The following is a 72,089-nucleotide window of genomic DNA, read 5'->3' as shown; positions in this document are numbered from 1 at the left end:
AAAACATCATTAAAACTAAATGTCACAATGAAATACTGAGAGGGATAAAAGCATAATACACTGAGGTATTGTATTGATGTATTGATTTACAGACCCCCAGGACCAAGACCGCCATTCCTTCGAGAACTAAAATAGCTTTTAGAACCAGTTATAGCAGAGAACTGTCTGCCAATCATGGGGGACTTTAATTTCCACCTGGAGGAGAGGGACAACCAAGACTCTAGTGCTCTTGTAGAGATGCTCTCTAGCATCGGTCTACTTCAACAACTAACAGCTCCAACTCACAAAGTGGGGCACACCCTGGACGGAATCTTCTCCAGTGATCTAAGAATCACCTATCAAAACATCAAACCTATTGGTTAGTCCGACCACTGTGCAGTGTTGTTTGATTTTTTCCCCCCAGCTATAGCTGCTGACCATGGAAACCCTCACCCCCCAAACCGAACTAGAAGCTGGAAATGAATCTCGGCTGAGACCCTAACCAACACTCTAAATAATACTCCTTGTATAATCCAAGAGGATCCTGATCTTGGGGCGGAGGCCTTTGTGACATGGCTAGAATCCGCAGCTCATATATTGGCCCCTTTGAAGCTACATGCCTGTAAAAAATGTCGTCCTTCGGTCCCCTGGTATAATGACAGACTCAGACTGTTAAAACAAGCCTGCGTTGTTCTGAGCACGCCTAGAGAATAACCCTAAAGGAACATGAAAGATCGTTATATAAATCAAGTATTAAGGAATACAAACGTGTGCTGGTGGAAGAAAAATCCAAATACTGTACATATAAAATTGAAAACTCATCCTCCACTAAAGAGTTATTTAAGCTAGTACAACAGCTCTCATCCTCTCAACTCATAGCAGAACCAGAGATCTCACAAGCGTTCTGCGATCAATTGGCCATTTTCTTTCAATCTAAAATCATGGATATTCATACAGGTTTTGATCCATACCCCGGATCATCCACTAAAACACCAGTATCCAGCAGGCTCACCGATGGGGCGCCTTTGGAGCCCTGTAGCGAGAATAGAGGTCTTTCAAAATTCTCTGGTCTCTCAACCCTACTTGTTGCACAATATCTTCTGAGAACGCATGCTAGATCACCCATGGAGGCTTGTCCACCATCAGTTCTCCATATGACAGCAAACACCATAGCAGAGCCCTTTGTAAACTCATGAATAATGTGATTCTATCCGGAATTTATCCGCATAGTTGGAAACAAGCCATTATTAGGCCGCTCCCCAAAAAAACTAACCTAGATCCAGGGGACTGCAAGAATTATCGTCCCATATCCTTGCTTCCAGGTCCGGCTAAAATCTTGGAGCTCCATCTCAATAAGCAGCTCATGGAAACGGCAGAACAACAATCTTGGTTTAATGACTCTCAGTTAGGATTCAGGAAACACCATGGGACGGATTACATCAGGCGTACCATGGATGAAGGACAGGGGGTAGTGCTGATTTTCTTGGGTCTGTCAGCAGCATTTGACACCATCACACCTATTCTGCTGCAGGACAGACTCCAGAGTCTTGATGTCTCTCATCAAGCACTAGCCCTCCTGTCCTCAATCTTAACAGGAAGATCCCAAAGGGTGAAACTACAATCTTTTCACTCAGACTCCGCTGTTCTACCCTGTGGAGTACCGCAGGGATCTTCTCTGAGCCCTACTCTTTTTAGTATTTATGTGGCACCCTTAGCAACCGTGATGCACTCATTTGGACTGGAGGTAGTGTCACATGCAGATGACACACTGATCAAGGCTCATGCTCATGCTCAACGTCAGAAAATATTCTCGGATGCATGATGAAAGTGGCAGAATGGATATCTGCTAACTTCCTGAAACTCAGTGGGGAGAAAACAGAAGTGATGATATTTGGATGTGGAACAGCAAGTGTTGGCCTCAGTCCTTAGGATGCTGTCCTGTACCGAGCATTAAGGCTAAGAACCTTGGAGTTCTGATGGATATTGAACTTAACTTTAATTTCCAAATGAACCGTACCGTCTCTACGTGTTCCTGGCTCCTTAGGATGCTAAAACAAAAATCTGCAACACACTATACCTGGTCGCCAATAAGAGTATGCAGCACAAACTTCAGGTGCTACAAAATGCATTGCCAAGACTAGTTCTGGACATTCCCAGGAAACGATCTGCCAGGAAGGGACTGGAATCCCTGCACTGGCTCCCTATCGAAAAACGCCTTAGCTTCAAGTCACGCTGCATGGTACACAAGTCATTGTATCTTCCCTAGCCGTCAAGATGAAAAACAATGTTCAGCTGGCACTCCCCTAGGAGACCTCTAAATGCAACTTGTGGTACCAAGAACCAAAAAGAGGAATTGGGGGAACAGAGCATTCTCGGTGGCAGCGCGCAAACTTTGGAACTCCCTTCCTCTTGCCCTTAGGTCTATTCTTCTTCTGTTACCATTCAGAAAGGGTCTTAAGACCTGGCTTTTTTCGGCCTAGCATCTATCTGGATTTTTCTCCTTTCCGACCCCTTTCTGGATGGTCGGTCTCTGGTGCCTTGATGCCTTAGGGTAAATGTCACGCTTTACAAATTTCAAATCAAATCAAATCAAACAGTTTCATGAAAAACAAGATTGTAGTGATGGATATCTTAAACTTTGATATTTTTGTACCAAACAAAAAAATATTCTTATGTCAATATTTTTGTGCATCATATATATATGCGATATTTTGACCATAATATTTTGTCAATGCTTTGGAATACTCTGGAAAATGGTAGACCATTTTATTAATAGAGCTTTCTCTTACAATTATATTGATCTGGTGGTTGAGGAACAAGGTGAATAGAAAATGCCTCAGACCACTCTAAATCACACTTCATTAATTTAGTTTCTCAGACATTTTGAGGCATATTAGCAACGCTTTGCGTTAACTATCGCAAAGCGTGCTTAGCGCTCCTTTTCCCAACGCCCGCTATCGCAGGTTTTTATCGCGGAGATATTGCGTTATTAGCAACGCGTATCTCCAAGGCGATAAAAATTCCTGCGATAGCGGGGAAAGCGCCGTTTTGCAGGGAACATCACTGATTTTCCAGCGATGTTCCCTGCAAAACAGCGATAACCTTGCTGATACGACCCTTTGGTCGTATCAGCGGAATCCACCCCCTAAGTTAGGGGTGGCTAAGTCAAGATTTTAGCAGATGCTAGTTTTTGGAGAAAACAGCAGATTTCTCCAAAAACTAACGTCTGCTAAATTGCTAGGGCATCCTTGCTGATAGCGCGAAGCCGCGTTATGGATGTTCTGACATGTAGTGAATGTCAGGAACGCCCACTTTGCATCTCATTAGGGATGCAAAGGTAGGCGTAGTGAAAAAGGGTGCTAACATGCGAATATGCATGTTAGCACCCTCTTGCTGATAGGGCGATGGTTTTATCTTCGCTTTTCTGGCTTTTAAAGCCAAAAAAGCGGAGATAAAGCCCTTGCTGATATGCCCCTTAATTTTTATGTAACAGAGATATCAGTTAAAGTCATCCATTTGAGCTGTATGGCCACCATACCTTTCCCGGGACGCTGTCTTATTGGTTTTATCTCACACCCTAGCTTTGTGCTTCATTCAGTTTGTAATCTAGTGCAATCCAACAGCCATGGCCCAATTAGATAAGAGCTCTGTTTGATTAAAAAAAAACATACAATATAATATAAAACAAAATGTTTTCTTGCTTTCATTTGAAAACAGTCGGTGTGGACTGGCCAAAGCATATACATTAAAGAGACCTGTTGTTTGAATTGAAAAGTCCTATTAAATTACATTTGCACTGGAATTTTTCCTTTTTTTTATTTTCTGTATTTTATGATCATGTAAATGTATGAAGTCGTCTATTTTAAGTGTCTGTCCAAAATATGACTTTACAATAAATCTGAGACCAGAGTTCAACCCTCAGAAGGCTGAATTTCATCTATTCAAACAAGAGGAACTTCCAGTGGTTGATTAAATTCAAGGACATGGGTCTCACATCAACTAAATCTCTTTCCCTCAAACGTGGTAAAGTACTCCCCTTTGATCTACAGGTCAAAGGGATTGACAGGAATTCCAGATTACATCTACAATTTCTCCCTTACCCGAAGGCTTTCCACCCTTATGCTGGCCTTCCAAGCCCTGCAGTCATTTCAGATACAGGTTTAGAAACACACTAATGTCTGAAATGCCTAAATGTGTCCGCACATCTGTTTTGCATTATAAAAAGATATCTGTTCATCATACCAGTCTTTTTTATTGTTAGTTTGGCTTCCCAGAGACTATTGCCCTACATTTAAGATAAAATGCGGTACCATCAAGGCATATCACATGAACACACTTGAATGCTATTCTAAAAATGCAACTTTCTGAAACAGAACTTCAAAAATCCACACTATACTCAGGCTGGACACTCCAAGATTCAAGAAGTCATCTTTTAGAAATGGGGTCTGTATTTGTCAGAGGTATACACCCTGTCCAAGTAGGGACCACCACTCTAGTCAGGGTAAACTAGGTACACACTAAAAGGTAACCTATGCCCACCCTCTGGTAGCCTGACACAGAGCAGTAAGGCACATCTAAAGAGGCAATGTGTAAAGTATTTGTGCAACACACACGCACAGTAACGCAATGAAAATTAACCCTGGGCGTAGGACTATGCTACGCTTGCGTAGTTTGCGCAACTACACGCTACGCGAATTGCACGTAGCAAAGTGCAAAAACACGTAGCATAGCGGGCATTTTTTGCTTGCTCGCGGCCCTCAACGTCAAGTTGGCGAAAGCGAGCGAGCAAAATAACATCCCGGCAAGACTTTTTTCTCGTTCGTGATCAGCAACATCAAGTTGCCGATCGCGATCGTGGAAAATAAACCTCCCGGCGAGATTCTCAACACGGGGAGGTCAGGTTTCTCATTGCGAGTGGTAGCGTATGCTCTCGACCGCTCGCAATGAGAAACTACCAGTCCGCGTTGAGAAAGCTGTCGCTCGAGTACAAATCTACTTGAGTGGCAGAAAACGACTGCTTGCACTGTGCAAGATGGCGTTTGCAATGATTGCACAGTGCGGACAAGCATTCGGCACTGTGCAATCAGTGCGAACAGCATTTTGCACAGTGCACTACGCAGTTCGCGTAGCTACGCGTAGCTTGCGTAGTGCAAAGTGCACTTCGCTTAGCTAAGCGTAGCGCTACTACGTGAACTACGCCCAGGGTTAATGAAAATACCACAAAAAGACTCCACACAGGTTTAGACAAGTCTTTTATAAATAAATCAAGCCCAAAATGACAGAAATCCAATAAGTAGTGATTGAGATGTGCAATTTCTAAAGAATGCAAATGTTTCTAATACTTAGAAGCAATAAGCACGTATGGGGGATATCTGGTCACACTGGACAGAGAAAAAGTCAAATGTTCAGGCCGCCCGCAATGGAGCACATTCTGGCTACAGGACCCACGCAGGCCCACTGAACAAAGGACCTTGATCTTTGGTGCAGACATGCAATGCATCGATGTCGAGCCCACAGTTAAGGTGAAGCATCGATTTTCTTCACGCAGGGGTGGCAATGCGTCAGGTCCGTTGAGGAAAGTGCCAGTTCCGAGTGCGACCGTTCCATAGACAATGTGCCGGGTTGGTCCAATCTGGTGGGGCAATGTGTCGATTTACTTCATGCAGTGGCGGTAATGCATTGGTTCCGAAGTGATGGTTCCAGATGCAATGCAGCGGTTCAGAGAGCAAAAGTGCTCATGTGCCAGTCCTGCTAAACGCAGCCTGGAGATGCATTCATTTATCTGGTGCAAGTATCTGGGTCCACTTCCAGTGAACCAGGCGCAGTAGTTGGTGTAGAGACTTTGATAGCCCTGAGTCTCAAGCAACAGGACTCAAGCCAACAAGCCCTTGGAGATCACTTTGGGTGCTCTACTCAGCAGGGTCAGAGAGCAGCAGGCAGCAGGGCAGCACAGCAGAAAAGCAAACCTCTCAGGTCAGCAGTCCAGCAGAGTGTCAGTCCTTGATACAGCACAGCAGTTCTTCAGACTGAGTCCAGTTGTGGGTCCAAAAGTGTCTGGTTTTGAGGGATCAGAGACCCAATATGTATACCCTGTTGTGCCTTTGAAATGGGGGTGACTTAAAAGATGGGTCTTTGAAGTGCACAGAGGTTCTTTCTTCCCAGCCCTGACTCCGGACTATCATTAGGGAATAACTAGCCATTTTTGTAGGGATAGGACACTTCCTATTCAGTTGTAAATATCATCCTCCCTCCCTTCCTGCCTAGGAATAGCCATCCGAATGCAGATGAGTGCTTAGACACACCTAACCTTTCTGTGTTTCTGGCTGTCTAGGTGGAATGCACAAAGTGAAGAAGTCACCCAAGCCAGACATGTGTTGGATAGGGAATTGCTCCCCTCGCCCCTGTTATCTCTCCTCAATCTAATTTGACCTTCCCCTCATTCTAGGCCCGCCCCCGCTTCATTTCTCTATCCATCGGGATCCACCCTTACCTTTTGTGACTCAATCTCACAGTAAGTCCTCGCTTCTACTTGCCTTGCTACACAGCGCTTCTTCCCTTCCTCTATTCACTGCAATGGTGTACCGGTTCTTGTTTACTCCAGGTCCCATTGCACGGGTATACGCTGCCCGCATAGCTTAATATCTGGCCTTCAACCTTGTGCACACGTCCTGTTCCTTGCGCACACGTCCTGTACACTACTCCTCTACTTTTCACCTGGACAAATACCCATCGCCTCTATCTGACTCCTGACCTTATTCTGACAGTTCCTCCATCTTCCCGACTTAAATTCACTTCAATTTTACATTGGACCCTTCCTACTGGTCCTTAAACCTGACGTATCACCACACCTTGTATATGACTCTACTTTGCCTTACCTCAATATCAACTATAGCAGTTGACTCTATATTAATTCGACAAACCAGCACTTATGACTTTTCCTTGATTTTTACTATGCCACGAGCAGTATTTCAGGCAATCTTGCCTCGCTAGACGTGTTTTTGGTTAATCATATATTGACCACAAATGAGCATATATGACCTTGCCCCTTGTAATTTTTACCTTATTTCCCTCTCCTTTTCTCTCCACACCTTTTGCCTACCTTCTCCACCTATACCTACCCAGGCAACTTCCCAGGCACTTGTTTCATCACTTAGTCCTGATGAGATCCCAATACCTCGCTGGGATCGAAACGTTGTCGAAACATACACCTTCAACTCTATACTGTAATTTCTATCTTATTGTGGAGTATGAGATGTAAATTTGATTGTGACTTTTTGCTTATCTACATTTTCACAAATTTAAGTCACTTGCCTGCGGTAAGGAAATCGGCTGATTTCCCATTATCCTGTCACGTCCTGCTCACTGACCTTTATGCATAATAATTTGTGCGTTGAATTTAATTGTTAATAAATGTTTCTATCTTTTTGATGGTAAAACTGTGATATTGTACCAATTTACCTTGTATGGGACCACTGTTTTTCTTAACATACAGGCTGAAGGCACAAAGAGCTGTTAAAGCAGTGAAATGTCCTCTTTCTAAAAGTCACATTTCTAAAGAAAATAATGTTAAATCCAACGTTTCCCGTAAAGAGGATTTATCATTACCATTCCAAAAACATGAAACATGAGACAGCTACTCCTTTCTAATTAGGAATTACAGCTTAAAAGCGTATTGAGGAATTCCTAATGTTAACCTATGAGAGGAGTAGGCCTCACAGTAGTGAAAAACTAAAGTAGATGTTTTTCACTACCAGGACATGGCAAACTTAAAAGTGCATGTCCTACCTTTTCACCAGTGTTGTATCTTTGTACCCAGGGAATACACACAACTCATATACACTCTGAGACACTGTAGCATAAATAAATCCCTTAAATGTGGTGTTTAGGGACAAGGCCTACTAGTAAGTATATATAATACATTTGGCCATGTGACCCATGAGTAGAGATGACAGATGAAATGCAACATATATAACCTGTACTCAATTCCCAACCATAGGTGAATAGGGTTATATGCCTGATGACACCCTACTCAAATCCTAAAACCCAAGCAGAGAACAGGTGTCTTCATTCACCTGTCTTAAGTCCTGATTTAGATGCCTAGACCTGTCTTGTTGTAGACTCCTTTATCACCTTTAGCTAGTCTCATATGGATGTCTCCAACACAGAGCACATCACAGACATAGTCTCAACGAATGGACAGATAAGGATACAGGAAATCATATTGAACATCTTTATTTGTTAGTTGTACAAAACAGGCTAAACATTGCCTGTATGTGAGACTGACCAACATTTGTATTCTGTGCTCTCATACTTGAATATGTGAGATTGGAAAAACAAAGCAAACAATGAAAAATAAAATGAAAATATGAGGCTAACATTCATGTGGATGCATGCCTTTGCTAATTTGTCACAGCATTTGGAAATCAGTCTTCACACAAAAAAACTGTGTGATGCAACTATAGAGTAGAGTAGAAGGTATGCAGTGTGTAAGGTGTCTCACACCCATACAAATGACACTGTCTGCAGTGTGGCTATTGTTCCTTCCAATGCAGTATTTACTGTCGTGATTTGTGCGACACACTAACTACTTGCCTAAATTCACTAGTCTGCCCTGAAGGTTTGACAATAAAAACAATGGAGACTGATGTCACACCCCTTTCTTGAGATCAAGTAGGGGAGTGGATGGTAAACAACATGTTGGTAGCTTTAACCCGTTGACCGAGGCGTAAAATCTGCCGCGGTGTGGGTGATTGATTGCACGGGTGGGGCCGTGTCGGCCAACGGACGTGCGCAGCACTACGGAGGTAGTGCTCGCGACGGCCGTTGGCCGACGGGTGCATGGAAAGGGTTAAAAAATCTATGCAGGTACTGTCATGGTATTTCATGTGATATAGTGTCCTTATCTGGGTACGGTACAGGGTTGTCCAATCAGGGATTCTGTGTATAGTTGTGCTCCTGAGCTGGCATGGTTGAATGGAGACAGAAGTGAAGAGATCTGTTGGGTTGGACTTTTTTTATCATCCCATATCTGAGTGTGTATTTGAGATATATAAAAGTGATATTTGGGACTTGCAGTGAATGGACTATGTTAAAGTCCTCCAAAATTGTCCAATAATGTGTGACAGACCTCTTCAGTTATTCCTTTGCCTATTCATTTGGTGATGTTTCGCTGTACAGTGCTTGTGATGAAGAAGCCTCATAGCAGATATGTAGCATGCAATTTGAATAGGTATAACTTACAATTTGGAGCTGACAGCTGCGTATTATGGTTTTAGTATTATTGTGGGCCATATATGGACGTGCATAATTATATAATGCCATGGTCATAGGGCAGCTTTTTTTTTGCTTACCTGCATAGTAAAAGTAGTGTGCTAGTTGATTTGTTTGCAGTTCGTGGGTTCTAAGCTGGAGACTGCACTCGAGGGTGTGACTGTTTTCTAGGCTCTGTTGACGGGATACTGGTACAACAGTTATCAAGGAAATAGCCAAGATTCCAACTGTCTACGGAAGTGTATATGCTCCTAGGCGCTTCTCGTGCTGACTTCTAGTGTGTTCCAGAGCTTGACGGTTTGAACTGAGAAAGCAGTGGCGCCTACGGATTTCTAACGTAAAGTGGTATAATAAGTGGGGCAGGTCTGGAGTGCAGTTTGTATTGCTTGAATTTAACCTGTAGGTGTAGTGGTCCTTTTCGTGTAGCTCAATGTACTTTGCCTGAGCGACAGTACATGCGTTTCCTGATCGGACACAAAGGAAACTTGGGACAGCGCTAAATATGTGACTTACAATTCAATACAGCTGTTTTTTGCGCTGTGTGAAGATCAGAAAATCTGCTTCAAAGAATGTAAAAGAACTCGGTATGTCTGATTTGGGAATAGGGATGTGAGTTGTCGCACGCGTTTTCCTTGCAAACTACATGAAGTTATCTCAATACTTATAGGAAGCTTCATGAAGTTAAGCGAGTAATTCAAGTTAAACATCATCTGAACAAAGACCACAAAAGAGGTTTTGCCAGAAAAAGCATTTCCAGAAAATCATATTTAACTGGAGAACTCTGCAAAAACTTTTTATGTTGGAAAATTCTTCCTAAAAAATTTCTTACAGAAATTTTCACTCACAGTTGAAGTTTTGGAACAAAGAGAAAATTCACAAAATTGCAAAATGTATCACTTTTGCAAAACTTTGCTTGTTAGCTCCTTGTTGAGAATTATTATCTTGATTTGATAGATGAGTTCTGGAAGGCTTCGCTTTCACTTGAACAGGGCATCAGTGATGAGGGCGATCAACCAAAGTGTTGGAGGCCATTCAGTGATGTTCCATCTACATGTGGCATGCAGACACATCCCTGTGTCTCATACCACCATTTCTTGAGCTTGTGCATCGAATGAGGTACAGCACCGCAGCATTACCCGATGCATGTTTTGGGGAACTTTGTGATGTTGGCAACTTGTGGAGTCTGGCATCTTACTTCTAGCTTGTTCCTTCGAGGATCTGAAGCTCTTTCTAACCATACGTGATTTTTCAGGTTGGACAAGTAATGACACCGGTTGTTATATGTTTTGCATTGTTGTAATTATCTGGCCTTCAACAAAGGTGTATGTTATTTTATTTTTTAATAATAGGATGATTTTGAATATTAAAGTACATACAACAACATGCATTCACAGTGCAATCTGCGCATGCGCTATTTTGAGAGTTTGGAAATGTAAAATGTTATTCCCTGATATTGAGAGATCCGAAGTTCCCGATTGGGCTAGAAACCCTGTCAAATGTCCATTCAGGAATTATGAGGTCTGAGGCGTTAGTGAGGACCTCTCGCGTTTTAGGGGGTTCAAGATCTATGGCTGAAAGCAGCTGAAATCTCCAGGAAATCGGCAGGGAAATCCAGGGAATTACTTGCGTTGTTAGACATGGAATTTCCAACCCCTTAGTTATTCCTCATTCTTTAGGGGATTCTCAGTGTTCAGTCCAGAATCTCTATTCATTTTTTCACTCTGGGAATTAAAAAGACCCTTTGTATCGTTAACTTTGGAGGTGCAGAATTAACACCCCGCATCCAGGGACCTCGTATTGAGGTCCTTAGTGGTGGTGAGGTTTGTACGCCAGGGGCACAAATTATATTTTTGCTTGCAACAGTGTGAAGGAGACATGAGGAATGCTGGTTCTAAATTCATTTGCACAGAGGTTGCACAATATTTTAGATTGGCCGGAAAAAAATACTGTGTACCAACAGTTGGAATTTGAGAGATGTGTGCACATTATTTGTCATACAAAAAAAGGCCTAAATTAGTCTTATTTCTAAACTGTGCTAATTTGTGTCTTCAAAAGTAAACTGCTGAAAACATCGCTTAAACAACACATCTATATATCAAGCTGCACGCTGCTAGTATTTACTTTCTTTTCCTCAGTTTACTTTGTAAAGTGGTAAATAATTCTCTCCCATGTCTCTTGTTCTGCGTTTGATTTTTTTGTAATGGGCCATTAGGACTCTGCACACCTGCAAATGAGCGTTGGATGACTTTTAAGTGAGCCGTCAAGTTTGTGTGTTTGTTTTCACGGTATACTTAAAAGGCAGGATCCATTAAGTTGATTTGTGGTTCTTTTGAACTGTTTGGACTCGAGCAGATTTTGGTGTAGCCATCGAAGTTTCAGAATGACAGGGTCCGGGGTGTGACAGGAGACATGCGGTGCGAGGTGAAGCTTTCTTCTGGCCAAACACAATAGCGACAAGCAGGCATTCATACCTAGAAAATAAAAGCAACATTTAACGCTCCTTTTCTGCATTGCTACAACAAAGTGAGGAAATCTGTGGATTGTAGTGGACATTGTGGTGTTTGGCGTGGTAAGGCCACAGCACTGGGGCGCACTTAAAGAAAGGGAAACACGCACTGGATAACTGGGTATCGCCGAGTTACCGAGGGGCATATTATCAAGGATGCGTTAAAAATATTGCCAGTTTAGCGGCAGAAAACTGCCGCTAAAGCAGCGATAATGGGCTTGATAATATGCCGCAGAGAATTCCCATAGAAGCCCATGTTCTGGTGTGAACATGAGCTTCTATTGGAATTCTCTGCGGCATATTATCAAGCCCATTATCGCCGCTTTAGCGGCAGTTTTCTGCCGCTGAAGCGGCGATAATTTTAACGCCGTGCTTGATAATATGCCCCATGGGCTTCTATTGGAATTCTCCAGAGCATATTATCAAGCCCATTATCGCCGCTTTAGCCGCAGTTTTCTGCCGCTAAACCGGCGATAATTTTTAACGCTGTTCTTGATAATATGCCCCCAAGAGCGATCACCCTGGCTTTATTTATGCCCTCCGCCTGTGCTCGGCCCTTGGGCTCTCTAGTGCGATAAATACATTGTAATGTAGAAGCCAGGAGGCACTCTGCATCTCTCCCAACTTTTACTTACACAGAACAAACATAGGTGCATATTATCAAGACAGGCGATAAAATCATCGCTGCTTTAGCGGCAGAAAACTGCCGCTAAAACGGCGATAATGGGCTTGATAATATTCTCTATGGAATTCCAATTAAAGCTCAGGTTAGATGTCCTTCACATCTAACATGGGCTGCAATTGGAATTCCATCGAGCATATTATCAAGCCCATTATCGCCGTTTTAGCGGCAGTTTTCTGCCGCTAAAGCGGCGATAATTTTATCGCCTGTCTTGATAATATGCCCCAGGGTGTTAATTTCTTTGGGATATGACAAACATAGGGGCACATCATCAAGGCCCCGCGATAAAATTATTGCCGCTTTAGCGTCCGTTTTCGGGCAAAAAGCAGCGATAATTTTATCGCACTATCAGCATGGACACGCTAACGCGTGTTCCCATGCCTCAGCGCCGGTTTCCCTAATGCCCATCTTTGCATCGCCAATGAGATGCAAAGTGGGCGTACCCTGCCAAACTAACGTGGAGAATGTCGCTAACCGACATTTCTCCAATTATCAAGGAAACCGCTAACCTGCTTAGCGATTATAAAAGTAGCGCTAACCGCGCTTAACGCAGGTTTCTTTACGCCTGCTTACAATCTGACTTAGCCATTAAATCCAATGGGAGGTGGATTATATGGCTAAGTCCACCCTGCCCTATCAGCAAACGTATAGCCTGTCGCTGTGCGATTATCGCTGGATTTCCAGCGATAATCGCACATTTTGCAGCAATCGCTTGGATTTTTATCGCTTTGGAGATAACACTCTATGTTGAGTTGCGTTGAGTTATATGTTGTTTGCACGGCTTCTGGGATGTAGGAAGTCGGAAGTTTGTAACGGTTCCGTAGTAGAGCAGAGGTAAGCGCTGCTCTCGGGAAAGACGGAATTGTTGTTGCCCTGAAGGTACACAGGGGAAACGTGTGACAATTGAAGTTGCACGACGCATTGTCTGGGTTTGATTCGGTAGCATCATTGTGTGTTGCGATTAGAGACATTTATAGTGTGGGAGAAGAGTGTATGATAGCGAAGGTTACGTGTGAAGTTCTGGTCTTAGGTACCAGGGATCCAACTGGCATTCCGATAACGCTTATCACTGGAAAGGTAATAGGTACTCTCTGAGCTTGTTAGAAGGACAAAGGAGAGGTAAGCGCTGCTTTGTTAACGTATGTCATAATTCTTTAGTAGAAGAGACTGTTCGCTGTTCTCGGGAAAGACAGTATTCTGTATGAATGTACTACATTTTTCTTGTGTGAACAAGCGTGAATGTAAAGGCATTCGGGTTAATTGCGAAACTCTGGGTTTATTTCTCAGGAGCATTGGGTGTCCAACTTAAATACTAGAGAAACAATTAGCTAATGCTTGTAAGAAGGGTGAAGTAGAGGGATGTGCTACTTTATCAACAGAAGTAATGATTCCATAGTAGGGCAGAGGTAAGCGCTGCTCTCGGGAAAGACGGAATTCTCGTGAGAAAGGCCTTTTGCTGTTCTTTGGTTAGCGAAGCGGACAATGGAGATGTTTCTATGTTGTTACTAACAGAAGTGTCGAAATTGAAACAAAAACTTACGGAGAAGATTTGTAAAGGAGGGGTAGACAGGAGCAGGAGCTGCCGCAGCGGCTGCTGACGTCAGAACGGGCGCGCTGGGATTGGACAGTCGGTCAGAACTGTGAAACGCTCCGGATTGGTGTGTTAGTGTACGCCGTGCTAGGAGTGGAGAAATACAGGGTGACGTAGACGCTCCTTATTGGTGCGTTAGTGTGAGTCGCGCTGGGATTTGAGGATTGTGACAGTGACGTAGACGCTCTGAATTGGTGCGTTAGTGTGAGTCGCGCTGTGATTGGATAGACTAGCGGTACAGTTGTAAAGAGAGACTAGCGATATACGAAAGGCAAGAAAATGTATTACGATCACCAGAAAAAGAGAAAAAGTCATGGTTAGGAAGAATCAAGAAGTGGTTTAAGAAGGACAAACCAGTTAAAACTAGGGAAGGACAGTTACTTCCTCCACCGAAAACCCCCGCATCCTTTATGATCACGAAATATGGGTATCATACTTGTATTTGGTTAGATAACTGGGTAAGATACACGAAAGAAAACGGAGTATTAACTTTTCCAGAACATGGTTCATTTAATTTGGCTCTTTTGAGAAATTTGAGAGAGAAAATTATGAATTTAGAACCAAGACCTAGACCGACGCAGTTTGAGGCTTTGACGGAATGGGAAGACGAAATGCATGAACGAGAGAGACAAAGAAATGGTAGAGGATATAGGTACCTGTTTGGAAGACCATACGGACATGAAACGCATAATGATCGAATGAGAAGATGGTGGGATGCGAGTATGACTGAGGGTGTGTTCCCTGTAAGAACTGTAGGAGAGAATGAAGGACGAAAGTGTGTAGAGAAGAGACATAATGTGGAGTCGAGAGGGTACGGAGTGAATGAGTCCGAGGATGATGTTCTTGATGATATGTTCTATAAGAATCCACCACCGTATCGACCAGAACCAGAAATTTTAACTCCAAGTGCCCCAATGAGAGAAACAATGCGAATCATAAAATCGGAACCAGAATCCCTAAGTTTGGGTAAAAACAATGCTGCTAGAGAAGTTGAAAAGAGGTCGGAAGAAAAAAACGAAGGAGAAAATTCTGTAGAATTAGCAAAAACGACCCTAGAATTAACTGAGAAAATAAGAGAATTGACTAAGAATCTAGAAGCGGTAACTGTTCCAGTAACGATAGGTCCAGTAATGCCTGTTTTTGACAAACAGAAGGACAGTGAGCATTGTTTGACAGTCCCTTACAGAAGTAATAAACCGGTAGAACAACCAAGGGTGAGTCAAAATGAGAATCCGTGGAGACAGACTATGAGTGTAATTGAACCGAATTTTTCAAATAACCCGTTTGTAGGTCAGAATTGTGCAGAGAGACGTATGACAATGATAGAGACAGTGTCAGAAACACAAAAAGATTTTGGACAAGGAAATGTAGAAAAACCAGTAGGACCATCGACAGAGGAGTTAAGTGAATGGTTAAGAAGCTTGCAGAGGAAAGACAAAGAATCCCAATCAATTGATGTGGCCAAGTTACGAATGGTATTGGAAGAATTAATAGTAGGGACTATCCCAACAGAAAAATTTAAAACCTATCAGGATGAAAAACTATTATTTTTGTGCAAAAGTGTGCCCTGGAGAGCAAAAAACTTACATGAAAGGTTAGAAGAAGTGGCAAATGAAATGGGCATTGATATTGAAAAGGTAAAAGCCTTACAGAAACCATATCGAGTAGATTTCACCGAAAAGGATATTGAAAATATGAACACCACAGGACGAATAGGTCAAATTAAGGACATCATCATTTTGCTGAGAAAATGGGGAGACGTGGATAAATGGAGAAGCAGGTGGTATAGAAAACGCGATGATGCCTCAGATAAGACATTTTCAGCATTTCCTGTGAGAGAAAAGGAGAAGGTAGTGACAGAATACCCTATGAGAGAGATTCCAGGAGGAGGATATGTACATGTCCCATGGACAAGACAGGATATTTTGTCTTTCACTAATGATTTCCCTTGACTGCGTGAGAAGCCCGTTGAGTGGTACAGGCAGGTTGACAGATTTTTGAAATTGTCTAAAGAATTATGGATTGATTTGAATAGTCTGTTTGACATAATTTTACCAGCAGATCTATGGACAGAGTGCAAACTCATGATTAATTGGCCAACCCAGGAATATCCTAGGGATCCTAAAACAGGAGCTCCAGATCCCGAGGTAATGAAGAAATATGAGGAGGTCATGGTATTTTTGAAAAACAAAGTGCCTCCTAAAGAGACAGATTGGGTAAAAATTGATCGAACACACCAGGAAAGTAAAGAGTCAGTACATGCATACTATGAGAGGCTAATACTAGCTTTTAAGCAGTTTAGGTGGAGATGAGAATCTGAGTGAAAAGGATTTGAGTCATTTTGTATATAGATTTGTATATGGTTTACGTCCAGAAATTGGTGAAATGATTAAACAGCATAGGGTAGATTGGCAAAACAAGAAAATAGATGAAGTATTGAGACATGCTAAATATTTTAGTGATGAAATTGAAGCAAAACAGCGGAAACTAAAAGAGAAGGCAATGTGGGCACAGGTAAATGTAGCGGAGAGACAAGAAGCACAATTGGTGGAACAAGCAGGGTTAAAGCCGAAATGTAATCCTGGGAAGTATAAAGGGAATATTGAAGAAGCTAAAAAGAAATTTCCGTGTCATAATTGCGGCAGGATAGGGCATTGGAAATCCAAGTGTAAGTTTCTCCCGAGTACTAACAATGAAAATCCATCATTGAACCCACAGGTGCAGCATGAGGTGAGTGGTCAACTGCAGCAACAGCAGCAAGTTGTTCCCCCACAGAATCAGGTGCCAAAACCGCCTTTTCCACAGAGCAGAAACTCACAGAAGTATAGTAGTGAATCGGGATTCTACAATGAAGAACAGGTAAATAAGCTGCCACGCGCTAGCGCTGTCTCGCAGTATTGGATGCAACGCGATGAGAGTGACTCAGAAGAAAGCTATTGACGGTGCCGTAGGAAGGAAAGAGAGTGCGTACTTGGCGCAACTGTAGAAGTAGACCAGACAGGACCTTTCGTAGATGGGAAGGTTAATGATGAAAATATTACTTTCCTAGTGGATACTGGTGCTACTCGATCAACTGTTAGATCAGCTGATGTTAAGAATCTTCCTCTCTCGGATGAAACGATCCAAGTAATTGATGTGTCCAACAGACAGATTAAAATATACCTCACAGAACCAGTGAAAGTTAGCCTAGGGAAATTTTCAGAAATGCACCGCTTTGTGATGTGCGACACCAGTCCTGTGAATTTATTAGGTAGGGACCAGTTGTGCAAAATGAATTGCACTATATTCTGTACTCCGGATGGAATAGCTTTAGAAACACCGGATGATGATGTACTGTATAAGATGACCATAGCTAACAGAGAAAATGAAGTTACTGAAACATATGCTGTATTCAATCCTGATGAATTACCTAAAGAATTGAGACAATCTGTAAAAGCAGAAGTTTGGGATTTCACTGGAGAAAATGTAGGGCTAATGAGAAATGTAGATCCAATAAAAATAACAGTAAAGGAAGGTGTAACATATCCAAATGTTCTGCAATACAAATTGACACCTGAAATAATTGAAGGAGTACCTCCTGTAATAGAGAAAATGATCAGGCAAGGAATTTTGAGAGAAATAATGAGTAGTCCATGTAATTCACCGATAATGGGACTGAAAAAGCCTAATGGGAAATTCAGGATAGTGCAAGATCTGAGAAAGGTGAATAAAATTGTGGTATCATGTTGTCCCATTGTACCAAATCCATCAGTGATTTTATATCAGATTCCCCATGATGCAGAATGGTATACAGTGATTGATCTGTGTCATGCTTTCTTTTCCATCCCATTGCACCACGACAGTCAGCAAATTTTTGCATTTCGTTTGGTGAGCGTATTTTGGCATGGTGCCGAATCCCACAGGGGTATACAGAAAGCCCCTCAATATTCAATCAGCTATTAAAGAAGTCTTTGGAGAGTCTAGAAATGCCTGAAAGCTCTGTATTAGTTCAATACATTGACGACCTTTTGGTAGCGTCAAAAACACGTGAAGCCTGTGAGGTAGACACGATAACCTTGCTGAATCATTTGGCAGATGGAGGACTTAAAGTGTCATCATCGAAATTACAGTTTTGTAAGAAGGAAGTACAGTATTTGGGACATAACATTGAGAAAGGACTAAGGAAAATAACCATAGACAGAATCAGAATAATAAAAGGAATGAGAGCGCCCATGACTCAAAGAGAGGTGAGAATGTTTTTGGGAATGGTTGGATACTGTCGTCAGTGGATCAGCAACTTCTCCTTGATCGCAAAACCTTTGGTGCGATTGACGAGAAGTGATGTGAAAGATCCCATCGAATTAAACAAGGAGGAATTAGCAGCGTTTAGAAAATTGAGAGATGGTTTGTGTGAAGCACCTGCATTAGGTATGCCTGACTATGAGAAAGAATTCGAGTTGTATTGCAGTGAGAGGAATGGATGTGCACTTTCTGTGTTGATCCAGAAGCATGGAAAACTGAGGAGACCAATTGCATATTTTTCATCAATGCTTGATCCAGTAGCTGTAGCTTTACCTGGATGTTTGAAAGCGGTGGCTGCAACATGTCAAAGTTTGGAGCAGAGTGAAGGAATTGTGATGGGATATCCATTGAAAGTGTTTGTACCTCATGATGTAGTGATCCTGTTAACAAGGAGTCGTACTCAGTACATGACACACAGTCGGCTGACTAAGTATGAAAAGGTCATGTTAGGTGCAACTAATGTGAGTCTTGCAAGATGTTTGAATGTGAATCCTGCAACACTGTTGCCTGATGCTGAGATTGTGGAAGTAAGAGATGAAGTGGATCATGATTGTTTGGATGTACTTGATTTTTGTACAAAACCACGACCAGATATAAAAGATGTACTTTTGCCAGAAAGTGATTTTGTGATTTTCGTTGATGGGTCATGTTTGAGAACAGATGAAGGAGTGCTGAGTGCAGCGTATGCAGTATGCACAGTCACAGCAGTAATAGAAGCATCCTATCTGAAAGGAGTGAAATCGGCCCAAGTAGCAGAACTCGTGGCTTTGACTAGAGCATGCAAGATTGGGAAGAGTGTGAGAGTGACTGTGATAACTGACAGCCAGTATGGCTTTGGAGTGGTCCACGACTTTGGCCAATTATGGCTACAAAGAGGTTTCCTGACCTCGAGTGGAACTCCTATTAAGAATGCTGAAGTGGTTGGAAAATTGCTTGAGGCGATACAGCTGCCTAGACAATTGGCTGTTGTAAAATGTGCTGCCCATAGTCAGGGTGGTGATTATATTGCCACAGGAAATCGATACACCAATGACATGGCACAGTATTGTGCACGCAATCAGAATTCGGTCAATCGGGCTAAGGAAAGAGAAATGTCTTCTTGCTCATTGATGTTTACTAACATTGTAGGAACTTGGGAAGAGGTAAGACAATTGCAAGAGGAGGCAGGAGATGAGGAAATGAGACAGTGGGTAAAAGCAGGATGTGCCCCAAGGGAAAAGGACCATGTGTGGGTTTATCGAGATGGAAGACCAGTTATGCCTGATAGCATGATGTCTACCATGGCACGGATGTATCATGGCCAGGGACATATAGGGAAGGATGCCATGATCAGGTCATTTAAGCAGACCTGGTACAATGCAAAATTCAGACTTGTAGCAGAAAGTCTTTGTCAAAGATGCCTAATATGTCAGCAATACAATCCTGGGAGGAAGACAGTAGTGAGTCTGGAAACAATAGGTCGAGAAGGAGGGCCTTTCACCAGAATGCAAGTAGATTTAATTGAAATGCCTCCCTGTAACAGACTGAGGTATGTTTTGGTTGTGGTCTGCCTATTCTCTAGGTGGGTGGAAGCATTCCCAACAAGAGGAAATGATGAGATGACAGTAGCCAAGCTACTGCTGAGAGAGTTCATCCCTAGGTTCAGGTTCCCAGTGACAATTGAATCAGACCGAGGAGGACATTTCCATAATGAGATTGTAGGATTAATTTGTGAAGCATTGAATGTACAACAAAAACTACATTGTGCCTACCGACCAGAGGCTTCTGGTGTGGTTGAACAGATGAATGGTACTATCGAAAATAGAATAGGGAAAATGTGTTTGGCCACAGGTATGAAATGGCCGGATGTCTTGCCTCTGGTACTCATGACTATTAGATCAATTCCAGACAGAACTACAGGATTGAGTCCTCATGAAATAATCATGGGACGAGCAATGAGACACGTGTTTATACCAGTCAACAAGCTGAGGACTATAACTGATGACATGGTGTTGGAATACTGTAAAGGCCTGGCTGACGCAGTTCATTCTGTGTTTCATCAGGTTGGAGCGGATGCCACCACACTTGAAAAGAAGCCAGCCCATGATCTGAGCCCAGGTGACTGGGTAAGGATAAAAGTCCACAGAAGAAGAAATTGTTTGGTTCCAAGGTGGGGAAAACCAAGACAAATCATTCTGACCACGACAACAGCTGTGAAGTGTGCTGGACTGAAAAACTGGATCCACGCAAGTCACACATTGAGAATTCCGAATCCAGTGGACAGCACAGGAAAATAATATTTTGACGAATCAGAATCAAGTACTGAGCCAGATGACGAAGAGTCGAAGACACGAGAAAACTCTGAAAGGGGGGATACAGAACCAAGTCTAGCTTTGGTTCCCAGAAGTAGCTCTCTGAGAAGAAGATTGCAGATTTCTGAATCCAGTGATTCTGGAAACGAGCAAGAAGTGCAGGGTTCTAAAAAAGAACACAGAAAGAAAAGAGGAAAGAGTACTGAAGAAACAATAAAAGAAATTCGTGAAAAGGAAGTAACAGATGAGAGACTGAGAGAAATTCCACCTGAAATAACAAATTTAAGTGAACAAGGGACAGGTACAGAGAGAGAGGGACAGATTTCTGCGGAAGACCCCAGAGGAGGTGCAGGGAACTGCAACATCCAGTTAGGTGAAGGGACAAGTAGCCAGCAGGAAGATTGCATGTCGGAGATCCGAGGAGGGACAGAAGTAGGGAAAACAAAACAAGTGGTGGAAGAAGAAATCGTTGAAAAGACAAAGCAAGTTGAGACAGAATCTGAAGAGAGTGAAAATGAAATACCGGAAGGTCGAGTTCTAAGAAAGAGAGCTTGGAGGAATGAAAAGAACGACAAAGGAAGTAAAGTAAAAAGAGTTGCAAAAGATGACGTTTGGCCCAATAAAATAAGGAAATTGAGATATCGACTGACAGAAGTGAATTCACCAAGAGCTGAACAGGTGAATGAAGTGACAAGTCAAGAAAAATCAAAAGAAGATGAAATAACTGAGGATATAGAGATTAAAAGAACAAGGAAACCTAACCAGAAGTATAAGTCACCGGAATGGACGTATGTGGCTCTGCCTGAGAAGGGAGAAGAGGCAGATAGTCAAGGAAATCCAGAGGAGGCTGTACTGAAAGTGGTTGAAGAAGAAGTAGAATCAGAAATCCTGAGAGTTCTCTTGTCCGACATTGGAGAAGAAGAAACGGAAGTTCAGGAAATTCTGTATTTGGATGACGAGAGGAAAGTGAAGAATGATGAGATGCCAAACTGAATAAATCAAGAAAACTGTTGATGAAGAGAACAAGAAATTAAATCAAAAGATAGATACTGGTAGAACCAAATAGGTGTTAAGGCCTTAGGTTAGAAAACTAGTTGTGAAGTGAAAGAGGCTAAGTCAAAAGACACGGTCCATTTTAACAAAGATGGCTAACATAGATAGTAGCAAAGGTAGATGTACATTCATGAAAAGATGGTGTAAAATGTGTTGTTGTTGTTGTACAGGATTATTAATGCTTTTATGGAGCATCCTTGCTCTTGTCATTTCTTTTAAGGTCACTATAGATACATTAGAAGGACATAGTGAGAAGAAAACTAATATAGGGAAGATTCCAAAAGTAGTTCCAACTAGAATAGATAATTCTGAAGGAGTGACTTATCATCACCTTCCAGAAACGTATGGAATAACATGTAGTGTAATAGCTAGTTTATTTTATCAGACAGGGAAATTAGAAGATTATTTTTCAGATGTAGATAACATTTTTGTGTGCCTTCTTTTAATAAACTAAACAAAGTAAAACCTGCTAGGGTATTAGGTGAATTTTTCTTAGAAACTAAAGAATTTGACATGCAGTTTGAAGAAAGAGGAAAGGACATTTTTAGACAGGGTTGAAGAAAGGAGATTGAAAATGCAAAGAAAGGCAGCAGAAGGGAAAGTGGAGAAAACAGTCTGGGATGTAGAAAAAGAAAAACATTTGAAAGGAGAAGCTAGTCCAACTATAGCTTTAGATTGGCCTCAGAAAGGGAAATTTTGCATTCGAAGGAATCAAACTGTGTATGATAATTATTTTTTAGGTAATAGTGAGTGCCATGATACATATCGAATCATGGGAGGATGGGGATTTAAAGGCGGAAAAGATCCAGTCTTTCCTGGATTATATTTTATTTGTGGGAACAGGGCATATTATCGTTTGCCAGACCATTGGTATGGCACATGTTACGTAGGCCTGGTCTTCCCGAAAATTTTTCATATGGATAGAGGAGAAAATGGTGTACATAGTTTAAGTAATCATTTAGCGAGGAGTAAGAGAGAATCTTGGACAGAAATTGTAGGTGACATTTTTGGAGCATTGATACCAGCGGTGGGAATATCTCTGAATGCAAACAAAATTAGAAGACTTTCAACAGTAGTGGATCGCTTGTCAACAAGCACCGCTGGAGGATTCTTATTGGTAGACACTGAAATGGTTGCCATGCGTGCTATGGTAATGCAAAATCGACTTGCCCTTGATATATTATTATTGGCAAAAGAGGGTGGAGTCTGTGGAATGATGAAAGTTCAACATTGTTGTACTTACATTCCTGACGAAAGCGAAGATCTGAAAATTTATATTAGGAATATTACTGAATTGCATGATGAAATTGTACCACTGGAGGTTGAAGGTGTTTGGGAAAAGATTGGAAAGAAAATAGCTGCTGTTAAAAATTTCTTAGTAAAACTTGGTACTACATTTGTAGGCAAAATATTGTTTCCATTCACATGTGTAATTTGCATAATATTAGTGATAAGATTAGGTTGTATTTGTTGTAAAAATAATAAAAACAAGAAAAGGGTAAAAAGCGAAAAAATAAAAAGAAAAGATAAGAAACAAGAAAGGGAAATTGAGGAGATAGAATTGGAGGAGTGGAAGGAGAGTATGTAGGAATCAGCAAAAGAGAAGACGTAATTATGATTAAGAGCAAGAAAACATTTTAAAGATTCCGTACGTAAAGACAGAACAACATTTTTGGGTGGTATGGTGATAAAATCACCAAAGGGGGGATTGCTGGAGCGGGTAATAAAAAAATGTTGTATACCATCCCCATTTTGCATGTTTATTAATTAGATTAATTAATTAATTATAATCAAATTAATGGATTGAAGTGGAAATTATTAATCAACCTTATTAATGATTGAAATACACGTGGGATTGCTTTGCATGACTTCATTAAATCGTAACCTAAATTATGTACGCATACTAATGATAGACAATTAGAATATTGCATGATATATGTCGCTTTTGTGATGTATTTGTGATTTGTGCTTTATTTTGTAAGTATAAAACCGCTTGAGTGTTGCTTATTGCTAGATAAATACACACACATATGGGTATTAGTGAGGGAATAACATTTATTTAGTCATTTTTATGTATTAATTATGTTTTGTGTTTCATTTGCTTAAGTTGACCATTTGGGCCTGCCACAAAATGGCTGCCTCTGGTACCTAACCCGACTGTCGACGCTGTATGAGGCTTGGGTGAAGTGCGCCTGCGCTGACGCCAGCTACAGTGGCCTCGTCATGACCCTAACCAGACTGTACCCTTCAAGGTTATCCTGGGAAGCAAGCCAGCTTTTCAGTAAGAACAATAATGTGCTTCTAAAAACCGGAACAAACAAGATTGATGACATCAGAGACATTATTTTGGTGTGAATCCTGTCAGACAATTTCGATTCACCAATCAGAAGAACTGAAGACCCGTTTTTGTTACAATTTGTCAATGATTTTTACTATAAATTATGGTAGAATAGAGAGGTTGGTGCGGGTTCGTTTCTGGCCTTTCTCGATTTCCTGACGTTATGCTGACGGAGAGGACGGTGACACTGCAGGACAGCTGTTTCCCTGAATCTTTGACCGACTGAATTAATGCCCAAACTCCTGATGAACTGAATTTACTAAATTTGATGAGCATAGATTTGCGAGACTGACAGATTTGACGTAGAGGACGACAATTAGCCAGAATAGGTAAATATGAATGGCGACTCGATTAAATGAATGATTTAATTTGCATTAATTAGATAAAGATTGAAATTGAATAACTACAAAGAAATGAGTTGGGTTGTTTATTCATTGAAAATGTGTTAACGAAAAGGTTAATTAGAGAATTAGAAATAAACATAAACCTGCAACTAACTGATCCATCCCGATTTATGAGAGGAATACTAAAGGTGAAGTTCAGGGCCTAATGAGTATCAGAAGGTTGTGTAGATTAGTCACTCATTAGGGTAAAAAGTGGTATTTCCTTTCATGCCAGCGTTTGGAAGATAATCGCCTGCTAAGAAACACAGATTGATGGTGAGTGAATGTTGGTGTTATGGGCCCCACCAGCAAACATATGGATAGTGTGTGTATGTGAGATCTTTGGTCTGTGACGGAGGGAGGGATTTGGCACTCCACGCTGGAGCACTGGTGTCGTGGAGTCTATTAATTAGGGTGCGGTGGGAGATGGTGCCGAAGGTGACCTAGAAATCCAGGAGGATAGGTGTGAGAAGTTGGCCTGGCATATGCTTGTCACTAGTTATAGTGGCCACCTTGCACCAGTCCAATTAGACTCTTAAGGTGATAGGTTTAAAAGACAACCTTTAAAGAAAGCTATCCTAGTGGTAGCGGTGGAGAGCAGCCTTCAGGCTAAGTCTTGAAGGAGTGTTAGCTTATTGTTTTACCATAGATAACCTCTTGAATGACCAAATGAAAGAGTAGTCCACACAGGTATATATATAAAATATATGTATTTATTCTAAGCAGAATCCCACAAGTCTATTTATGAGGCTAGAAGTAAAGTTAAAATTCAAACAAGCATTTATAGATACAATAAATAGCACTGAAATCACAGGGCCCCGGGGGGGACCAAACCATATATTAAAAAAGTGGTATAAGAACCACGACAATTCTACAGACAATGCCTAGGGCATTTAGGATCGCTGGCCCCTTGAGAATCCACCCCAGGTGAGGAGGAAGGGGACCCACGGGAGGCGCGTGCAGTGGAAATAGCTGCTATCGGGATCTCTATTAAAGCCTATGGAGAATGTCGCGGTTTGATTTAAACAGATTAAAGATACTTCTAGCAGGAGTTCAAAGTTAAAAACTTAGAGTTAAGCTTTTGAGGAGCCCACTATCACGAGAGTACCGAGGTACCACTGTTACCTGCCCCAGGGAAGCCGGGTGCATAGGTCGTTTTCGATGTCGGGTCGCGGGCTGATTTTCAATGGGAAAATGTACAAAACTGCTGCTAGCCAAAAGCGTCGATGATGCAGTGAAGAATGAAGTTGTAGATCTTGTAGAGAAGAACCTGAAAGCAGAGGGGACAGAGTCTGGGTCACGGCACAGTGACCAGGGAGCTGAGGGAAAAGAGCCCTTCAATGTCGGGTGCTTCAAGTAGAAAAGGCGTACCTTGGATCTGCAGCCACGGGCTCCAGGAGGCTTCAAGGAAGGCCAGCTTCTGGAGGGCGACTGTCCCACGAAGGATGAGGGTCGCTGCGGTGTTAGTGTCCGGATTGGATCCACTAAGCCTTGGCAACCGCAACCCACGCAAGATGAACAAATAAGCTACTGGTGCAGACCCACGAGGTCTGTGAGAGGTCTCCTTGGAGGAGACTGTAGAGCAGGCCTGGAACAACCAGGGGAACTCTTAAAAGTAAGGATTGTCCTCCGCCAGGGCCCACAAGTCGAGAGACAAGGGACCGCGGAAGGCAGCAATTTGGAGTGCGTAAAAGGGTGCCCACGGGCCACCGGAGTGAGCTAGGGTGCTGATCTTTGGCACAGTTGCTGCTGAGAGGTTGGCTCAATATTAGGCCAAAGCACAACTTCCCCACTGGTCAGGGTCGTGTGCTACGCAAGAGGTAGCCGGTGTCCTGGCGTATCGGGGATCTCGGCACCCACGCGGTTCACGGTGATCAGACTTGCTGGGCACGCTCACTGGCCTCTGGGATGCTAGGAAACCCACCTCAAGGTTGAGGGGAGTCGTCGACATCCGAAGTTCCAACCGGGTCACTTGCAGTGTTTCTGGTGCCTGCCAAGCAGGGGGGTAACTCCTTTACCCCAAGGGAGATTTCTTCAGTCAGCTGGGCAGCAGCTCGTCGAAGGTCAAGTCTGTGAAGTCCAAGATTAATCTGATTTTCCGGGGACACGTTATTCACCTTTATCCACAAGATTAGGGGAGTGTCCAGATCAGTGTTCACCAATGGGAGTTGAGGCGGGAAAGGGTGGCTACACCCTCTCCCCTTTGTGTGTTTCCCGTCTGGGCGAGGGGCAGGATGCCCCTGAACCGGTTCCAGGCGGTGTATGCAGAATGTAGGTACTGTAGCAGCCTACGTGCAACTCTGAAAGGCATCCTATGGTGCACCCACCCAGTTCCAATCCACATAGCCTGTCTGGGAAGGTGCAGGCACCTCCCTGCAACAGGATCCCTATTGTCCAGCTGCCGAGGCTGGGGTTTTGCCCAGCAACAGGCAGCCAGAGTCGTGTGGGGGGCGAGTAGCATCCATTTTGTGATACGTGTGCACTTTTAAATTGGTGTCTAAATTCTGCCGCTTTTCCCATATCGCCCCTCTAGCTGGGGGGAATCATGCCCTCATGCCCATGGCTGGACTGGGGGTATGATTCCTACATGTTTGACACAAAACCTGATATGGTCCTGTGTAGTCATTCTCAAGTTATCACGCTAGTGCGATATACTTATAATGCGGTTAAGAGTATATGGTATGGCTACACTACAAACAACCCAGCAATGGTTTTTACGAGGGTTGCAGAGGGGCCCTACTCAGGTAGAGGTCCCCCCCCTCACACATATCCCAGCACCCTGCTTTGTAGGCCTGCTTGAGGGGTGACCGTTGAGAATACATGTGTTGTACATAGGTGGGATACAGGGTACCTGTATCCCTGTAAGGGGTGCAAGCACCACATTACCCAGACTACAGTAGTGGTCTGGTGGTGTCATTTGGTGTGGCTGTCCCAGGGTAGCAAAATAACTGCTGCAGCCCCTGGTAGGCCTCTGAGAGACCCATGCCCTGGGTACCTATGATACCATCTACAAGGGGCTGGTAGGGTGTCCTCAGTATCCAATTGGAATGTACCTAGGGTACTCACGTCAGTTTTAGGGAGGAAGCAGATAGGCTGGGGTCCTGGATAGCAGGATCCCAGCCAGACTAGTCAAAAACCATCCAAATACCAGGCAAAAAGTTGGGGGCAACCATATAGTCAGATTCCACCTTCCTACAATGAGGACTGCGGTTTCGCCTCGGTCAATGAGAGAGCGGATGTCGTCGGTGGCGGCGAGGAGTGTAGTTTCTGTGCTGTGGTTGCTCCTGATGCCGGATTGGGAGATGTCCAGTTTGCGGTGTACTTCAATAAAATTGGAGAGTTGGACGTTGATGGCTCTCTAAATGACCTTGACTGGGAAGGGGACGAGGAAGATGGGTCTGAAGTTCTTGAGGTCTTTTGGGTTGGCGGATGGTTTCTTTAGTAGAGGGTTGATCTTAGCGTGTTTCCAGTCATCGGGGAAGGTGGTGGTTTTGATGGAGCAGATGATAGTGTGGTGAAGCTCGGGGGCGATGGTGGTGCCTGCTCTGTGGGAGATGTGGTGCAGACATATGTCCGAGGGGGTTCAGGAGAGGAAGCTCTTCATGGTTTTGAGAGTGTTGTCCGTGGTGAGCGGAGTCCAGTTGTGCAGGATCTGTTGGGGTGCGGCGTGGTTTACTCCGGTGGTGTCAGGCTTGGTGGTAGGGTCTTGGGTTTGAAGCTGTCATAGATAAGCCTGAACTTTGGTGGAAGAAGGTTCCGATTTTATCGCAGAGGTCTTGGGACGCCCGCTTTCTCTCTTTTGGGCCTGGCGAACTCCTTGATGATGGCGAAGAGTTCTTTACTTTTGTGTGCATTGGCATTTATTCTGGCCTGGAGGGCCGTCTTCTTATTGGTTTTGAGGAGGAGGTGGTGTGTGGTGACAGCGGCTGGGTGGATTTCCGGTGTTTTGTTGTTCCTCCATATCTTCTCTAGTCATCTGCAGGTGCGTCTGGACTTGTGGAGGGTGGGGGTGAACCAGTTGGCTTTTTTGGAGTGTTGCTTGCCAGGAGATTTCTTGAGGGGTGCCAGAGTGTTGGCCCAGTCGGAGATCCATTGGTGGTTCCATATTTCAGAGTTGGCATTGGTGTCAGTCGGCAGTGTGGTAGTGCTGAGGGAGGCAGTTTGCCGTTCTTCGGTGACCTTGTTCCAGCATCAGCCGGGGGTGGGGGGGCGTGGGTGATGGTATATGGTGGATTTGGTAAGGGCAAAATGCCTGGTCGGTCCAGAGGAGTTCGGTGGTGTGGCTATAGGTGACGTTTTCGCTGGCAGAGAAGACTGGGTCAAGCAGGTGTCCTGCTGCGTGGGTAGGAGCAGTGACTAGCTGTTTGAGTCCAATGTTGGTCAGGTTCTCCAGAATGGATGCGGGGTACTGGTCTTTGGGGTTGTCCAGGTGGAAGTTGAGGTCACCGAGAAGGATGCAGTCAGTGGATACGAGAGCCTGGAGGGCGATGACATCTATGATGGCTTCAGTGAAGGGCAGTTGGGGGCCACGTTGTCTGTAGATGAGGGTGCCACGGAAAGGGGTAATGGGGCTGGTCTGTATCCGGAAGTAGAGTTGTTCCCTGGTTGTCGTTGTGTCGTCCGAGTGGGTGGTCAGGCGGAGGGTGTTTTTGTGGATGATGGCGATGCCTCCTCCTGGTCAGTTGACGCGGTCCTTGCAGGTGATCTTGCAACCGTCGTAGATGGCGGCGGTGATATCCAGAGCTGGGGTTCGTCCAGGTTTCTGTGAGGAAGACAATGTAGGGAGAGGCGGAGCCTAAGAGGTCCCAGAGTTCTGTGGCATGTTTATGGCGGGAGTGTATGTTGAGGAGGATGCTCCTGAGTTGGTCGAGTACGCTGTTGGTCGATTAGATGGTGGGGGGTGCTGGAGTGTGGAGGTGGGTCAGGGTGTAGCTACACTTGTGGCAGAAAAAGGGTCCTTGGGTGTCCTTTGGCGATGCGAGGTGGCAGGCGGCATGGCGTCCGGCGTTGAGGGCAAGGAGGGTGCTGGCATCCTATCAGTGGAAGGTCTGAGAAACAGGGTTTGTGGAGCTGGGCGCGGTCCAGGCATGGATGGGTGCAGCGGTGGTGCACCAGCTGCACAGCCGTGCAGCAGCCGCCATTAAGAAGTGTGTGGGGAGCTGAACAGCTTGAAGGCAGGAAACGCGGGGAGCGGGAAAGGGTCACAGGAGGGGCCGGGGACGCAGGGCCTCACAGTGGCTGTGTCGAGGGCAAGAGCCGCAAAAAGGAAAAAAGGAAGGAAAAGTGAAAACAGGACAAAGGCAGACAAAGACAAAATCAAAAGGCAGAAAAAGACAGAATCTAAAGGCAGAAAAAAAGTAGACAAATAGACAATACACAAAGTTTGTGTACAGTTTTAATTGCGCGAAAGCATTCCTGTTTAGTTCTCGATTGACCAACCCGTGCTTTGCACAGATTCCCACTATTCCTTCGTCTGTGTGCACTCACTGTTTTTCCTCAAATCTGGCCTATACATCATCATGAGTGCTGATCGATGCTGATGATAAATGTACCATTTTCTCACGATCTAACTTTGCACTGTTTTCTTTGCAGCTTTGAAACCTGGCAGATTTTGGAGACTATTTTGCCGTCAACATAACTGAAGCTGTCTCTATGCTTCAGTTCATGCAGTCACTAATACATCCTTTCATGCACCAGTCACTCATCTTTCCATGCATCCATGTATTCTTTAACCCTGTGACTCATTCATGCATTCACTCACTCCTCCATACCCAGTACCACATACACAAACTCATCAATCAACAAAGAGTACTCCAGTAGCATAATGTCAGTGAGTGAGCGGTGTAACTGTGCTGTCAGTAGTCTGTGACTAGCTAGGAGACTGCTTCAGATACTTTGAGAATGCTGGTCTATGCTGGGTGTAAGGGTGTTGTAGGAAGTGTAAGACTGCTACGCTGTGAGAGCTGTGCAAGTACTGTCAGTAGTGTGTGACTTCCAGTCTGTGAAGGGTGTGGCTTTCTTAATGTGGGAGTGCTAAAGTGTGAGGAGTGTTGTCAATAGTTTGAGACTGCTGCTCTGTGTGCGGAGTTAGGCAGCCACACATCTGCCAGCACTCTATCTGTGAGGGGTGGGAAAGTGCTTCTCAAAGAGAGGACATCTGAACTATCCACTATGCATGAAAATATTGGTAAACTAAGTATGTTAGCCAAAACAATGTTTGAAAGCTAGGTGTGTGCCAGATTTACGTAATTTGCTTTTGCATATTACGTGAAGTTTCTGCACAATTTAGCAAAATTACACGTAATGATGTGAAATGCAAAACTGGCATTTGCTGCTGTATTTTAGCACAAAGGTGCCGATTCCGATCCGGTAAAATAAATTTGCGTACGACTCGTATCCGTATATTTTCACGTACGATTCGTACAAGTACCGTACAAACGGCGAAGTACGAGTCGTACGTGAAAAATACATACGAATTGCGTTGGGAAAAGGGTACGAGAGGGAGCCGGACATATTTACGTGCAAATCGTAAAACAGAAGTCAAAGCGCGCAAGTACGATCCATACCGCCCGTCCGAATACACAACCGTATGTAAAAGGCCCCGTACGGAGCGAACGCAGTAGCACACATATACACGTGTAAACTTGTGCCCGGATACGAGTCGTACAGCCCCCCTCCCCCCGCATATGTCAGCACCGTACCCCCGTATGTCAGCACCGTACCCCCCCTGTCTGCACTGTACCCCAGCCCCGTACCTGTACGCACCGTCCCCCAGGGCCGTAGTGCCTGTACGCGGCACACCCCATGCCCATACCCCAGCCCCGTACCTGTACGCACCGTACCCCAGGCCCGTAGTGCCTGTATGTGACGCACCCCGGGCCCGTACCCCAGCCCCGTACCTGTACGCACCGTACCCCAGGCCCGTACCCCAGCCCCGTACCTGTAAACACCATACCCCAGGCCCGTACCCCAGCCCCGTACCTGTATGCACCGTACCCCAGGCCTGTAGTGCCTGTACGCGCCACACCCTTTGCCTGTACCCCAGCCCCGTACCTGTACGCACCGTACCCCAGGCCCGTAGTGCCTGTACCCGCCGCACCCCTGGCCCGTACCCCAGCCCCGTACCTGTATGCACCGTACCCCAGGCCCGTATCCCAGCCCCGTACCTGTACGCACCGTACCCCAGGCCCGTACCCCAGCCCTGTACCTGTACCCACCGTACCCCAGGCCCGTACCCCAGACCCGTACCTGTACGCACCGCACCACAGGCCCGTACCTCAGCCCCGTACCTGTATGCACCGTACCCCAGGCCCGTACCCCGGCCCCGTACCTGTACGCACCGCACCCCAGGCCCGTACCCCAGCCCCGTACCTGTACGCACCATACCCCAGGCCCGTACCCCAGCCCCGTGCATGTACACGCCGCACCCCTCGCACGTACCCCAGCCCCGCACCTGTACGCGCCGCACCACAACACCGTACCCCAGCACCCTCACCCAGCATCGCGTATGTACGGACCTCACCTACGCGAAAAAAACTCGTACAGAACCAGGATACTGTAAAACAGCACAAGGAGGGTCAATTCGACTCGCACAACACAACAAAACACGTCTAAATGACGAAATACATCTCAATGACTCACCTGGCACATCCAAACAGAGGCCCAAAATCACAACCACCTCTTATAACACACCCACCAAAATTTCAACCACAGCCACACCCACAAATGGACCAATAAAAAGGGCCCACACACACACTCCATGAGCCTTTGCAACAGACCCACTGCTGACAGACCCCACAGACAAACAACTGCACCTTACTTACACCTTAACTACACCTTAACTACACCTTAACTTACACACCTTCACACAACCTCCTTCACAAACACCCCCTCTTCACATTCACACACACACCGTCACATTCCCACCCACACACCCACAACCATCCACACCCACACCCCACACCATTCCCACAGACAAGAATCCAAAGTTCACAAGGGCGGAGCTGGACCTCCTTGTCAACTAAGTCATCAGAGTCGAGCCACAGCTGTTTGGAACATTGGTCAAACAGACCAGCATAGCCCAAAAAACTAGCCTGTGGCAGAGGATCGTCGATAAGGTGAATGCTGTTGCGCCCATCCGAAGGACCAAGGGGGTACAAAAGGGGGTGGTGATGGATGGAGCATCAGAACCAATCAAACACTCACACCCAGTCAACAGATCTGGGTTTGATCCATCACCGTTCTTTAGCCCACTCTGCCACCCCAGTTCAGACATGGCCATATGCAAATCAGTCTGACCCTGTGCCTCATGGGAACAGTCCAGCCCGAACTGCCAAGCCATGCCTTCCCTGGACCGGAAACAAGCTTCCTAGGACCGGTTTCCGGCATTTCAGCCGTCTTCAGCCAGGCTTGCTTGAATCCAGTGGCAAAGTGAGCAAGGGACTCACGTCTGAGCATACCCTGCCAACTTATGGCGAACAAAGCGGTACAAAAGGAGGTGGTGATGGACGGAGCATCAGAACCAATCAAACACTCACACCCAGTCTGGCTGAAGACGGCTGAAATGCCAGAAACCGGTCTAGGAAGCTTCTTTCCGGTCCAGGGAAGGCATGGCTTGGCAGTTCGGGCTGGACTGTTCCCATGAGGCACAGGGTCAGAATGATTTGCATATGGCCATGTCTGAACTGGGGTGGCAGAGTGGGCTAAAGAACGGTGATGGATCAAACCCAGATCTGTTGACTGGGTGTGAGTGTTTGATTGGTTCTGATGCTCCGTCCATCACCACCCCCTTTTGTACCGCTTTGTTCGCCATAAGTTGGCAGGGTATGCTCAGACGTGAGTCCCTTGCTCACTTTGCCACTGGATTCAAGCAAGCCTGGCTGAAGATGGCTGAAATGCCAGAAACCGGTCTAGGAAGCTTCTTTCCGGTCCAGGGAAGGCATGGCTTGGCAGTTCGGGCTGGACTGTTCCCATGAGGCACAGGGTCAGAATGATTTGCATATGGCCATGTCTGAACTGGGGTGGCAGAGTGGGCTAAAGAACGGTGATGGATCAAACCCAGATCTGTTGACTGGGTGTGAGTGTTTGATTGGTTCTGATGCTCCGTCCATCACCACCCCCTTTTGTACCGCTTTGTTCGCCATAAGTTGGCAGGGTATGCTCAGACGTGAGTCCCTTGCTCACTTTGCCACTGGATTCAAGCAAGCCTGGCTGAAGACGGCTGAAATGCCAGAAACCGGTCTAGGAAGCTTCTTTCCGGTCCAGGGAAGGCATGGCTTGGCAGTTCGGGCTGGACTGTTCCCATGAGGCACAGGGTCAGAATGATTTGCATATGGCCATGTCTGAACTGGGGTGGCAGAGTGGGCTAAAGAACGGTGATGGATCAAACCCAGATCTGTTGACTGGGTGTGAGTGTTTGATTGGTTCTGATGCTCCGTCCATCACCACCCCCTTTTGTACCGCTTTGTTCGCCATAAGTTGGCAGGGTATGCTCAGACGTGAGTCCCTTGCTCACTTTGCCACTGGATTCAAGCAAGCCTGGCTGAAGACGGCTGAAATGCCAGAAACCGGTCTAGGAAGCTTCTTTCCGGTCCAGGGAAGGCATGGCTTGGCAGTTCGGGCTGGACTGTTCCCATGAGGCACAGGGTCAGAATGATTTGCATATGGCCATGTCTGAACTGGGGTGGCAGAGTGGGCTAAAGAACGGTGATGGATCAAACCCAGATCTGTTGACTGGGTGTGAGTGTTTGATTGGTTCTGATGCTCCGTCCATCACCACCCCCTTTTGTACCGCTTCATCCGAAGGACCAGGCATGAATGCCAAGCCAGGTGGTACGATCTGCGCAGGGCAGTCAAGAGGAAAATGAACGAGGAATACGCCCAGAGTAACATCACTGGAGGTGGGCTGCCCCGCAGACCCATACATTACCATCCCTGGGAGGAGAAGGTGATGGCCATGCTTCCGCCGGTGGGAGTACACGGAGTCGAAGGAGTCGCAGAGCCTGGTGAGTACACAAACAACTCACGTAACATGGGGGGAATGCCATCGACACCACAAATACACCAAATGCACGCAACTTCCCCCAAGCCCTCACCGCACACAATCACGCTCATGCCACTAACGTCTCCATGCCCCATTCACAAATAAAGGCAATGCCATGTCCCAGCCTACACCAACCACAAACCCAAGACTGGATGTCCGGGATGCTGGGAGGGTGGGGCTCACACAACACATTGTGCAACTCAGAAGCAGACGCCAATGCCCTCAGCCCATATGGCCTAGGTACATACCCATGCACCATGCCCAATGCACAGGGACTGGCAAAGTACTGACAAGGTAGCTGACACTTGGCCCTGCTGTATGCAGCACAAGGCCCTTCTGTGACCACTGTACACTCAAACACCAACTCCACAAGCTCAGATATCTAGCACAGGAACTCACACTCACTGTCATGCCAGCATGCACCATGAGGGGACAGACACATCACCTGGGAGACCCAATGACAAATCACACTACACCCAACAGCAGGCCCGGTCACACACCCCATCTTACACAAGCACACACCCCCGGGGCAGGCAACGGATTTACCCACTCTCACAATGGACATGTGACACAACAAGACCAATCCATAGCCAAATAAGCATCCTAGCCAAAATTCTAATGGTCAAACACTCAGGAGAACATATCAATCTGTCCCCCGCAACATGCCCATCCCCGAATGTACATTGAGAGGAATGCTAGGCACATCCAACTACCTGGAGGAACTGTGACAACTTGAATATGTATGAAACATGGATGTGGCATGAAACAGCATTAACATTGTCTCTCTCTCACACACAGGGCAACGTCATGGACCTCCGCCCATCACAGTCCCAGGCTCAGTGTGAAGATGATCCCACCGGCAGCGACGACTCTCACCACTCCGTGGATGACCCCAACCAACCTGGCCCCTCTGGTGCCCAAGCCCCTGCAGCACCTGCATCAGGTACATCTGTGCCAACCCCCACCCCCATTCCTGCCACATCCCAGGAGACACCCAGGAGCCCTGCTCGCACTGAACAACAGAGCCAGTCTGACCAGGAGGGACAAGGTTCTCTGGGCACCCAGGAGGAGGCAGACAACCCCGCAAATGCCATCCCTCAGGGGTCCCATAGACCCGATGTGCCCACAACGGCAGGCCAGGCTCGTATGGACAGGGGTGGTGGGAGTGGAGGCAGGCGGAGGCGCGAACCTGATCAACCAGCTGAGGGAACTGGTATGTCACACATACGCCACATCCTGGACACAAATACCGGCGTGACACCAGAGGCATCAGCCAGGTAGTGGCGAGCCTCACAGAGATGAAGGGGACCCTCGACGAGATGAAAAACCTGCAGGCCGAGCAACATGCCAGTCAACAACAACACCAAGGACGGATGGAGGCAAGACTGGCTGAGCTCCTGGCGGTGCAAACGGACATGAGCCGTTCACTCCGTCGGATCGCTGACAACATGGGCAACCCTCCCTGTGCCACCAGGCGAAGACCACCACCAGAAACAGGGAGGGAGGAGGAGGACGATTCGTCCAACGGAGCATCACAAGCATCGTCAAGGCCTGCATCTGAGGGTCCCCCCAGGAAGGTGGGTCGTCCACGGAAAAGACCGTGAGAGTCAGCGGACCATCCACATCTCCCTGGTCACCTGGCCTGGCACCTGGCCCTCTGGCGCAACAGCAGCACCTCATCCAATGACATTCTCTGCCACATGGACTTGCTGTTCACAGTCTGACCAATGATGACCAACACTGTGGTCTTGACTCTGATGACTTCCAAAGCAAAGGATCCCATCTCCCCCTGTGAACTTTGGATTCTATGCACCCGGTAGAGCACCTTCGTTTATCTACCAAAACACGTACCCCACCGTAAATAAAAACTTTATTTTTTCATGAGATGTTGCTGTCATTTTGCATTAGTCCACAACATATGTGTGTGTAAATGTCAAACTATGCCTGAGTGTTGAACTAACTCCACCCATCCATACCCTGGGAACTGAGTCTGGTACAGGACACACATGGGTCACAATGTATCATTCAATGCAGACATGGAGCACAATATTCACCTGTGATGTCCTCAAGCTGCTGAGGGGGGGCTTGCAATAGTGTGCGGACAGACCTATTTGGAAGAGTATCATTAAGGTGCAGAGGTCATGACTCATGTGGAGGTTCCCGGGGAGGGAGTCCCAGGTATGTGTGGCCAGGTGGGAGGACTATGTCCTGCATGCTGGAGTAAGGTGGATGTGAAGAATGGTGTCCAGGGCAAGGTTGGATGCACGGAGATGGCCCAACTGGGTCTCGGATGACAGTGGTACAAGGTTGGTTTTGGTTCGGAGTTGTGGCCTGCCTCCTGAGTGTGAAGGTCATCCTGCAGGAGACAGTGATCCATTGCAGCTATCTCTGCTGGACGTTGATGTGGCTGGTGCGCCGGATGTTGAAGCTGAGGTGTGCAGATGCACCCTGGATGTGGACAAGTCTCCCGGGAGTTTGGATGTGCCTGCTCCGTAGAGGGCAGGGCAGTATTTGACACGGATGTTGTCGTGGACCTGGGGGATGGTCCAACTTTCCTTGGAGTGGATCTATCTGGGGATCATGTGCATAATGCAGAGGGTGTTGCAGTCTGAGGCACAGATGCTGGTGATTACCATGGCAAATGTGAGCAAGCAATCCATGATGCACACCATCTTGTGTGCGTGGACACTGGGTGCTTGTGCAGGGCTCTTGCGGGTGGGACACAAGCAGTTGACCCAGCTGTAAGGGGACAATCCTCAGATGTTGACCTCAGTCCTGTACAAGTCCAGCCTCAGGTGGCTTGATGTTCAGCCATTCATCAATGGATGTCATGCATTCTTGAATATTAGAACTGGCAATGTCTGCGTCCTTGGTGAGGGTGAGGAGCACCTGGCTGTCAATGGCATACGAGCTGCTGATGAGGTGCTGTGCGCATGTGATGGTAGAGAGGGGGGTCCTGGACACATTGTAGATTGACACACTGAGAGATGATACCTGTGCCATGTGCCTGACGACGACACCATACTACATGCAGAAGACTTGAGCCCCACTCCCATGGCCTTGCTGGGGTACAGAGCCGGTGGGGAGTAGGAGGGACATGACCTGGTTGGTGTGACAGGGCCTGGAAGGCGTGGCAGCGCTGTGTAGGCAGTTGGAGTTGCACACTCATCATGCAAAGGTGTTGTGTGTGCGCTTAATGTATGCCTGAGAGCAGGCGGTAGATTTGTGGATGGACATTGCTTGAAGGGTGGCTGCAACATCAGACTGTAGTGTGATGTGGGTCATGCAAGGACCTGAGGGTCGTGCAATGTGCACGTTGCATGTGCACGTTGCATGTGCAGACCGTCCAGCCTTTGGCACCGCGTGGCCGCAACTGTGGCACAGACAAGCTGATGACAGCCAAATGAATGGGTTGAGGGAGGAAGGGAGGAGCATCTTTGATGTGTGTGTGTTGCCAAATCCGGAAACTTTGTGTGCCCTTGCTGCAGGGGCTGCAACAGCAGGCGGCATGTCCTGGAAACTATGCCACAAGTTCCACACAAAGACTAGGATGTCAGAAAGGACAACTGCAACAGGTGTATGTAAAGGAAGGAGTGTCCGGTTTTCCATGGCACACCCAGAGACAATGGATGCACAATCACCAAAGATGACTGACACCGGATCAGGAAACTGAATGCCGAGCTGCGCACAGGAAACACACCCTCAGCATGTGTTGAGGGCCCGTTGTGGGGACCAACATGCCAAAACACATACACAGCTATGGACTTCATGCACAATAGAGAATCAAATACATGAAGAACAGCATGCATGTTGCTAATCTACACATAGACTCATATGCACAATCTTTGACAGCTATGCCAGAGATGCCGCATGCACAGTGGCAAGAGACCTGCATTGACAGAGATGAGGCACCTTGGAGGGTGAGGAACACCTTTATTACTCAGGCTCACACATATGGAAATGCATCAATATGAACAGACTCACAGGTCTTTTGGATGAACATGTGGGACCTACACTGGACACCCCCTTCGCACCACAGATGCTGTAAATCCATTGAACTGGCACACAAGTGAAGGGGGTGAGCCAAACACCCCCTGCTGCACACGGAGAGGCTGCAATTCCCCATTGAGCCTCTTATGGGGATGTCCCACACTATGTCCACCCGTAGCATCCCGTATGTTTCAGAGGGAAGTTTTACACACATTGATGCCTTCATCACAATCCACAATCCCATTACAGATGACTGTCACGAAGTGTGACCATCAATTCATGTGAGTCATGCTACATGTCATGTGCCCTATGGTGAGTCGACATGTATGCATAGTAACAAAACCTGCACAGGAGCAGCGCCCACACATTACAAACAACTACCACACCCAAAATGCCTTGCTGCAATCCTTACCCAAAGGAGACTTTTCACCATGTCCGTGCATGTAACGCTGATTCTGCACACGTTGCAATACTCATGAGGAATAGCAGGAGCACAACGTTGCCACGAGCAGACAGCATGCACAACTACCTGGGGATGACAGACACACAAGAAGTCAGGAAAAAGATAGTCATCCGCATGCATGGTCATGTACTCTACATGAATAAGGTTGACACCATGCTAGTTGAAAATTGAGTGTGTCAGCTAAAATGTGTGGAATTACATCATCACTCGAGTGACACATCAGAACACACCTCTAAGTCACTTAGCATATAGTCAGCTGGACACACACATTGCAACACATGCCACACAAGGCTCTAAGCGTGCACACTCAGACCCAGGGACTCACCATTATGAGAAGAAGTTGCATATGAGCTGACTCCGGATGTCCTCCTCCTCCTCCTCCTCCTCCTCCTCCACCTCCTCCTCCTCCTCCTCCTCCTCCTCCTCACTTGCCTCATGACCAAGGCCTTCATCCTCCACAGGTGGATGTTCCTGCTCATCGGGATCCAGGATGAGTGGCACAGCTTTCTCCACTGCCATGTTGTGCAGCATGCAGCACACGAGGAAGATTTTGCAGACCTTCACCGGTGCATATGGGAGGGACCCGCCTGTCTTGTGGAGGCACTGGAATCGGCTCTTCAGGAGGCCAAACGTCCTCTCAATCACTCGCCTGGTCTGCCCATTGGCGTTGTTGTAACGGTGATCTGCAGCTGTTCTGGGGTTGCGGAGAGGCGTCATCAGCCATGGCATGTTGGGATAGCCAGAGTCCCCTACATGGAAACATCATGTAAAGAAGTGGGTCAGGAGATGCCGTAACATACAAAGATACCGCTAAATACATGACAAACAGAGTATACCCACCACCAAGACATGCTCGTTCGTTGTGCAGCCGCAGCATCATTTCCGGCACCCTGCTACGCCTCATGATGTAGGCATCGTGTGCTGACCCTGGAAAACGTGCACAGACATGGGAAATCAGCATGTTAGGTAGACACACCACAAGGGCATTAATGGAGTGGTAATGTTTACGGTTACGGAAGGCTACCTCCTGTGCCTGTGGTGGTACCAAAGCCACATGTGTCCCATCAATGGACCCAATTACATGGGGCATCCCTCCCAGGGCATAGAACTCACAATTGATACCTGTCAACTGCTCGCGAGTTGGAAAATGGATGAATTCATCCAGGTGCTCCAACATGGCTTTTAAAACATCATGCAGGACACGGCTGAACATGGTCTGGGACATGCCACCCACATCAGCTATGGTGAATTGAAATGTACCGGTGGCAAAAAAATGTAGGGCTGCCATCACCTTCATCTTGGGGGTCAGCGCAGTAGGATAACTCTGTCGCGGTTTGTCAGGTCCTCAATTAATTGTTGGGCGAATCTGTAACGGCGTATGCAGTCACGTTCTCTCATGGCAACCAAGTCTGGCATTGGTCGGGGGAGAGGCGGTGCCCTGCAGAAATTTGGAAGGAATAACGAAGATTGAGTACATTACAACACCAATGTCTATGAACTGAGCACATGTTCAACAGCTAATACACATCTGCAAAATACAGAGTCTGGTCTGTGCAATACATCCAGGACACGTATGCCAGCCAGGTGATTCTCCTACGAAGAGCCAGCTACAAACGTTGATTGTCAAGTTCTACATGACATGCCATGAAACTAGCTGTGGCCCAGTGTAAGTGAACAGTCAGACACATTACAGGAGTGACATACATCCACATATCTGCATTAGAAGGATGTTATCTCATTCAGACAGCTTGCGGCAAGCTAGACGCACAGGTCACATGTCATTTATAAAGTACAGATCACACACATTGCCATGAAGAGGTACATGTCAAAACTGATAACACAGACTTTGAGACAACGCAGATATGTCCTCAGGTCGAAATACCATGTTCGATGCATACAGACACACATTACGTGGGATTCCACATGTGGCATGGTGTGCGTAATTGTGTGCCATGCCCATCTACACACAGACACATGTTGGATGCAGCAACAGCAGATGCAGTTGACGGAACACCAACAGCAAGTTCATGGGAACACATGACACACACATGACATAGTCACATCGTGGCACGATGGTAGTTAGATGTCAGGTGTAATTATCCGTGAACCTGGCATCAGGGGACAGTTGCGGGTGTTGGGGACTGTGCCATACCAGTGATGCAGTGCTTGACACGTTTGTTCTACATGCACACATGTGCAAAGTGTGAAGGGGAAGTGTGCAACATAGTGCCCCATCACACACGCCGTGTACACAGGTCACCACACATCTATTGTGCTAAAACATGAGGAGACATGTGCCACATCACTGCCTGACACACCTAGGCCCTGCACATGAAGGACTGCACTGACAATGACTTGATGTACAGCCTTGTGCGAGTCTGACACCTCCATTCCTTTCGTGTGTGCCTCCTATCACCAGTGTAAGCTGTGAAACACATCGTACTCACGCTCTGAGGGCGTGTGTACGTTCGTATCACTATATTGGGTGTGGGTAGGAGTAAGTGTGTGTGTACGGACCGTGTGTACACGTACGTGTACTACGGTAGTACACGTACGTGTACACACTGGTCCTATCCCCATAGTAGTGTTGCCGTAGGTGTACGGCATAGTGATACGGCCCGTACACACGTGTGTACGGGTCGTATCACTATGGCGTACACCTACGGCAACACTACTATAGGGATACAACCCGTACACGCGCGTGTACGGGTCGTATCACTATGGCGTACACCTATGCCAACACTACTATAGGGATACGACCCCTACACGCACGTATACGGGTCGTATCACTATGGCGTACACCTACGGCAACACTACTATAGGGATACGACTAGGGGTGGGCGGAATTTGCGAAAGCGACTTTCGCAAATTATCGCGAAAATGTTAAAAATCTCCGCAAACAAGCGGAAATATCGTGAAGATGCAGAAGTTTTTTTCCCGCCCGTTCGCGATATTTTTTGCATGGTTGCGGGTCGCTAACTTACCCCTGCGGTTGCTCGCGGGTGCGGCCATCTTGTTTTCAGTTGTCTCGCGGTGCATGATCGCGAGAAAAAAGACGTGATCGCGCGACGCATGACGTCACTGCGGACGCGAACTGTCGCGAGACAGCCCAAATGGCTAAAACAATACAACATCTCATGGAGAACGCGACCGGATCGGGAAAACTTGTCGGCGAACGCGGGGATTCAGGTAAGGCGATCGCGCGCGCGCGAGAATGTATTATTTTACAGCGCGAGCAAGAACCAAATTATCGCAAAGCTGCGGAATGCGGAAATTTTGACATTTCCGCGCTGTCCGCGGAACGCGGAAATGCCAAATTATCGCAAATTCCGCAAACGGAACGGAAATTTTGCCCAGGCCTAGATACGACCCGTACACACGCGTGTACGGGTCGTGTCACTATGGCGTACACCTACGCCAACACTACTATAGGGATTCGACCCCTACACGCGCATGTACGGGTCATATCACTCTGGCGTACACCTATGGCAACACTACTATAGGGATACGACCCGTACACGTGCGTGTACAGGCCGTATCACTATGGCGTACACCTACGCCAACACTACTATAGGGATACGACCCCTACACACGCGTGTACGGGTCGTATCACTATGGCGTACACCTATGGCAACACTACTATAGGGATACGACCCCTACACGCGCGTGTATGGGCCGTATCACTATAGTAGTGGTGCCCAAGGGGTACGTGTGAAACGCACCGTACCTGCGTGGGGATTTGAAAATTACAATGGGGACCCATAAGGGACAAGTATTAGGGCCTAAATGCATGCTGGTTGTCATGGATACCGAGTTTCAAGATCAACATTTTCCATCATGTGGGCTGGAAAAAGCAGTTGGCCACATTATACATTGTTGCAAAGTGGTTGTTGACTTGACATGCTGCTGCAAATTTGAAAGATGCTAATGCTGTCACTGGTGTATGTTAAAAGGGATTGGAGGAAACGTAGGATGCAAATGAGTCTGACCAGTCACTCTGTACTCCTGTAAATGAAATAGGCCAGCAAGGCAGATATAAGTCAGGCAGAACCCATGAGAGGGCACTTGCCTGCACAACATGTCAGTCGACACCACTGATGCTGTCTTGTCTTCCTCTGGCACCATGTCAAGGTCTGTGGAGAGGGCCCAGCCATTCACACAGGAAGAGAATGAGGCGTTGCTGGACGTCATATCTCTCACAGTACTGTACGGTAGACCAGGGGAGCAGGTGAGTGCTGACTCCACTACCTTTGACTGTGCCCCTTTTTTTGTGACTGTCACTTCTGGCATTGTGTCCAGGTTTGACAGACATGCAATGTTGTTTAGAGTGGGTCCCAGCGAGGGGGGAATGCCTTATGTCTCTCATGCAGAGTATGATGTGGTTCATGTGTGCACTCCTCACTTGCATTGTGCTTACTGTGACATTCACTGCATGGTGCATGGCACATTCAGCTTGGCTAATCCTCTTGGGCATTCTTGTTCTATAGTCCTGAGATGAATCAGTGGTCCCCCCGGTGTGACACGTGACTGTACCCACAGATGTGTGTGAGTTGAGTGGAGCTGTGGTGAGAGTGTCCAAATGATGTGTATGCCCCCTGGACATTGATGTGCGTGAATGTTCCTTGTCATGTGGGTGAGTGTCTATGTGGAGTGTTGCACCACAACTGCATGGAGGAGGCAACTGCTCTACCCATCTGATGTGAGAAGTAAGCCGTGCTGTGTGTCTGACTTGCTGGGCTAGCCCCACGCCTGTGACACCCCCCAGGAAAGTGGCACATGTGCAGAATGAGGTTTCTATCCGCTGTTGCCAATGGCAGGTGAAAGATCTGTGCCTGTGTGTGTCTGTGTACTCTGCTGAGGTTGCGTCAGTGGCCTGGGGCATGTGACTGCTTGGAGGTGCTGTCCATCAGCCTTGTGTTGCTTGTGATGCACAGTGTGTGCCATGATCAGGGAGTGTGTCGAACCCCTCATGCCACCTGTGTACTTTCAATGCCATGTAGTGCATTGGCGCTTACACAGAGGCAAATGTCCCTTTGACAAAGGTGCTATTAGATGGCAGCATACTATGCCCTGTGCAACAAATCAAAGATGTTAAAATGTGTGTCTCTTTGACATGGAGCAGGTGTAGTGATGTAGTCTCACTTTTTCATCCTCACAGGTAACCGCCTACCAGAAGGGGAGAATTTGGAAGAGGGCCGTCAGGGCCGTGAATACGGTGGAGGGTCGCAGTCGGCGCCTGCCCCAAGTGAGGAGACGCTGGCAGGACATCCGGTGCTGGACCAGGAGGATCGCCCAGGTCCTGCTGGAGGACACACCACCACGCCCCCACGGCGGGCGCCGGCTCCTGACCCACCAAATGAAGCGTGTCCTGGCGGTGGTCTTCCCTGAGATGGATAGGCGGTTACAGGAGAGACAGCAGCAGGAAGGGGGTAGGTACATGTGTGTTTGTTGTGTGTCACCAGCTTTTGGAAGTGCTCAGTCGCCTGGATACACTGCCAGGGTTTATATATGCAGCGCATATCCTGTTCCCCCAAGTCAACCGGTGCTGTTCTTCCTCCCTTCCCCTCCTTGACATGTGTTCTCTGGTCTGTGTGTAATCACTATTGCACATGGTCATCTAGGCTGCAAGTTAATCAAGGTGCACACTGCTTTCAGCATCATGGGTGGGGGTGGTCTGTGACATGTGTTGGTACCTTGCCTGTGCCCTGTCCTGTTCACTCATTTGGGGGTCCATAATTGTTGGCACTGTCCTGAGTCTCAACATAGGAGTGTGAGGTTTCAAATAAACCTACTTGCAGCATGCATAACCGATGTAGTGGCCTCAGACATGATGTGCATGAGTGGGAGATATGCATAGTGCCGGGACGGTTGCTCCTGTTACAGTCAGATCATTCCAGGACCATGGAGCAGTGTGCCCACTACAGTCCCCTGAGATACCTTTTCCTAGGAATCATGTGTGGCATCAAACACTGTGCCCATTCACTGTGTGTTCAGCATAGGTTGGCCTCTGTGGCATTGTTCCATGGCCTCATTTGTATTTACATAAAGTGTGCTACATGTCTCGACTGTCCATGGTGACCCCATTAGGCTTGTGCATCCTCACACTGGGCAGTGCCTGTGTGTCTATGTACAACTATCTGTTGATGGTTGTTTGTCACAAATATGTGTGGTCAGCCTCACGAGGTGATGTTGAGTACATTTAGGAGTTCTTGATGCACATTTTAGTAATCCCAGATTAAGAGGTGTAACTACTTGCTCTGTCTCAATCACATTGTCTCAGGTAGGGGGGTTTGTGCAGGCAAGGCCTACATGTCCAAACCTTATGTCTCCTTGCCAGGTCTGACCTGTGTGTGATTATTGTCTGGACAGACACTCAAAGTGCAGTGACCCAGGCATGTTGTGCAGGGGGTAATGTTTGTGCTTTGCAGCATGTGGCAAAAGTTAAAAGACATGTTTCCTGCTCATCCATCTTTGGCATCGGTGTGTGCTCCAGATGCTACGTAGTTTGGTCTGTGTGTGCTGACATCTGTGTGGACATTCTTGGTTCCCATGAGGGTGTCTCCTCAGTGCAGGTGCTCCTTATTCCGACACAATTGCAGGGCCATTAGCTACTGCATTGTCCTGTGTCTGGACATGTGTGCCACTCCACATGACAGGTAGTGGGTCAGATGTGTTGCCAACTGTGTCATCATGGTACGGATGGCCATGTGACAGGTGGCATGATTCAAGTTGTTAGTCAAGATGTCTTGTACCTTGACACTGACTACACTTGTCAACATGTCCCAATAGTTTATATGCTTGACTTTGATATTTTGTTAGGGAAGTACAATAATGTGCCTGCATGACAGATGTCTCCCAAGGAAGTGCACAATAAACCACCTTTACACTTTTAGGGGACACGCTGGCACATTTAAAACAAATGCACAGTTCTGTAATGAAATTGATTAGAGATTATACATATACATGTTCCCACAGTGTGGTTGCATTTGGGTTAGTCCTCGGTTATTGCTGACACCAACTTACGGGTGTCAAGTCATCCAGACCACCGTGGTGCCATGTATATGTACTTCCTGATACCACATTTCTTCTTAACAGTGGCTTATTTGCATTAGGCTGGCAGCTCATACAACGACTGTGTAAAAGTAGTTTTGTGTGCACCTCCTTGTGTGACTTCTGTTATCCAGGCACATGTGTGCTCTGTTCCAAAAATCTGTGTGTCGAGTGAGCTATGGGGCATAGAAGTCGCTGGAATAAGTGTTAAAAAATAACTGGCGCAGACAAGCGGTGCCGACTTCTATTGCTATCAGAATTGAAGGACGCTGTAATTGAAAAACAGGTCCAGAATGTTCAACCTCTCGAAGCAATTCGTGGTGCAACATTTGTCGTGAGGATGGTCTCGGGGATTTGATTTTCCAATATTGAGACCGAAACGTCGACGCCATGACACTTCTTTTGTACATACAATCATCATTTGATGTTATCAGGAATCATATGTATTTCAACTAATTGATTTCAATATATGGCCGATTGTGTATGGCTCATATGTTTGTATAAAAAGTGTCATATACTACTGCATACATGATGCAGAATGAAACAGTAGTTCTTTTGTTGCCATTCATGTAATGATATATGGATTGATTGCTCCATCGAATGAAAAATTAAATATATTAAATGATTAACTCTGATACAAAAAAAGAATTTGTGTCAATAGGAAGCTTATTTGAGTTCTTGGAAATAATGTTCACTACGGTGACTATCTAAATTAGAAATATAAGGTGAATAAATCCTCAAGGTTTATCTTTGTTTTGTTACTGTTCCAAAAGTGGCACATTCACACATTCCAAACATGTTGATTGTGTAAAGTGTTGTGATTTCCAAGGGATCACAATGTATTTCTTTAGGGTTTACAAAGTACTCACAGGTTTCTGAGTGTGGGGACACCTTCAGCATTGGCGTCTGTTATTTGGCCTTGGGTGCACCAATACTGTTTCTTTCACAGTGAACAAGAGGTGGCATGCCTTCATAGTCTGGCTGTGCTCCACTGTTCACAGACACTAGCTTCTCAGTATAATTGGATATTGAGTTATTTGCTGTTGTGTCCATTTTTTCAGGTGGCATGATGGGTGACCCAACTGGGGAGTGCATGGCTTACATATGTGCGGAGTATTCTAGATGTTACTCATGATGCATTTCCTGATATGCACTGTGACCTATTTTGTTTGGACTCATGTGTCAGATGTACACAGGTGACTGATTATTTCATGTCTCTTCACCTTGCACACAGCATCATTGGTGGACACCGAGGGAGACACCTGCACGGACCAGGAGGAGGGATCGAGCACCGGTGCCACCACTGCTGGGGAGTCGGCGGAATCAAGTGGCACGGAGGGCGAGGGGAGTCAGGCGGAGGACCTGTCTCGTACCAACACCGACTACGACGCTGACGGGTCCGAGGCTGAGCTCCATGAGGGGGCGGAGGCTGCTCCAACAGCTGGCAGCAGCACTACAACTGTCACCGCCCCCTCCATTCCCATCACCGCCCTCACACTTGCTCGGGTCCCTTCTGTCCGTGTAGGACAACAACGTGTCTCCTTTGTGCCAGGCTCCGCACCCCCTGCCCCTGTCTCCCCTGCTGCCCTCACTGCCGAGTCTGTGGATATTCAGCGGCAGTTGCAGGTTGGGCAGACATCGATCCTGACTGTCCTCCATGGCCACACCAGACTGCTGACACTGATGGTGTCGTACATGGAGGGCATGTCATCAGCGATGTCTGACCAACGGATGTTGCTGAGGTCCATGGACTCGTCACTGACGGCAGCAGTGAGTCTCCTGCAGCGCTTCATCCCCCCCTACCCCTGCACCATCCACACTTCCCACTCCCATGCCTGTCCCAAGCACACACAGACATTTCCAGCCATGCACCCCACCAGACACAGGCAGCACACCAACAGGGAAGGGCAAGCGTACACATCCTGTCACCCACACCCAGGGGGAAGAAGGCACACCCACTGGGTCTAGGGCACACAGGCAGACACGCAGCCACAGTCCAAGTCCGCATGCCTCACTCCCCAGTCCCTCCAATGTCACTCCCCTCGGCTCCCCTGCCCCACAGTCTGAGAAGGAGACATACTTGGCTGTGGTGGGCCTCAGCCCCACTGGTTCACCATCATGCAAACGGGCAAGGCACTCCACGGGTAGGGGAGTTGATTCCCCCCCCCGTCCACCACCTCCCTCAGTAGCGCTGCAACCCATCCCTCCGATCCCCCCCCTCCTTGGGGCCTGTGGTTCCTTCGGGTGCAGGGGAGACGCTGGACGAGCTTGCGGACGTGTGCAGCGCCATGCTAACCGCCACCTTTGGCGCTGCCCCACCCCCTGTGGTGGAGTGGTCCGTCCCTGCACCCACAACACCTACCCTTCCCCCTCCTGTCCCTGCGGTGCCTGGTCCTTCCCCACATGATGCCCCCCCCCCAGTCGCTGAGGTGTCTGGGAAATGTTGTAGTCTGCTGCTCATGGGGTGGACCCTGGTATCTGCGTGCCATCACAAGGTATCAGAAAAGAATCTTTGGTCGTGTATGCTCTTTGTGTTTGGAGACATTGTCCGAAGGAGTGATCCTTCCTCTGTGGCACCGGACATCTTCCCTGCAGGGAGTTGCACAATTGTTGTGCTGAACCTGTGTCTACATTTCCTTTGTGGGTGACGGATCCCTTCAACTATGGCCATGCCTGCTCATCAATGTCTCCGGCTGCATCGTCTGTGCCATCCTTGGTAGTCACTGTACTTGTGTATAGAGTATGTTGCCATGCCTTCATGTAGAAATTGTCCCTTTTCCGCACTATGCATGTGTGTACTCCCAGCCTGGCACACATATGGTACTTGTTCTGCAGGGTATTTGTTCACCTGGTAATTGTGGGCATTGTATCTGTGGGAAGTCCTCCCTATACCTTCCATGGGAGACAACAACTTGGTGGCTGTCCCAGCACCTGTACATTCCTATCAGTCCTGGAATGTGCGTGACAGTATGTGTTCCCTTTCTCTCTCTTAGTTTAGTAGGCTTTAACATAACTGTACAGTCTTGTGACATGATCTCAGTGTGTGTATTGTGCTGCATCCGCCAGGGGTGGGTTTGCATGTGTCATTTGTCCTCAAACCCACATGTGGTGTGTCATGCAGTGGGGGAAAGACATACATCCTCATGGGAGTGGGACACTGCTGTCAGTGATGTGTTGTTATGGCACTCTCAACATAGTCACACATTGGGGATGCGTTCATACACCCATGGAGTTGTGGTCATCTGAGGATGATTTACACACCCCCATGTCTCTGTCCACTGCTGGTAGTGATATGCACCCACCCCTCATATGTCTGGGCACTGCTGGGAGTGATATGCACCCACTCCTCATATGTCTGGACACTGCTGGGAGTCCTCTGCACCCACCCCTAATATGTCTGGACACTGCTGGTAGTACTCTGCACCCACCCCTCATATGTCTGGGCACTGCTGGTAGTGATATGCACCCACCCCTCATATGTCTGGACACTGCTGGGAGTGATTTGCACCCACCCCTCATATGTCTGGGCACTGCTGGGAGTGATATGCACCCACTCTTCATATGTCTGGACACTGCTGGGAGTCCTCTGCACCCACCCCTCATATGTCTGGACACTGCTGGGAGTCCTCTGCACCCACCCCTCATATGTCTCTCCACTGCTGGGAATACTCTGCACCCACCCCTCATACGTCTCTGTCCACTGCTGGTAGTGATAGGCACCCACTCCTCATATGTCTGGACACTGCTGGGAGTCCTCTGCACCCACCCCTCATATGTCTGGACACTGCTGGGAGTCCTCTGCACACACCCCTAATATGTCTGGACACTGCTGGTAGTTCTCTGCACCCACCCCTCATATGTCTGGGCACTGCTGGTAGTGATATGCACCCACCCCTCATATGTCTGGGCACTGCTGGGAGTGATATGCACCCACCCCTCATATGTCTGGGCACTGCTGGGAGTGATATGCACCCACTCTTCATATGTCTGGACACTGCTGGGAGTCCTCTGCACCCACCCCTCATATGTCTGGACACTGCTGGGAGTCCTCTGCACCCACCCCTCATATGTCTCTCCACTGCTGGGAATACTCTGCACCCACCCCTCATACGTCTCTGTCCACTGCTGGTAGTGATATGCACCCACTCCTCATATGTCTGGACACTGCTGGGAGTCCTCTGCACCCACCCCTCATATGTCTGGACACTGCTGGTGGTCATCTGCACCCACCCCTCATATGTCTGGGCACTGCTGGGAGTGATATGCACCCACCCCTCATATGTCTGGGCACTGCTGGGAGTGATATGCACCCACCCCTCCTATGTCTGGGCACTGCTGGGAGTGATATGCACCCACTCCTCATATGTCTGGACACTGCTGGGAGTCCTCTGCACCCACCCCTCATATGTCTGGACACTGCTGGGAGTCCTCTGCACACACCCCTCATAAGTCTGTCCACTGCTGGGAATACTCTGCACCCACCCCTCATACGTCTCTGTCCACTGCTGGTAGTGATATGCACCCACTCCTCATATGCCTGGACACTGCTGGGAGTCTCTGCACCCACCCCTCATATGACTGGACACTGCTGGTAGTCCTCTGCACCCACCCCTCATATGTCTGGTCACTGCTGGGAGTGATATGCACCCACCCCTCATATGTCTGGGCACTGCTGGGAGTGATATGCACCCACCCCTCATATGTCTGGGCACTGCTGGGAGTGATATGCACCCACCCCTCATATGTCTGGGCACTGCTGGTAGTGATATGCACCCACTCCTCATATGTCTGGACACTGCTGGGAGTCCTCTGCACCCACCCCTCATATGTCTGGACACTGCTGGGAGTCCTCTGCACCCACCCCTCATATGTCTGGACACTGCTGGGAGTCCTCTGCAGCCACCCACCCCCTTGGTGCAGTACACTGCTGTCCTGGCCATACACCCCCCCCCCCAAATTTACTGCTAATATGCTGCACCAGGCCGTAGTCCGACATTTGTGGCGTGTGTACGCCTTGTATCCATAATGTACTGGTGCTGTAGGGGTACGGGTGAGACGGACCGTACCCCTGCATTCATAGGGTGTGTACGGTCCGTACCACGGTGCCCCTACACCACCACGACAATGGTGTTACGGACCGTACCCACGCTCTGAGGGCATGGGTACGGGCCGTACCACGCGTACCCCTACGTCACCACTACAATGGTGGTACAGACCGTACACACGCTGTGGGGGGCGTGGGTACGGGCCGTACCACCATTGTAGTGGTGACGTAGGGGTACGCGTGGTACGGATCGTACCCACGCTCTGAGGCCATGGGTACGGGCCGCACCACGCGTACCCCTACGTCACCACTACAATGGTGGTACGGACCGTACACACGCTCTTGGGGGCGTGGGTACGGTAGGGGCCGTACCACCATTGTAGTGGTGACGTAGGGGTACGCGTGGTGCGGCCCGTACCCATGCCCTCAGAGCGTGGGTACGATCCGTACCACGCGTACCCCTACATCACCACTACAATGGTGGTATGGCCTGTACCCACGCCCCCCCAGAGCGTGGGTATGGTCCGTACCACCATTGTAGTGGTGACGTAGGGGTACGTGTGGTACGGCCCGTACCCATGCCCTCAGAACATGGGTACGGTCCGTACCACGCGTGCCCCTACGTCACCACTACAATGGTGGTACGGACCATACAAACGCTCTGGGGGGCGTGGGTACGGGCTGTACCACCATTGTAGTGGTGACGGGTACGCGTCCACGTCCACTTACGTTGTGGCGGGACGCAGGCTTTGGTGGACACGCCCCCCGAAGTGACCAGACCATGGAGGTAATTTATGTGCAGGATATATATGTTTTACATTGGGTGGGGGTTATGTTTCCTGCCCCTCGCCCCCCCCCCTTGCCCCTGGGTGTTGTTCTGACCTTCTGCGGCGTCTGCGTCGGTTTCTGTGCACCAGGTCGTAGGCTAGGAGGGCCGGGATGACACGTAGGATGGGGTCCATGGCTGTCCGTCGCGTACCAGTGCTCCTTCTTCGCGTCGTCCTCAATTTCCCGGGAGTTTTTGGCTGCCGTAAAAAATGAGCGGTGCGGAGTGACGTGGGCACGGATCGTACTTGCTGGTCCGTAAAACGCTGCCTGACTCCGTCCGGATGTCACGTACGCGATGTCCCGGATCGGAATTGTGGGTATTTTTTAGCCGGTTGGTGTTTTGCATGACTCGTACGGAAATGGTATTTCTGTACGAATCGTACTTGCGGGTTTGTAAGGTGGTTTTCCCGGGTACGAGTCGGACGGAGAATTCGCTCCTTATGAACATTCGTACCCGGGTTTTAAAGGATCGGAATCGGCACCAAAATGTCTACTTTGATTGCGAGGATGCAATTTGTGCTAGACATATAGTGCAAAATAACAAAAGTATTACAAACAATAACCGCTTGCATGCTGTCATTTGCATTGTTCTTTGTTCGGTGTAAATATTTACCATGAATGATGCTTAATTACATGATGCAACTTACTTTCATAACTTTGAGATATTCGTATTACAAGAGTAACACGAAATTACCCAAATTATGCTTATGACGCTGGTATAAAGCAAATTTCACCCGGGCCTACTGAAAACTAAGACTGCCAGAGGCAGCGACAGGATAACGCCAGGCAGGCTCCATCGTTTGTCAGCCTACAATGCACTATATTGTCTACCCCACATGAAATCCCCGACAATACTATAACCTACAGATAATCTTCACACATTTATTTATGTATTTATTTATTTTATGTTAGAGGTTTTATAAAGGGCTAGCTAGAGCCGAGGGCAACCCCACCTACTCTTGCTTCAAAAGAGACCTGAAACTCCTCCTCCTCAACAAATACTTTAAAACTTAAGCATACTGAACTTTGTTAATTATCTAGTGGATCAGTTAGTTTGGTGGTCTTACCCTCAACTAATCAACAAGACTAACTACGCTGGCCCTCTTCTCATACTGCTTAACCAACCCCAGAGGTCCATCTACGAGCAGGACTCTGAAGTGAGATCAAGGCAACATGTTTCAGACTATAGAAAAGATAGGAAAAAATAAAATCATGGTGCATGTTAAGACTGATGAACTACATATGAAATATCAATTCTGCATGATGTTGCCAAGGCAATGTAGAAGGTGTTTGGAAAAAAAAAGCCCACAGAGAAAAATTAAAGACAAAACGTGTCTCGGCAGAGGGCAGACTCTTTGTTTGTATATTCAATGTTTTTTTTAAATTCATTTTCAAAATGAGTTCAAAGTCAGCTTGAATATATGAGCTGTTTCCAACAGAGACACTGGTTTTCTGTTTTCTCCTAGTTCTGAGCACCACAAGAAATCTGCCTTCCATAAACGTGACAACGCAGAGGGCCATCCCTGCCTGGTGGTTTGGCAAACGAAAAGAAACAGGGAGCTGCCAACAAAAGTTCTTGCCGAATGTGTAATGCAGTATCATGCCAGAGCCTCCCCGGCCTTTCCACAGCCTGGCATCACTGCACAGAAGACACCCAGAGCCGGGGAAGCCGCTGCAGGGCCTGCCGCCTTCTTAGCAGGCTGTCCTCCAATTCTCTGTTTAGATGGTAGCGAAAAATACTTGACATTTTAAAGAAAAATAAGCTGTGACTGCTGGCATGATGACATGGATTTTTCAAATATTCAAGAGAGAAGAAATGGGGGCAGAGGAACTGTTTAAAAATGAAACCGAGAAATGGTCTAACTGAGCACCAGAAGTCATGCTTAGGCTATGCAGGTTTAAAAGGTGAAGCTGAAAGGATATATTGAAGTTGGTGTATGCATGTTTATAATTTCTGTCCTAGATATGAAAGTGTTGGTCCAAATCACTTTATGAAACTTGAGTTAGGGGTCCAAAGTCACAATATTAAAGGATAACCAGTCGGCCAGAGCAATTTAAACTTTTTATTATAGGAAAACTCCAACTCAACTTATTTCCTCTTTCTTGAAACCCTTCTGAAGGGTTCCAAGAGAAAACAAAAGAGGATTTTTTAATTTGATGGAATTATTTAGCCACAGATTTATGTTGGCCTGAGGAAGTGAGCTCTTCCCCAATACCCATGGGCATACCTTGCTGTAAGAAGTACTCCTTGAGAGTGATTATTAGGTTCATGTGAGAAGCTGGCCTGATATATAGTGTCCACTTATGTAAGTGGGCACCTTGCACCAGTCCAGACAACCCTTATGGTGATTTAGGAGGCCTTACACAACCTTAGAAAGCTCTCTAAGTGGTAGCTGTGGAGAGCAGCCTTTCAGGCTTAGTCCAGAAGGTGTGTAAAGCAGCATGTTATACCAGAATGCAATCTTATGGTATAGATTAAGTGAAACGAACCACACCAAGGGGCATATTATCAAGGACGGCGTTAAAATTATCGCCGGTTTAGCGGCAGAAAACTGCTGCTAAAGCGGCGATAATGGGATTGATAATATGCCCTGGAGAATTCCAATAGAAGCCCATGTTCACACCAGAACATGGACTTCTATTGGAATTCTCAAGGGCAGATTATCAAGCCCATTATCACCCCTTTAGCAACAGTTTTCTGCCGCTAAACTGGCGATCATTTTTTATGCCATCCTTGATAATATGCCCCCAAGTATTTATAAAAATATGTATTTATTATATAATACACTCAGTCACGTTCAAATATCTCCTACATAGAGATAAACACAATGCATACAAAACTTTAGCAAAGAAACCCACTAAATAGCACGTAATACACAGTGGACTCCAGGGGGGACAAAACCATATACTAAGAAAGTGGTATAAGAACCACAACTCGGGTCAAGACAATGTCGAGAGGACTTAGAAGTGCTGGGGACCCAATGAACAACCCAAGGTGAGTAGATAGGGACCCCACAGAGAGCATGTGCAGTGTGAGAACACGACCGCATGCTCCGTAGAACTCTACGTGTAAGTTGTGGTTGGACTTTTAAAAATAAAGGACCCTTTAAACTGGACCCTGAAGAAACCCCATGGAAGACAGAAGGTTCGAGAGCCACCCCACCCGTGGATACCACCCACGTAACCTACACCAGGGAAGCAGGGTGCATACGTCGAACCCAATGGAGGACTTCAGGAAAGTGCCGCTGCTGAAGAAGGAGAAAGTATCCAGTGGCATCCGAAGGTAGATTCTGGATGGGAGGTACCTTCAATCAGAGAGGACAGAGTCTGTCACTCAGGAGTGACCAGGAGACTTGGAAGATGAATGCCCCCTGATGTCGGGTGTTGCAGGATGGGTGATGATGACCTTGACTCTGCAGCTGTAAGGACCAGGTGACACTGAGGAGGACCAGCAGCTGTGCACAAGCTGACCCTCAAAGGATGTCGAGTGCTGAGGGGTCGGTGTCCAGGAGGAGCACCAACAAGCCTTGGCAAAGTCAACCAACGTTCAAAGTGAAGAAGGAGCAACGTCGGGACCAGCAAGGTCCAGGGGACTCACCACAAGCCTGGAAGTCAGGGCAGGCCCTGAGCAATTAGGGAAGCCCAAAAGAAACAAGTGTGACCCTCAAGTGGACCCACAGGCCAGGGAAACTTGAGTCGTGAGAGGACCTCAAGCAGCTCTCCAAACGATGCAGGTCACGATGCACACGACGCAGTGTGGCTGGAGATTCTGGTCACTGGAGGTGCTCAAGGTTGGGGCTACTGGGAGCCTGAAGACCTTCTTGGAAGGAATACAACAAGCACTTGTAACTGCAAGTTGATGCAGTGCACTGGGGTTCGGTTATTGCAACCACCATAAGAGATACTGGCCTCAAACTTGGTGAGAGGGCAGGACAGGCCTCGGGAGCTGTGGAAAATCAGCACCTGTCTTGCAGAATCTTAGGGAGTCCAGAGGAACTCAGGATCAGCAGACAAGTCAACTTAGTTGCAGTGCCTGTGAATGCAGGGGAGTGACTCCTTCACTCCAAGGGAGATTCCTTCAAGCGTCTTTGATGCTTCACAGGCCTTGGAAGGTTTTTGTATGATGCACAGGCACAGACAATGCAGCAGACTGGAAGGGAGACAAAGTCAGGCCCGAACAAAGTCCAAGGAAGTCCAGAGTGCCCAGACGGTAGAAGAAGAAGTGGTGTCTGATCTGAATCTTATCCCAAGATGAATCTAAGGACCTACACCCAGATAAGCCCTTAAGTACCCTCGGGAAAGGGTTGGGAAGATTCAGGGAACCCTCCCAGGGTTGGCTCTGGACAGGGGGGAGGTTACTCCCATGTCCTTTGTCTAGTTTCGCACCAGAGTGAGAGCCAACGGCTCCTAGGACTGGTTTGAACTGGACTATGCACACACCAAATGTGCCCCTCATGCAGACAGAGTGGTGCTGGCAAGTGCACCCACCCCACCCCATCCCAATACATTAAATCCTGTCTGGGAGGTGGTCACACCTCCCTGTGACAGGATGCCTATTGTTCTGCCTTCCCCTGCTCGAGCTTGGCTCAGCAGCAGGAGGGCCGAATTGTGTGCCTGGTTGGCAGCAGCCATGTTGTGCTATCTGGGTCAAGAATGCTGGTACCGAGGAAACTGAGAGCGTAACGGAGGGCTCTTCCAGTGCTTGGAGTCATACCTTCCATATCATTTATGGTGTGGGGATATGATTCCAACATGTTTGATACAAAACATGATAGGATTTATTGCAGCCATTTTCGAGATGGTCATCGCGTAATTACGCGGTGCCCCTCTATATAGTATATGGCTGCTTCACTGTCAACTCAGGTGAATGGACTCCATAGGCTGCAGGGGTGTACTGCTCATGCAGGGTCACCCTCTCAAATAGAACCAAGCACACTGCCTTCAGATTGTAAAGGCATGCTAGAGGGGTGACTTATAGGTTTTAAGTGCAGTGACTCTAGATACAGGAAACCTATATCTCTAGTAAGTGGTGCAAGCACCAACTTACACAGGCTGCAATGGCAGGCCTGTAATTCCATTTTGAATGGTCTCTCATGGGTGGCATAATACATGCTTCAGCCCATGGGAGACCTTTGGGGTACCTATGCCCTGGTTACATGGGTACCATATATGAGGGACTTATAAGGATACCCTTGTCTCCAATCTGGGGGCTACCTAAGTACTGAACATAACACTTTAGGAAGAAAGCAGATAGACTGGGAACCTGATTTGCAGGATCCCAGTCAGACTACTCAAATACAGCTTAGCACCAGGCAAAAGGTGGAGGTAACCATAGAAGCAGGTCCTACTTTCCTACAGTTCACCTTCACCTTCCACAACATCCACTTCATCAAGACTCTTGTAAACATTACTTGCCTCAATTCCCAAATTATGTTAGAAAATGGCTTGTTTGCGAACAGCTGAAAACTTCTCACCCCCATCGCAATCAAGTATGAATCAAAGATCTGTTTCCACCTTTTCCAAGGAAGGATATGTTCACCTTTATCAGAAAGAACGAAGAAAGGTTCAGTTATATTGGTACTTGATATGATGTCAAATACCCTCACCCACCACCATTCTAATGATATAAAGTCCCAGTCCAATAATTATGCTCTATTGATATACTATAACAATTGTTGCTATATATCACATACAATAAACATTGTCTGTAGATGTCCAATACACACATCAATACAATGTCTATCAAGGATGGCATCAATTGTCTCTATCAACACACCGCAAAATCTATATCTAATAAAGCAATTTTCCATACCACACACTGCACTTATTAACGTACTCCTAACAGTTAGAAAATGCACACACATATTACTATGATAATATGCATGGTAATAAGTCACACTACTGATGTTTACATCATCTAAACGGTTTTTAAAATTATGCCCACAGTATCAGGTGCATGTGTGTGGTGTACACATAATCGCGTTATGTGAAATGTACATTTAACTGACCTCTGTTGCTCATTAGTAGTGTGAACCTCACCGCGATAATCCCCACAGCATACTGGAGGAATTTCCTTGGATCTTATATGGTGTGTGTATCACCGCATGCCCATATGTGCCCAAAAAAGAATGCTTCCATCAAAAACTGCTTTGCTATCGTCGCGCCAACGTCACGTCTACCTCCAAAATGGCCACCACAGGTTTGCGGTCTAGTTGATACGTCGTCACAATGCTTCTCCACATAGACGTCCTGTGTTTTGACGAACATAGCTTCGCCCCGAGGACTCCGCGTTCCTTTACCTGGTCCTTCCAGCTGGTAACTGTCTCTCAGCTTCTATCCTGGCGTCACTCTTTAGAATTAAATTGATGACACTATTTGCTCCGCAAACCTGGTCACGATCACAGCTCACTGTGGACTGCTGCTCATGGTCTCTTCGGCCACAATGCGCCTTACACTCTTCAGTTTATCTCCACTCACTGCACACCAAAGCCAGACAGCTCCCGTCGACTGTAAGGTACCCCTTAATTTATGGGTATTTTTAAACAGCTTCACATGTAGGTTATTAATCCATTCTTTTGGTTGGTGGGTAATGAATCCTTCTTCCTCATCTAATCTAATCGTCGCCAATATTAAGTCCATAAATGATAACGCTTCAACTTGGATGACTTGAAGAATTTATTCAAGTAAGTAGTACATACCTCCAACCCTTCAAGACCAGGATCGACTCCCAACTGACTACAATTCAGTTTAAACCCCCAGAACATTCAGCGCCTGGAACGATTTATATAGCAAGGGGACACACATAACATTCCTCGCCTAGTAACTGCTCCCACCTAATACAAGCCATAACACTTACCTCATGCATTTCAGTACCTCACCCCAAACACAGCTACAAACCATCCTTTTAGCACTCAGAAGTCATTTCCTTCCACATACACTAACCACCAAAATATAATACCCTTCAATGCCAAAATGAAATCATGAAAGGTCTTGGGACTTTTCTGTTCCAGGGATTGACATTTAAGTACACCCTCCAACCTTTGACAACTAGATTGCACAAACAATTCTGAAATCTATATGCAATGAGCTAGTTGTTTGAACCACAGTTTCACTGTATTCAGAACTGTCTACAACTCCCACTCTCACAGTGGTATAATCTGCTCTGAACCCCAGATGAAACACCACTAGCTCTCTTTCTGCCTTCAAACCCCCCCACTCTCCCCATGCCCCCCCCCCAACAATTGATACAAGTTCTGGTTTTGCTGTATTGACATGATCGATAGAACTGCCTACCAACTTTCCCCACCAGGGACATGCTCCGTGTGAACGTCGAGACTTCTGGCATCTGAAGGATGTCTGCAGTGGAATGCCCAGCATACACCTCCATTGTTACTGCAGATCGTCTGAGCTAAACTGACTTGCAAGCTTTGCTGGCCCCACTTGATGGTGTCCAGTTAAACTTCTGTCTTGATCGTTGTCATGTTTGTGATGCTTGCTCATTGCTTTTTCTTGAAAAATATAAATAAAGCTTGCAAAAAACCTCACATTCATTCCTTCTATTGGTTGTGCCTATCACCATTATCCTGACATACAGAAAACCTACTAAGGTTTAAGGGGCATATTATCAGGGAATTCCCATAGAAGCCCATGTTGACACCAGAACATGGGCTTCTATGGGAATTCTCAAGGGCATATTATCAAGCCCATTATCGCCGCTTTAGCGGCAGTTTTCTGCCGCTAAAGCGGCGATAATTTTAACGCCTTTTTTTGATAATATGCCCCCAAATTCTTCCCTCACCTCCAGTCTAATAGCTAACTAACTTCTAAATACATTTGTGTCACTTTCTGGGATCTGACCCAGTTCCCAAACCCATACTAATCATATCAGATTTCTTTATTCTGATGTATTGACCAGCCTTAATCTTTGGCCACTTGGCCCCTACACTGCAATTTATGTACTCCCTAATTTTTTCTTGGTACTTTCTGCCCTCTCTTTCATGTCATCCTTCTTATCCAGTATCGCCTATCAATTTATTATCCACCACAAGCTAGCTAGCTTTTGTTCCCTCAGCAATTCAAACCCATTATTTCCTGTTACAGCATTAGGCATAATCCTCTCTGACCATACAGTAGCCTGAAGAGTTTTTCTCCACCATATCCGTGACTTAATAGTGATAGAGCACAAATTTGCTCTGTCATTTGTAGGTGAGCATTATAATCATGGGTAGACCACACCCGCATATAATCTTTATTGTGTTAACATTTATGCCTTTAGATCGTGTATTGTAATGACGTGCAAGGTGAAGTGATAGGCATATTTTTGTATAACATGGAGAAATCAACATTGCAATTACGTATGATTAGATGAAAACCTTATGGTGAATAATTCTATATGTGAATAATGAACGTTTATAATTTGTATGCTTGTTTAATGTATTGATTTAAATGTGCTCAGTAACCATGATCATGTATTCGTGTGTTTATGAATTTGTGTGCTGTTTCTTATGTTGACTGAATTCTGTAGGCCTAACGTGTATTTCTCCCGGACGCTCTCGTGTTAGGTTTGTTAGGAAAAGTCATGTGCTTGCAGAACTTGTTCTTTCTCACGTTTTCCATTGCAGGTGGAGAAATGCATCTTTGTTAGTTAGAATAATGTCCTAGTTGTTTGAGTTAGGCTAGGGGAGGAGAAGATGCATTGAACGGCGATACTGATAATGAGGGACTGTGTTCTTTCTCACTGGAGAGAGTCTGGGAATCAATTTCATCGAGCCAGGTCCTGGGAGCATTGCTGCCGCGTGGAAAGTTACCTACGAGGAGGTGTCTTGCGTGGATTGGGTGATGCTGCACAGCATCATGCGAAGACTCGTACCAGTTCTTGTATTGAAGGTAGGGACAGAGATAACCCTGGGCAATGAACTCCACTCTGCTGTCAGAGTGCTACGCATTCCATGAAAAACATGGAATTCAGGCAACATCTCTGTTCCTCGTAGCAGAGTCAGCTACTAAACTGCAGCCACAAATGCTTTGATAAAGTAACTTTACATGCTAAAAAGCATGTAACCAATTCACAAAAGTGAACTTTGGAAATGAAAAATATTAGGCACTGAGAGAGGTGATGATTTTGGGGTCCCCTCTAACCTAGGGGGAGGACCAAGCAGATGCATTGAACACAAAGAGCATATCATGCTGAACGATTCAGTGATGTTCCCATCCTCTTAGGACCACCCCAAGCACAGTTATGGGCAAAAATACAACCAACCCAACCAAAGCATTATGGGACGAGATTAGCACAGTGAATATTATAGTATTCAATATCAAAATAATTCTACAAAGAGCTGAAGTTCAATTAGTCGTTACTAGGTGTCCCTCATGAGTCAAATGCAAAAGCATTGAAATTATTACATCAAGCTGCAGTTCAACTAGTCGTTGCTAGATGTGGGACACCTAGTAACGACTAGTGGAACTGCAGCTTCATGAAAGGGTTTCAATGCTTTTGCATTTGACTCATGAACGACACCTAGTAACGACTAGTGGTACTGCAGCTTGATGTAATAATTTTAATGCTTTTGCATTTGACTCGTGAGAGACACCTAGTAAGGAGTAGTTGAACTGCAGCTCTTTGTTGAATTATTTTGATATTGAATACTATAATTTTCACTGCCCACTTATAATCTCGTCCCATAATGCTTTGCAGGGCCTTTGGTTGGGATTGCATTTTTGCCCATAACTGTGCTTGCGGTGTTCCTAAGAGGATGGGACCACCACCGAATCGTTCAGCAAGATGTGCTCTTTGTTTTCAAGGCATCTGCTTGGTTCTCTCCCTAGGTTAGGGAGCATCCCAAAATCATCCCCTCTCTCACTGCTTGGTAAATTTTCATTTACACTTTTGTGAAATGACTATATGCATTTTAGCATGTAAAGGCAGAGATACTTGATATTTTACAAAAAGTACTTTTAAGAAATGACTACATGCATTTTAGCATGTAAAGACAGAGATACTTGATATTTTACCAAAAGTACTTTTAAGAAATGACTATATGCATTTTAGCATGTAAGGACAGAGATACTTGATATTTTACGAAAAGTATATGAGGTTTCTGTTTAATTGGGAGTCCAACGGAGCGAAGTTGCGGAATTCACGGAGTTTTTGTTCAACTTTGTGGATTTCCGCGTAGTAGTACTCCACCAATTACACCCACTCTTAGACAGGGACCAGGGACTTCTGCCTTGCCTTGAGAGAAGAGAGCATCTTAGAACGAAATCTGTAGCTTTATGCTACTTGACCCATCCAACGTGAGTGGTCTTCTTGGGAAGCCTTCACGTGCTGACACCTTTTCAGAATTTGCTTTGGGAAACTGCTAAGTAGGGATGTCACATTAGCGATAGTGTAGGGACAGACTAATGCTTTTTACCTACAAACCTCCAATGAAGAAGACACTCAATGTTGGTGCAGTTATCATCTGTGTCCTAATTCTCGAATGAGTTATTCTGTGTATGCTGCATCGTCTTAACTTCACCCGTAGGTTTGGCTTTATATTAGTTCCAATGTATTTTTATACCCTCGTCTTGAGGTGTTTGTATGTCCAACCAATCTTGGCTTTGTAATAAAGCAAACTCAACTTTGGATCGAGGGTCTGTGATTCTTCTGAGTCATGGTTCATTGGAACAGTGATGAGTAAGTTGACTAACAATTCTTCCACCCCTCCACACTTTCAAGCAGACAAAAAGAGACATCTGCCAGGGTTCCAGAGTAAATCTATAACAGGTAACTCAGCTCCTTCAGTAGCTAGCTCAATGTCATCTTTCAACATCCTATTAAAACGTTCCACCTAGCCCCTGGAACCAGGGTGATACATCACCATATTAAAATGTTTGATTCCACAGCTACTCAAGAAAGTTTGTAGAATTTCCGAAGGAAGCTGCAACCTATTATACAGTATGATCTCCTCCGGTATTCTTTCCCTAAATAAAAACTTCCTATAAGAACCCAATAAGCACCTCAGTTGTAATACTTCTGACAATATGCACTAATGGTCTTTCATAATAATGGCATACAAGTCTTTCAGATGAAGAACTGAAAAAGGACCCATCAAGCTAGTAGCCGATTTCCTCCAAGGATCCTCCAGCTATTCCACCAAGCTCATAGGAAAATCCCTTGCCTTTGCAGATTTATCACTCTTTCGGCAGATTTCACATGCTGTTATTCATCTATCTATCATGGCATCAATGCCCAGCCTTCAAAATTTTCTTTGCCTTCGTTTTGGTAACAGAAATTCTATTATTTCCTTCATGAAATAACATGGTAATGTCCCCTCAAATTCCACCCAGAGGTACAATTGTATCTCCTCTCATCATGATTGCATTGTTCATTATCACTTAGTCCCTGGCTTTGCCATACAATGCTTGATCTCCTACCAGTTATTTTGCTAACCTTTAACCAAATGTTCTTTAGCGTTTATTTTGCATAACAACCTTCTTCGTTTCCTAAACCCAATTACCTTCTGATAAGACATCTTTTTAAATCCTCCCACACATTCCAGTACTTCAATGTATGTGAATGCAACCTCACATTCCTCATATCCACTATCATCCTATTCCAATGCACCACACAAAGGACCATCTGCTTGTCCATTCATCCAACGTGGCACATGTGCAATAATATAATGGAAGGCACACACCTTTGAGGCAAGTTTGTGGCCTGTGTAAATCACAAAGTTTATCCCCCACATACACATGCATCCTAAGATGCTCCATTTCCGAAGCACATGCTAACAATCATGCTCAATTAGAGAATAACTCCTTTTAGCAGAATGGAAAGCACTTGAGGCAGAAGACATAACCAATTATTCCTTTCCTGTCCCCTGCAATAAAACAGCACCTAATCCATAGTGACAGGCATTTACTGCTTTAATACATTCTTCCTCAATCACAAAGGGCATTAAACAAGATGCTTGTTTAATTTTAATTTTGATCAATTCAAAAAATTCCCTTTGCTATTTATCCCATACACATTTTTACATTTTTCTTCAGCAATGTTTAGAATAGTTCCATTTTACTTGCCTAATTTTCTATAAATGTTGCTTAAAATGCAGTGACTCCTAAAATGTCAACAATTGTTCCTTGGAACTAGGTTCCGGTGCCTTGATAACTGTAGTAATAGGGCCATTCTTGGGTTGCACCTCCCCTGTTGAAAATTAGTGTGCTAAATGTTCTACTTCATGGTGACAGAATCTGAATCTATTGATTGTCAAGTTGACGTTTTGTAATTCTGCCAAAATCTTTTGCAGATTGATCTGGTCTGCTCTATCTTTTCCAAAGGCTAAAATGCCATCCTGGAAGGCCCTTGCTCCATTTAAACTTTCCAAAACATCATTCATTACCATTTGGACAACAGCCAAAGCACCCACCAGATCAGATGGCATTCATGTTACTGGTATGCTCCATTTGGTGTTACAATTGTAAAAAATGTTTTAAACTGTCCTCCTACTTGATGTAATTGTATGCACTAGTAAGTTCTAAAGTGGAAAATATTTCAATATTTGACTAAGACGTGAGAATTTCCTGCAGATTTGAAAGAGGAAAAATGTCAATCCAAGTAGACACTTCAGGTCTGTAAGTAGCCTCAAATTGCCTGTACTTTTCAACAAAATGACGACACGCAGCAGCTCTTAACAGGTTACAAAATAACTCCTCCGCATACATTTTCTAAGAACTCTTTCAATGTACTTCTGTAGGTCAAATTTCTCAAAGATTATCTGACTTGGCCGGACTACTGCTTGAGTATAATTTTATGCGTAAGGCCTTCTGTCTTTCTTAACTCATTCTCAAACACATCCTTGAACTTATTTTTCAAAACCAAGGTACTGATTGTTCCTAGCATTATCTCCATTAGCCTTGCTAATCAGATACACAGGGAAATCTTATACCGAACTCATTGTGATGTCGCCAACCTAATATTGTTTTACCTTTCACAACCACATATACCTTTCCCTTTGTTCTCCTTTTCTTGAACTCCAAATTCACCCCATAACACTTGTATTACAATCTTATGAACTGTATATTGGCCAGGGCGTATATCGGTGTCGCAGCTTTATTCCATGCTGCAATTCTCAAACAATTACTTCCCCATGATGGTATGCCTTGATTATACATCGACCATGGTGTTCATATTCACTCCAGCTATGAGTAAATCACAGCGGGGTAACCCTTTTGTCTTAAGTTTACCTTTGCTTACACATCAAACTGCATTATCATAGCTGTCTTCGCAATCCGTCACGCAGCTCACATTGTCTACTGACGTTCTTGCCTACTCTTCCAAAATGACCCTTATGTTTACAATAATGACAAATCTTAACTACAGGTAGATCATTCCTTGCATTAGCTAAAGGACTTTAACTATTGTATCAACTACATTCCTTCTTTTTTCCTATATGCTCCCACCTTCTTTGCTCTCATTCATCCTCACTTTATCTTTATCATCCTTTCCAATCTTGAAGATAGTGTTCACTGTCCCGAAAGTCTATTTCCTTACTTCCCGAACATATATCTCTGATGGTTCAATGCTCCTTCTGCTAATGACAGCTGCTTTAAGCATTGTTTCAGTGTGAAACATCGGAAACATCGTTTGCAACGCATGCAATACATTACATACATGCCATTACAATGTGGTCATTACTACGACTGCGTTGTTACATCCCTTACCATTAGATGCAAGTCGTTACAACGACTTGCTGTAGGGGGGCAGAAAAATCCAACACCTTCCCTACTGTTGCACAGACTGGAGTTGAAATAGTAAATTATACTATTCTAAAATACAGCACCCCCTACAGCAAGTCATTGTAATGACTTGCGTTGTAATGGTATGCGATGTAACAATGCTGTCATTGTAATGACCGTGTTGTAATGGCATGCGTATTAAACGCATGCATTGTAAGGTGGCCTATTCTTTTTCAGTACCTCTCTACATACAATCTTTTTTGCACTTGTTTAGATTTAGGACCAGATGTACGACGGTTTTTAGCATACGCAAATGGGTTTGCGACCCGTTTGTACATGCTAGAAAGCTGTGGCCAATGTACAAACACTATTTTGCGACTCGCAAAATAGTGTTTAGCTACTCGCATTAGGAAGGGGCGTTCCCTTCCTACTAGCGACCGCAAAGCCATGTACCAATGTTTTTCAACCGCAATTGCGGTCGCAAAAGACTGACAAATTGCCACCCTCTTCAAGAGGGTGGTAATGCAGTCGCAAATGGGAAGGGGTCCTCATGGGACCTCTTCCCCTTTGTGACTGGATCAGAAATATTTTTTCAGGGCAGGCAGTGGGCCCAGGGACCACTACCTGCCCTGAAAAAAATGAATCCCATTTTCCTTTAAGCAAAACGGGCTGCATTTTAAAAAATAACTGCTTTATTGAAAAGCAGTCCCAGATATGGAGGTCTGCTGAGACCAGCAGGCCACCATCCCTTGGAGGGCCAGCCATTCCCAATGAGGTCGCACATTGCGAGTGGCTCATTAATAGTCATGAGCCTCGCATTTTGTGACCCCATTGGGAATCGCTAAAAGTGTTTCTGACACTGTTGTACATTTGCTTTTGCGATTTGCAAATTGTAACCCGCAATTTTTCACAATTTGTGAGTCGCAAAAGCAAATAATCGTACATCTGGCCCCTAGTGTTCATTAAAGTGAAGTTGCGTTAAATCTAATCCAGTAGTATGCTCAAAGTCACACATAACAGCCATCACTCTTAAAAACTGCAACATACATCAATAATTTCACCTTCCCTTTGGCTGCTTAAAACAAAATTGTACCTTTCCAGTAAAGTGCTCACTTTTTTCTACAACTTTCTTGCATTTGTTTCAAAGCTACCTGACATACATCTTTATTACCAATATTCTCCATAGGTAGTACGTTTTTCTTAAAGTGTTAGTGCCTAGGCAATGCTTTATAAGTGGAAGATGTCTCTGCAGTACACTGATCCTCTTCTACAACTTCTTCATATGCTTGAAATAAGTCAGACCACATTTCACATTTGGTGTGTGGCTCAGCTGGTTGTGCTAGAAATGCCAATGGTAGTTAAATACTTGATGTTACTAATAATGTATCCTTAAAACAAGTAAAATAATTAACTAAAATATTAAAGGGGTCACCATGGTCCATATTCCATAACAATAAGTTAAAGTAGTCACTGGTTGAATATATTCCAAAAAATAATGAATTACATTTTTTAAACTAGTCACCGATATCTGATACGTGCAAGAATACCGTATCCTAATTAAAGTGTTCTATTTGTACACAAGTATTTCATTTAAAAGTACCTTCAGCAGATCCCAGTACTATTGATTGAGAAATGTCATAATTCTGTTGTGGCTTCCAGAGGTTTTTTTTTTCTCACCAGAAAGACATGGAGGGATCAGTGCTGCACTTATGTTACATGAGTGGAAGGAGATACTGATCATCAGTGTGACACCTGTGTTATGTGAGGGAAAGGAGATGATTATAAATGTGCTAATAAAATGGCCGCTACCAGAGCAACATTGCATGGTGTTGTCCTATTTACATTACCCAACATTGTCCTCTTTCATTTTTAGGTCTCGCCTGCATTGCAGCACATGCGCTGCTTTCTGGCGAGAAATTTTGTGAGAGAGTGATTTCAGAAAAGGGCTTTAAGCCCTGTCCCTCATTTCCATTCGCTGGCGTCACCGTTTATGCTAAACGGTGGCCAGCCATTGGAAATTGAGAGCTTTTTGTGGATGCCCTTCTGCCTCCGATCCGACTGGGTCTCCTGCTTTGCTGCTGTCGCAAAGCACTTTCTTATCTTTTTGGGGCCATGTGTTTCTAATTCACGCTAATTAGAAACACATGGCCTCATAAAGCTAAGAGATCGATGCTTGGTATTTCCTGGTTGTTGAATCCTTGTACCTTTTTGTTTACCGTTAGATGCATGTGACTCCAAGTGCCAGGATGTAAACAGGAATCTGACTGAGGCACTTTGAAACCCGGTGCTGGCGCGGGCAGCAGCAGTATGGCCGCCATGTTCCCGGTCACCATTTTCTCAACAAAAAATTACAACTCATGCCCTGGTCTAAGGGGAGGGCTATTTTTATACGATGCCAGGCTTTCCACTAATTTGTGAGCAGGAATAGGTTTGAAACTTGCTCGAGGCTGGGAAAAGTGTTAAAGATGAAAATGAAGGAGGTGGGGAGATGCGTTAGAGTGATGGACAGATGCTGGAGACCCGGGTTCGAATCCCATGGTCAGCACTTGTGTAAAATAAAAAAATATTTGTGAGTTGGGGAAATATACTTTGCCTGTTTGTGCCCGAATCTGTGTCAGTGGTAAAGATAAGTGGGGTTAAGACCGAGACAAAAACAGGGCACCGCTTCCTACCCTCACACATTGTTAGCATTTTCGAAGTTTTGACAGGGAGCGTGTATTTATATGTTTAGCCAGTGTATTACGGCCCCAACCTCAACCAACCGAACAGGCGAGTAGCTGTTTGCAAAAGTTGGCATTTTAACAGCGTGGTCATGAATATTCGAAGTACATGGGGTTCTTAATTTCCCAACAGGGAGATGTCACCAATTGGAAACTCCGCCCCTTGGAGTTGTTTGATCAGAGAGTCACCAGAGGAGGCCATTTTTCACCTAAAAGATAACTGCATTCTGGGATTTGTAGTGTTGATTCAACATTTTGTAATAACAATTATATCTAAATATTGTTAATATGAAACCCCGTGGTTAGAAAATATTTGTCTACAGACGATATATGGTAATGTGGCAAATCTACATGGAGTGCACCGTCATCCACTTAGAAGTGCCAAACCACACATTAGCCTCCACGCAGAGTGGTCCATCTTAGCCAACTTAAACCAACACGTCTTCATCAGCAGGATGCATTCTGGGACTTGAGTTTCTCTTTTACCAAATTAGAGACGGACTCAGAAATCTCCCTGCATGCATTGCTGTCGACTGCAAAGCCAGGCCTGTCCGGAGGTGCCATGTAGGGCACAGGGACAGGTGGCCGCCATGCACAGCGCCTGCGCTGCGAGCAGAATCAGATAAAACCAGGCTGCTCTTCAGCGCGAGACACAAGGTTGAAAGTTTCAAAAGGCCTTTTCTCTCACTGCCACTGAAAGAGACATTTAATTAACAGGTGTGATAGTGGGTTTAAACATTGCAGAGACAGACAGAGGCTAGTGGTATGATGCATGCCAATGACACCGCGGAGCAGGCCACCATCAGGGTGTTCACGTGGACAGACAGAGGACAGTGGTATGATGCATTCCTATGACACCCCGGTGCAGGCCGCCGTGAGGGTGGACACACGGCCAGACAGAGGACAGTGGTATGATGCATGCCAATGACACCCCGGTGCAGGCCACCGTCACAGTGCACACATGGAAAGGCAGAGGACAGTGGTATGATGCATGCCTATGACACCCCGGTGCAGGCCGCTGTCACGGTGCGCACACGGACAGACAGAGGACAGTGGTATGATGCATGCCTATGACACCCCGGTGCAGGCAGCAGTCAATGTGGGCACACGGACAGACAGAGGACAGTGGTATGACGCATGCCAATGACACCACGGTGCAGGCCGCCGTCAGGGTGGACAGAGGACAGTGGTATGACGCATGCCTATGACACCCCGGTGCAGGCCCCCGTCAGGGTGGACACACAGACAGACAGAGGATAGTGGTATGACGCATGCCAATGACACTGACACCCCGGTTCAGGCCGCCGTCAGGGTGGACACATGGACAGACAGAGAACAGTGGCATGACACATGCCAATGACACCGCGGTGTAGGCCACTGTCAGGGTGGACACACGGACAGACAGAGGACAGTGGTATGACGCATGCCAATGACACCGCACTGCAGGCCGCAGTCAGTGTGGACACACTGACATACATGGAGGACAGGCAGAGAGACGATAGTGTTATGAAGCATACCAATAACACCCCGGTGCAGGAAGCATCAGGGAGGACACACGAACAGACAGACAGCGGTATGATGCATGCCAATGACACCCTGGTGCAGCCAGCGGCAAGGTGGACACACGGACAGACAGAGGACAGGGGTATGGGGCATGCCAATGACACCGCGGTGCAGGCCGCCATCAGGGTGGACACACAGACAGAGGACAGTGGTATGATGCATGCCAACGACACCCCGGTGCAGCCAGCGTCAAGTTGGACACACAGACAGATAGAGGACAGTGGTATGATGCATGCCTATGACACCCTGGTGCAGGCCACTGTCAAGCTGGACACACGGACACAAACGGATGAAAGGCAATAGTGCATGCTGTATGAACACAGTACAAAGTACCAGGAGATGTTATTGCTACAGTCAGAAGCACCAGTGCATGAAATACGATTATGCCACCTCTCCGTCAGTCTTGGCTGTCCTACCCACCCTGCGTCTTCCTGCTCTTTACACACAGACTACACGGTCTCCAGCTTTACCCTAAGTATTTCGATACTGCCACTCCTACAGCATCCTTCGTCACTCTTTCTTCCCTGGCTGTTTAATGTCCAGCTGCACTTTGGCACTGGCTGGGCCTTGGTCAGTCCCAGGCCTTTTCTTCCCATCTTATGCACGACTGCCCTTAAGAGACACCTGCACCATCTCCAGCTTTACCCAAGTATCTTGGTGCGGCTGCCCCACAACATGAATCTGCACGTTTAGTTCTTGGTGTTTATGTCCGACTCCACGGTGCCCAAGACCCCGGCTGGACCCGGGTCAGTCCCAGGCCCATTCTATCCACCAGGCGCCAACATACTGCGCAGTCTTCAGCTTTACTCTTGCTTATCAATCAATCAATCAATCAATCAAGCAGGGTTTGTAAAGAACCGCTAATCACACGTGAGGGTATCCAGGCGCTAGGTCTACTTGGCCCTATGCGGATCAATGCACTCCTTTTGCCGCCGCCAGTGCTTTAAATGGGCTGGTACTCACCGGTACTGAGTACCGGCACTTCTTTTTTTTTTCCCTGAGAGTACCGGCACTTCTCCGTTACCAAGGAGAATACCAGTACTCACTGTATCAAGGAGGCACTTTAGGTAACAAATAGTCATGTGAGCATGCATCGCATTTCTACACCTCGGCGCATGGTCACATAATGGTAATTTCAGAAATGGGGGGCAGTGACACGCCACGGCAGAGCAACGTGTGACGTCACCCGCCAGGTAGCTGTGTGGCGGGAAGAAAGGGAAGCCCTTTAAAAAGGACAATGTGCTCTGGCTTTCCCTTTCTTTTTAGCCAGCACAGCAGAATGGAAAACAGCCATAAAATTCCACCAGCGAGCAAGAAGCAGATTTGGCATCAGCGCCAGTGCCAATCCAATTGTGGACCTAAAGGAGCTTTCTGCCACTCCTTAGGTGAGTGCCCTGTGCACAGTCCCAATCCCCTCGTGCCTAAAAAAATGAATATGCCCGTGTGCACTGCAGGGTCGGATGCAGCGCTACCTTCCACGCTTCCACTCCATGGGGGAGGCTGCAGCTGGGGCAGGGCAGGGAGGAGAGCAGGTGGCTTGCTGCCTTGCGTCCTTTGCTGGATGAAGTGTTTTAATTAACAAGCATTTGCAATGCAATAGGTCTCACATTTGGAAAATTTTGAGTTACTGGCATTGTAAATGACAATGCCTTTTATTTATTGTTTTTCCAAACCCACACATAGATAAAAGGTTTGTCATTTACAATGCCAGTAGCTCAACGTCTCGCAAATCCAAGACCTATTGCATTGCAACTAGTTATGCAAGAAGGTGACTCACCAAACCCTGGGATATCCCTTTTATGGGACGAAATCCCTCACCCACCAAAGGTGGCATGCTTCATCATTGAGATTCTCCTCGTACTGGGTTGCCTAGTTCCGGCACAGGCTACAACCCCCTCACTGAGAGGGAGGTGCTCAGGGATGTTTAGTTATTAGTCAAAGGCATGCTAAATACTACAATGATGAGTTTCTAATCAGGTCAGGTGAGAGGTGCAGACACCTTTTTCTTAGGGTCAAAAGGCTGAAACATGTAGACCACTATCGTCACTAACTGCAGGCATATGTTTTCCCTGCCAGTGACCTGTTTTTAACCCTAGCCCCAGGGCGTGCCAATAAAGATACATAACGTACCTGGTAGCTAGTTTTACTCTTTTACTATCACTTTTCTTCTTGGGCTGCACCTTTTTATTTATTTATTAAATAGATTATAGAAATAGTATCGAATCTGCCCTTCTAGCAGTCACAGAACACCTCAGACGGCTCCTGGATGAAGGCGAGACAGCTGCTCTGATTTTACTTG

Source organism: Triturus cristatus, chromosome 7, assembly GCF_964204655.1.
Source record: "Triturus cristatus chromosome 7, aTriCri1.1, whole genome shotgun sequence".
NCBI lineage: Eukaryota > Metazoa > Chordata > Amphibia > Caudata > Salamandridae > Triturus > Triturus cristatus.
This window is presented reverse-complemented; position numbering follows the sequence as displayed.